Consider the following 58089-nt stretch of genomic DNA (forward strand, 5'->3'; position numbering starts at 1 on the left):
ACAGCCAGTGCTGCAACAGTTGCATCAGCATACCTACACTGGAAGTAAAGCCGGCAAAGGGAGGGAGACATTAGCAGAAGCCCTTGAACTAACATCTACTACATGACTTGGGTTTCCACTCACTCATAGTGGCTGTCTCTTGTGATGGCACCAAGGGGTCCCACTCCAACTTCATAGGAGGAGGACATTTTGTTCTCATAGACCACATAGCCACCCAGCTCCTGGAGAAAGAACAAACATAGCACACATTGAGAGCACCAATACAAAACAAGCCCCACCCACCTGAAAGCTGACACCTCAAACCAACCATTGCTCTTGTGCCACAAGCAGTTACAGGAAACTGGTAGATAGCAAAGTCAGCGTTGGAATCAACAGCACTGCAGGGGGCGTCACTTCCTCCCAGCAGGCTGATTGAATCCAGGCTCAGTCTGGGTAGCGTTGTATCCCTGGCCACCACCAACACAAACTGGCCATCTATCGTGCACTGGACAGTCACTAGAAACAAGAAGGGAAGAGGTTTTGTAGTTTTCATTTTAACCTTAGAAATGAAAGTTCATAAATCAACACCGAGACAAACTCTTACCAGTTCTCCCATAGTAGCACTGCTGCCCATCAAAACAGCAGTTTATAGCACCACACTGAGCAGCATCTATACCAGGTTCGCCACAAGGAACCCTGTCAACATCATCCACTCCACAGATATGAGGAGTGACCACTGGTTGTTGAGGATCAAGTAGCCCAGGAAAGTGAGGGAGAGGCTGCTTTGCTTCTTGTGGAGGATCACGTGGCCCAGGAAAGTGAGGGACAGGCCGCTTTGCTGCTTGTGGACTCCACGGAGATACTGCTGTAATGCCCAAACTGTTCAAGTGCACAAAAAGTGCTACACAAGCTATACTCACCCACATTTTTACCATAATCCTCAAACTGCTTTTGCTAACAAGTAGCTTGCCACCCCCACATTCACCTTTTTATTCTCTTTTCCCTCCTAATACTGAAAAGCCCCTCCTCCCACTCTATTAGCCATCAATTGTTTTCCAGCCCTGTGTAGTTATGACCTGCATAGGCGCTGTGAACACCTTCCGGAGGTAATTGGGATTAAGATCATCCTCTTCATTTTTAGGCATGGAAAGTCAAAGCCTCTGTCTGTGATGGTGTAAAAATTCTTTTCGTTTCTCTAAAACAACAGTGAGAGTCTACTCTTCTGTGTGTGGACCTGGCATCCTGCTTGTGATCAGGCTGTGTCTGTTGCCATTTTTAAAATGTGTGAAACATTTGATAAAGCTTTCCAGCAATGCAAGTGATCGAATACCACAAATGTTTATGTGTAGCAGATGATCTCTGGCTTTACATCTACAAGGTGTACTGACAAGGTAGGAGTCGTGCCTAATAGACAGGACACTGAGTAAAAACTTCAGCAGCACTGCTGTGTCTGATCCACTCAGACCAACACCACCTCAGTGAGCTGAGAATGATCCACCACACAAATAGTATCTGCTCTGTGAGGGTCCATGGGGGTCCTGACCACTGAAGAACAGGGTAAAACAAAGTATCAGAGACACAGATGGACTACAGTCTGTAACTGAAATAAGGGGTGGTCATACTGTAATATATATATACACCTATAATTGAAAGCCAAACAGGCAATATTTAATGAACTTTGATATATATAGAATGAACATTTTTATATATATATATATATATATATATATATATATATATATATATATATATATATATATATATATATATATATAATAATTAAAAAGGCCCGATATGGACAGTCGTAAAAAAATGTCCTTGTCAGACAAAGCATATAGGTATCAAAAAGTACAAATTTAACATAGCAAATATAATGATAGCCAATGGGAACCCTAGGATGATCAGAGAGGAGGACTGAAGAAATCACCCCAGGGAGGGGTAATGAGCATATTCGAAAAACATTATAAAACCTGATGTAATGTGTTGGATGTTTGCATTTTGGCTGTGGGAGCCATCTTGTCACCTGAAACTTAATAAAAAGCCTTGTCCTCTCCTTCCTCAAAAGAACCACTGGCTGAAGTTTGGCTTTTCATTTTTCCTTAATCTTCTGCAAGAATGCTTTTTAATCTTTTTGACTGTATTGCTGTTTTGTATTTTGCAAGAACGTTATTCAAATCTTTTGATTTTAAGTACCTTTTTTGCATTAGAGAACAGAATAATTTAGCACTAAAACTTAATTTCGAATTAACTGATAAGCAACATGCATGTTTTTTTCACACATCGTCTGGGACTCAGGGTAGGAAGGCTGGGCGCTCTGAGTCCCGACACGACTCTGATTGGTAAGAACTTACTGGAGGAGTGGCACAAGGTACATTACTGGGGTCTATTATTTTCCTAGCCCTGGATAATCTAGGCAACAGGGTCCATAGTAGTCAAATGATGTTGAAGCCAACCCAATGCAACATCATGACAGTGACTTTTAAGAAGAACCCAACTTCCCCTACACCCTTTTACCTGTCCAGACAACCGCTACCATCTTGCAAAGTTATCAAGGTACTTGGAGTTTTGATTCAGTCAGATTTACAATAGGACCATCCCACACAGGCTATTGTAAAGAAAGCAAATATCAGACTTCATTTCTTGAGAATACTAAGAAGACCTGGAATGGCAATCTCTGATCTAACTTTGACATACGCAGGTTCAATCATACCAGATTGAGACTTTCCAGAAACGCGCATGCCAAATCATCATCGGCAGGTCTTATTCTACCTTTCAAGAAGCCCTTCAAGCTCTCGCATGACCAACCCTTGAAGAGAATGAAAGTCACTGTTGAAGGGCAGAGGATGGCCAACAAAAACCGTGCGTCAATAAATGGGCATCAACAAACTCCAGGTGGAGCTTAAAGGAAGGGAATTCTGATAGAGTCACCAGTATGTATACACAGTGATCCCTTGGACAGAGTGGTCTGAGAGTGGCTGATAGAAATTGAAGCTCCACCCATCTGTAGCTTCAATAGATATATAATTTGACATGCTGCAGAAGAAGAGTCAGATGAGACCATAATTTCTGTTTGATAAAGACTCTTGAGAGCAAAGGAAAACCATGCCAAATGAAAACTGAGGTATGTCACTCCTTGCCCTACTCTTTATGATGACAAACACACTAACACTGAGCAGGACACAAAATAGTAAACGCACACTGTAACTGAGGAACAACGCTACAATACACACAACCCCAGTGTTATAATACTGCTGACAGTTGACTGTGGAATATTTAGTAGCAAGGAAAGATCACAACTGGACTTGTTGCACAGGTGGCATCCTGTCACAGTACTTCGCTGCAGCTCCTGAGTGACCCATTCTTTCACAAATGTTTGTAGAAGCAGTCTGCACACCTGTGGCCATGGAAGTGATTGGAACACCCAAATTCAATTCTTTGGAGGGGTGAGTGAATACTTTGGGCAATATAGTGTAATCTGTCTGCATAGATACTATATCAAGATCTCTTGCTAATGTCATGCAGTTAATTGTATTTCAACTATGTTCATTCCATCAACTGGGTGAGTTTTCGTTAAAGAAAAAAGGCTCTAAAGCCCCATCTATTCAGCAATAACTTGGTGGAAAACAGTATTTTGCTTTCAAATGCTAGTATAGGACTTGCCACCTCATAACTGAATTGCTAAAAAGGTAGGAGGGATAGTGGTATTTTGATCACATTTTCTTCTTTGGCCAATCATTTAACCTTACCCACCTTCTTTTGGTAAACAAACCCAACTGCTAGCCAATTACATTTCAGGTTTGTAATTACTCATGTTACAACAGCAAAGTTGTATTCCAATCCATAAGTTGGGATATAATAGATAAACACCATTACTGCCAAAGCCAGGTGCCCAAATCCCCTCAGCCATGTAAAAAGCAAATGAAGGTCAATAAAGAATGGCCTCAGGCAGCATTCCCAAGCAAATTTACTCCATCATCTATGAGATTGTTGGCTTGGAGACAGACTTGCTCTTTAGCTACTTTAACCTTCTACTATAGAAGGAAACCAAAGAAGCAAGGTGTCAGTACACTGGATGGGGTCAAGCCACAACTTGCAGCAATATCCTTTACTCCACATTCTTTTGAGACCCTAGGCTTTGCTCAAAGCTAAGGCAGCTTCTTTACCCATCTATTACAGGGTTACCTAGTCACCTTGAGAAGCATTTAAGAAACTTGCTGGACCCAAATCATACACCAGTGTCAGGGCAAAGACCCATTACACAGTATGTGAAGGCGATATTTTTATTCCACAAGATTTGGATTTCCCTGAAGCTCAGGTGGTACAGTTTCAGCCTTCTCTGTGAAGATGACTTCCCCACTAGACACTACCGTCAGTTGATGAGAAGACTTCCGTCCTGCTGCGACAACATCTCTTCCTGTGGGGCAGAAAAAAGTGAAATGAGTCCAAGCAGGGAGGGGGAGAACACCTTCCACCACACAGATTCTACTTACTTTGCCTGCTGCATCTTGGTTCACAGGAGTCAGCTGCAGTTAACTGACACACTGATGTACTACAGTGGATGAACACCTGGAAAAAGAACAAGAAACTGAGCAACAACCCCCTTGTCTTCATGAACAAGCTTATCAGAAGTGAAACATTACCTTCTCTTGCAAGGGAGCCATGGAGGCATGATCCACAAACGCGAACATCTTCAGGACAAAGCGCTTGTAATGGCTGGGGAACTGAAGTCCAGACGACCCATCAACTGGAATGGGAGTAGTCAGGTAGCTGTCATGCTGGTATGGGCACCTGTGGAGAACCCCAGGTCAACACTATGCCTGTATTAAAGCACTAGACCAGGGGTACCCAATCCTGGATTGAGCACCCTTGCACTGCATCCAACTCACCCATCCACCAGAAGCTCCCACTGAGGAATGCTGAAGGGGTCAGGGGAAGAGGTTGCCCAGCAACGTCCCAAGACCAGCGCAATATTGGGATCCGTCCTCCCCAATATACGCACTTCAACATACACAGGCTCCCTCAGAACCTTAGTCACAGGGTAGTCAGCATCACCGTAGTACGATGTATAGGCCGCTTGTGCTGTTGAGAACCACAATTCATTGTAGGTACCAGAGACAAGACAAACGCTCACAGCTGTCCAGACAGAAGTAGCTTACCTTGCATACAGCCCTTTGTCACACACTGACCACTGCCTAGTCTTAGTTCTACCATGAGGGGTCCAGAAGCAGCTACAGGCATAGGAGGATTATTTGAGGCAAGCTGAACAGCCAGTGCTGCAACAGTTGCATCAGCATACCTACACTGGAAGTAAAGCCTGGCAAAGGGAGGGAGACATTAGCAGAAGCCCTTGAACTAACATCTACTACATGACTTGGGTTTCCACTCACTCATAGTGGCTGTCTCTTGTGATGGCACCAAGGGGTCCCACTCCAACTTCATAGGAGGAGGACATTTTGTTCTCATAGACCACATAGCCACCCAGCTCCTGGAGAAAGAACAAACATAGCACACATTGAGAGCACCAATACAAAACAAGCCCCACCCACCTGAAAGCTGAACACCTCAAACCAACCATTGCTCTTGTGCCACAAGCAGTTACAGGAAACTGGTAGATAGCAAAGTCAGCGTTGGAATCAACAGCACTGCAGGGGGCGTCACTTCCTCCCAGCAGGCTGATTGAATCCAGGCTCAGTCTGGGTAGCGTTGTATCCCTGGCCACCACCAACACAAACTGGCCATCTATCGTGCACTGGACAGTCACTAGAAACAAGAAGGGAAGAGGTTTTGTAGTTTTCATTTTAACCATTAGAAATGAAAGTTCATAAAATCAACACCGAGACAAACTCTTACCAGTTCTCCCATAGTAGCACTGCTGCCCATCAAAACAGCAGTTTATAGCACCACACTGAGCAGCATCTATACCAGGTTCGCCACAAGGAACCCTGTCAACATCATCCACTCCACAGATATGAGGAGTGACCACTGGTTGTTGAGGATCAAGTAGCCCAGGAAAGTGAGGGAGAGGCTGCTTTGCTTCTTGTGGAGGATCACGTGGCCCAGGAAAGTGAGGGAGAGGCCACTTTGCTTCTTGTGGAGGATCACGTGGCCCAGGAAAGTGAGGGACAGGCCGCTTTGCTGCTTGTGGACTCCACGGAGATACTGCTGTAATGCCCAAACTGTTCAAGTGCACAAAAAGTGCTACACAAGCTATACTCACCCACATTTTTACCATAATCCTCAAACTGCTTTTGCTAACAAGTAGCTTGCCACCCCCACATTCACCTTTTTATTCTCTTTTCCCTCCTAATACTGAAAAGCCCCTCCTCCCACTCTATTAGCCATCAATTGTTTTCCAGCCCTGTGTAGTTATGACCTGCATAGGCGCTGTGAACACCTTCCGGAGGTAATTGGGATTAAGATCATCCTCTTCATTTTTAGGCATGGAAAGTCAAAGCCTCTGTCTGTGATGGTGTAAAAATTCTTTTCGTTTCTCTAAAACAACAGTGAGAGTCTACTCTTCTGTGTGTGGACCTGGCATCCTGCTTGTGATCAGGCTGTGTCTGTTGCCATTTTTAAAATGTGTGAAACATTTGATAAAAGCTTTCCAGCAATGCAAGTGATCGAATACCACAAATGTTTATGTGTAGCAGATGATCTCTGGCTTTACATCTACAAGGTGTACTGACAAGGTAGGAGTCGTGCCTAATAGACAGGACACTGAGTAAAAACTTCAGCAGCACTGCTGTGTCTGATCCACTCAGACCAACACCACCTCAGTGAGCTGAGAATGATCCACCACCCAAATAGTATCTGCTCTGTGAGGGTCCATGGGGGTCCTGACCACTGAAGAACAGGGTAAAACAAAGTATCAGAGACACAGATGGACTACAGTCTGTAACTGAAATAAGGGGTGGTCATACTGTAATATATATATACACCTATAATTGAAAGCCAAACAGGCAATATTTAATGAACTTTGATATATATAGAATGAACATTTATATATATATATATATATATATATATATATATAATATAATTAAAAAGGCCCGATATGGACAGTCGTAAAAAAATGTCCTTGTCAGACAAAGCATATAGGTATCAAAAAGTACAAATTTAACATAGCAAATATAATGATAGCCAATGGGATCCCTAGGATGGTCAGAGAGGAGGACTGAAGAAATCACCCCAGGGAGGGGTAATGAGCATATTCGAAATACATTATAAAACCTGATGTAATGTGTTGGATGTTTGCATTTTGGCTGTGGGAGCCATCTTGTCACCTGAAACTTAATAAAAAGCCTTGTCCTCTCCTTCCTCAAAAGAACCACTGGCTGAAGTTTGGTTTTTCATTTTTCTTTAAACTTCTGCAAGAATGCTTTTTAATCTTTTTGACTGTATTGCTGTTTTGTATTTTGCAAGAACGTTATTCAAATCTTTTGATTTTAAGTACCTTTTTTGCATTAGAGAACAGAATAATTTAGCACTAAAACTTAATTTCGAATTAACTGATAAGCAACATGCATGTTTTTTTCACACATCGTCTGGGACTCAGGGTAGGAAGGCTGGGCGCTCTGAGTCCCGACACGACTCTGATTGGTAAGAACTTACTGGAGGAGTGGCACAAGGTACATTACTGGGGTCTATTATTTTCCTAGCCCTGGATAATCTAGGCAACAGGGTCCATAGTAGTCAAATGATGTTGAAGCCAACCCAATGCAACATCATGACAGTGACTTTTAAGAAGAACCCAACTTCCCCTACACCCCTTTACCTGTCCAGACAACCGCTACCATCTTGCAAAGTTATCAAGGTACTTGGAGTTTTGATTCAGTCAGATTTACAATAGGACCATCCCACACAGGCTATTGTAAAGAAAGCAAATACCAGACTTCATTTCTTGAGAATACTAAGAAGACCTGGAATGGCAATCTCTGATCTAACTTTGACATACGCAGGTTCAATCATACCAGATTGAGACTTTCCAGAAACGCGCATGCCAAATCATCATCGGCAGGTCTTATTCTACCTTTCAAGAAGCCCTTCAAGCTCTCGCATGACCAACCCTTGAAGAGAATGAAAGTCACTGTTGAAGGGCAGAGGATGGCCAACAAAAACCGTGCGTCAATAAATGGGCATCAACAAACTCCAGGTGGAGCTTAAAGGAAGGGAATTCTGATAGAGTCACCAGTATGTATACACAGTGATCCCTTGGACAGAGTGGTCTGAGAGTGGCTGATAGAAATTGAAGCTCCACCCATCTGTAGCTTCAATAGATATATAATTTGACATGCTGCAGAAGAAGAGTCAGATGAGACCATAATTTCTGTTTGATAAAGACTCTTGAGAGCAAAGGAAAACCATGCCAAATGAAAACTGAGGTATGTCACTCCTTGCCCTACTCTTTATGATGACAAACACACTAACACTGAGCAGGACACAAAATAGTAAACGCACACTGTAACTGAGGAACAACGCTACAATACACACAACCCCAGTGTTATAATACTGCTGACAGTTGACTGTGGAATATTTAGTAGCAAGGAAAGATCACAACTGGACTTGTTGCACAGGTGGCATCCTGTCACAGTACTTCGCTGCAGCTCCTGAGTGACCCATTCTTTCACAAATGTTTGTAGAAGCAGTCTGCACACCTGTGGCCATGGAAGTGATTGGAACACCCAAATTCAATTCTTTGGAGGGGTGAGTGAATACTTTGGGCAATATAGTGTAATCTGTCTGCATAGATACTATATCAAGATCTCTTGCTAATGTCATGCAGTTAATTGTATTTCAACTATGTTCATTCCATCAACTGGGTGAGTTTTCGTTAAAGAAAAAAGGCTCTAAAGCCCCATCTATTCAGCAATAACTTGGTGGAAAACAGTATTTTGCTTTCAAATGCTAGTATAGGACTTGCCACCTCATAACTGAATTGCTAAAAAGGTAGGAGGGATAGTGGTATTTTGATCACATTTTCTTCTTTGGCCAATCATTTAACCTTACCCACCTTCTTTGGTAAACAAACCCAACTGCTAGCCAATTACATTTCAGGTTTGTAATTACTCATGTTACAACAGCAAAGTTGTATTCCAATCCATAAGTTGGGATATAATAGATAAACACCATTACTGCCAAAGCCAGGTGCCCAAATCCCCTCAGCCATGTAAAAAGCAAATGAAGGTCAATAAAGAATGGCCTCAGGCAGCATTCCCAAGCAAATTTACTCCATCATCTATGAGATTGTTGGCTTGGAGACAGACTTGCTCTTTAGCTACTTTAACCTTCTACTATAGAAGGAAACCAAAGAAGCAAGGTGTCAGTACACTGGATGGGGTCAAGCCACAACTTGCAGCAATATCCTTTACTCCACATTCTTTTGAGACCCTAGGCTTTGCTCAAAGCTAAGGCAGCTTCTTTACCCATCTATTACAGGGTTACCTAGTCACCTTGAGAAGCATTTAAGAAACTTGCTGGACCCAAATCATACACCAGTGTCAGGGCAAAGACCCATTACACAGTATGTGAAGGCGATATTTTTATTCCACAAGATTTGGATTTCCCTGAAGCTCAGGTGGTACAGTTTCAGCCTTCTCTGTGAAGATGACTTCCCCACTAGACACTACCGTCAGTTGATGAGAAGACTTCCGTCCTGCTGCGACAACATCTCTTCCTGTGGGGCAGAAAAAAGTGAAATGAGTCCAAGCAGGGAGGGGGAGAACACCTTCCACCACACAGATTCTACTTACTTTGCCTGCTGCATCTTGGTTCACAGGAGTCAGCTGCAGTTAACTGACACACTGATGTACTACAGTGGATGAACACCTGGAAAAAGAACAAGAAACTGAGCAACAACCCCCTTGTCTTCATGAACAAGCTTATCAGAAGTGAAACATTACCTTCTCTTGCAAGGGAGCCATGGAGGCATGATCCACAAACGCGAACATCTTCAGGACAAAGCGCTTGTAATGGCTGGGGAACTGAAGTCCAGACGACCCATCAACTGGAATGGGAGTAGTCAGGTAGCTGTCATGCTGGTATGGGCACCTGTGGAGAACCCCAGGTCAACACTATGCCTGTATTAAAGCACTAGACCAGGGGTACCCAATCCTGGATTGAGCACCCTTGCACTGCATCCAACTCACCCATCCACCAGAAGCTCCCACTGAGGAATGCTGAAGGGGTCAGGGGAAGAGGTTGCCCAGCAACGTCCCAAGACCAGCGCAATATTGGGATCCGTCCTCCCCAATATACGCACTTCAACATACACAGGCTCCCTCAGAACCTTAGTCACAGGGTAGTCAGCATCACCGTAGTACGATGTATAGGCCGCTTGTGCTGTTGAGAACCACAATTCATTGTAGGTACCAGAGACAAGACAAACGCTCACAGCTGTCCAGACAGAAGTAGCTTACCTTGCATACAGCCCTTTGTCACACACTGACCACTGCCTAGTCTTAGTTCTACCATGAGGGGTCCAGAAGCAGCTACAGGCATAGGAGGATTATTTGAGGCAAGCTGAACAGCCAGTGCTGCAACAGTTGCATCAGCATACCTACACTGGAAGTAAAGCCTGGCAAAGGGAGGGAGACATTAGCAGAAGCCCTTGAACTAACATCTACTACATGACTTGGGTTTCCACTCACTCATAGTGGCTGTCTCTTGTGATGGCACCAAGGGGTCCCACTCCAACTTCATAGGAGGAGGACATTTTGTTCTCATAGACCACATAGCCACCCAGCTCCTGGAGAAAGAACAAACATAGCACACATTGAGAGCACCAATACAAAACAAGCCCCACCCACCTGAAAGCTGAACACCTCAAACCAACCATTGCTCTTGTGCCACAAGCAGTTACAGGAAACTGGTAGATAGCAAAGTCAGCGTTGGAATCAACAGCACTGCAGGGGGCGTCACTTCCTCCCAGCAGGCTGATTGAATCCAGGCTCAGTCTGGGTAGCGTTGTATCCCTGGCCACCACCAACACAAACTGGCCATCTATCGTGCACTGGACAGTCACTAGAAACAAGAAGGGAAGAGGTTTTGTAGTTTTCATTTTAACCATTAGAAATGAAAGTTCATAAAATCAACACCGAGACAAACTCTTACCAGTTCTCCCATAGTAGCACTGCTGCCCATCAAAACAGCAGTTTATAGCACCACACTGAGCAGCATCTATACCAGGTTCGCCACAAGGAACCCTGTCAACATCATCCACTCCACAGATATGAGGAGTGACCACTGGTTGTTGAGGATCAAGTAGCCCAGGAAAGTGAGGGAGAGGCTGCTTTGCTTCTTGTGGAGGATCACGTGGCCCAGGAAAGTGAGGGAGAGGCCACTTTGCTTCTTGTGGAGGATCACGTGGCCCAGGAAAGTGAGGGACAGGCCGCTTTGCTGCTTGTGGACTCCACGGAGATACTGCTGTAATGCCCAAACTGTTCAAGTGCACAAAAAGTGCTACACAAGCTATACTCACCCACATTTTTACCATAATCCTCAAACTGCTTTTGCTAACAAGTAGCTTGCCACCCCCACATTCACCTTTTTATTCTCTTTTCCCTCCTAATACTGAAAAGCCCCTCCTCCCACTCTATTAGCCATCAATTGTTTTCCAGCCCTGTGTAGTTATGACCTGCATAGGCGCTGTGAACACCTTCCGGAGGTAATTGGGATTAAGATCATCCTCTTCATTTTTAGGCATGGAAAGTCAAAGCCTCTGTCTGTGATGGTGTAAAAATTCTTTTCGTTTCTCTAAAACAACAGTGAGAGTCTACTCTTCTGTGTGTGGACCTGGCATCCTGCTTGTGATCAGGCTGTGTCTGTTGCCATTTTTAAAATGTGTGAAACATTTGATAAAAGCTTTCCAGCAATGCAAGTGATCGAATACCACAAATGTTTATGTGTAGCAGATGATCTCTGGCTTTACATCTACAAGGTGTACTGACAAGGTAGGAGTCGTGCCTAATAGACAGGACACTGAGTAAAAACTTCAGCAGCACTGCTGTGTCTGATCCACTCAGACCAACACCACCTCAGTGAGCTGAGAATGATCCACCACCCAAATAGTATCTGCTCTGTGAGGGTCCATGGGGGTCCTGACCACTGAAGAACAGGGTAAAACAAAGTATCAGAGACACAGATGGACTACAGTCTGTAACTGAAATAAGGGGTGGTCATACTGTAATATATATATACACCTATAATTGAAAGCCAAACAGGCAATATTTAATGAACTTTGATATATATAGAATGAACATTTATATATATATATATATATATATATATATATATATATAAATAATAATTAAAAAGGCCCGATATGGACAGTCGTAAAAAATGTCCTTGTCAGACAAAGCATATAGGTATCAAAAAGTACAAATTTAACATAGCAAATATAATGATAGCCAATGGGATCCCTAGGATGGTCAGAGAGGAGGACTGAAGAAATCACCCCAGGGAGGGGTAATGAGCATATTCGAAATACATTATAAAACCTGATGTAATGTGTTGGATGTTTGCATTTTGGCTGTGGGAGCCATCTTGTCACCTGAAACTTAATAAAAAGCCTTGTCCTCTCCTTCCTCAAAAGAACCACTGGCTGAAGTTTGGTTTTTCATTTTTCTTTAAACTTCTGCAAGAATGCTTTTTAATCTTTTTGACTGTATTGCTGTTTTGTATTTTGCAAGAACGTTATTCAAATCTTTTGATTTTAAGTACCTTTTTTGCATTAGAGAACAGAATAATTTAGCACTAAAACTTAATTTCGAATTAACTGATAAGCAACATGCATGTTTTTTTCACACATCGTCTGGGACTCAGGGTAGGAAGGCTGGGCGCTCTGAGTCCCGACACGACTCTGATTGGTAAGAACTTACTGGAGGAGTGGCACAAGGTACATTACTGGGGTCTATTATTTTCCTAGCCCTGGATAATCTAGGCAACAGGGTCCATAGTAGTCAAATGATGTTGAAGCCAACCCAATGCAACATCATGACAGTGACTTTTAAGAAGAACCCAACTTCCCCTACACCCCTTTACCTGTCCAGACAACCGCTACCATCTTGCAAAGTTATCAAGGTACTTGGAGTTTTGATTCAGTCAGATTTACAATAGGACCATCCCACACAGGCTATTGTAAAGAAAGCAAATACCAGACTTCATTTCTTGAGAATACTAAGAAGACCTGGAATGGCAATCTCTGATCTAACTTTGACATACGCAGGTTCAATCATACCAGATTGAGACTTTCCAGAAACGCGCATGCCAAATCATCATCGGCAGGTCTTATTCTACCTTTCAAGAAGCCCTTCAAGCTCTCGCATGACCAACCCTTGAAGAGAATGAAAGTCACTGTTGAAGGGCAGAGGATGGCCAACAAAAACCGTGCGTCAATAAATGGGCATCAACAAACTCCAGGTGGAGCTTAAAGGAAGGGAATTCTGATAGAGTCACCAGTATGTATACACAGTGATCCCTTGGACAGAGTGGTCTGAGAGTGGCTGATAGAAATTGAAGCTCCACCCATCTGTAGCTTCAATAGATATATAATTTGACATGCTGCAGAAGAAGAGTCAGATGAGACCATAATTTCTGTTTGATAAAGACTCTTGAGAGCAAAGGAAAACCATGCCAAATGAAAACTGAGGTATGTCACTCCTTGCCCTACTCTTTATGATGACAAACACACTAACACTGAGCAGGACACAAAATAGTAAACGCACACTGTAACTGAGGAACAACGCTACAATACACACAACCCCAGTGTTATAATACTGCTGACAGTTGACTGTGGAATATTTAGTAGCAAGGAAAGATCACAACTGGACTTGTTGCACAGGTGGCATCCTGTCACAGTACTTCGCTGCAGCTCCTGAGTGACCCATTCTTTCACAAATGTTTGTAGAAGCAGTCTGCACACCTGTGGCCATGGAAGTGATTGGAACACCCAAATTCAATTCTTTGGAGGGGTGAGTGAATACTTTGGGCAATATAGTGTAATCTGTCTGCATAGATACTATATCAAGATCTCTTGCTAATGTCATGCAGTTAATTGTATTTCAACTATGTTCATTCCATCAACTGGGTGAGTTTTCGTTAAAGAAAAAAGGCTCTAAAGCCCCATCTATTCAGCAATAACTTGGTGGAAAACAGTATTTTGCTTTCAAATGCTAGTATAGGACTTGCCACCTCATAACTGAATTGCTAAAAAGGTAGGAGGGATAGTGGTATTTTGATCACATTTTCTTCTTTGGCCAATCATTTAACCTTACCCACCTTCTTTTGGTAAACAAACCCAACTGCTAGCCAATTACATTTCAGGTTTGTAATTACTCATGTTACAACAGCAAAGTTGTATTCCAATCCATAAGTTGGGATATAATAGATAAACACCATTACTGCCAAAGCCAGGTGCCCAAATCCCCTCAGCCATGTAAAAAGCAAATGAAGGTCAATAAAGAATGGCCTCAGGCAGCATTCCCAAGCAAATTTACTCCATCATCTATGAGATTGTTGGCTTGGAGACAGACTTGCTCTTTAGCTACTTTAACCTTCTACTATAGAAGGAAACCAAAGAAGCAAGGTGTCAGTACACTGGATGGGGTCAAGCCACAACTTGCAGCAATATCCTTTACTCCACATTCTTTTGAGACCCTAGGCTTTGCTCAAAGCTAAGGCAGCTTCTTTACCCATCTATTACAGGGTTACCTAGTCACCTTGAGAAGCATTTAAGAAACTTGCTGGACCCAAATCATACACCAGTGTCAGGGCAAAGACCCATTACACAGTATGTGAAGGCGATATTTTTATTCCACAAGATTTGGATTTCCCTGAAGCTCAGGTGGTACAGTTTCAGCCTTCTCTGTGAAGATGACTTCCCCACTAGACACTACCGTCAGTTGATGAGAAGACTTCCGTCCTGCTGCGACAACATCTCTTCCTGTGGGGCAGAAAAAAGTGAAATGAGTCCAAGCAGGGAGGGGGAGAACACCTTCCACCACACAGATTCTACTTACTTTGCCTGCTGCATCTTGGTTCACAGGAGTCAGCTGCAGTTAACTGACACACTGATGTACTACAGTGGATGAACACCTGGAAAAAGAACAAGAAACTGAGCAACAACCCCCTTGTCTTCATGAACAAGCTTATCAGAAGTGAAACATTACCTTCTCTTGCAAGGGAGCCATGGAGGCATGATCCACAAACGCGAACATCTTCAGGACAAAGCGCTTGTAATGGCTGGGGAACTGAAGTCCAGACGACCCATCAACTGGAATGGGAGTAGTCAGGTAGCTGTCATGCTGGTATGGGCACCTGTGGAGAACCCCAGGTCAACACTATGCCTGTATTAAAGCACTAGACCAGGGGTACCCAATCCTGGATTGAGCACCCTTGCACTGCATCCAACTCACCCATCCACCAGAAGCTCCCACTGAGGAATGCTGAAGGGGTCAGGGGAAGAGGTTGCCCAGCAACGTCCCAAGACCAGCGCAATATTGGGATCCGTCCTCCCCAATATACGCACTTCAACATACACAGGCTCCCTCAGAACCTTAGTCACAGGGTAGTCAGCATCACCGTAGTACGATGTATAGGCCGCTTGTGCTGTTGAGAACCACAATTCATTGTAGGTACCAGAGACAAGACAAACGCTCACAGCTGTCCAGACAGAAGTAGCTTACCTTGCATACAGCCCTTTGTCACACACTGACCACTGCCTAGTCTTAGTTCTACCATGAGGGGTCCAGAAGCAGCTACAGGCATAGGAGGATTATTTGAGGCAAGCTGAACAGCCAGTGCTGCAACAGTTGCATCAGCATACCTACACTGGAAGTAAAGCCTGGCAAAGGGAGGGAGACATTAGCAGAAGCCCTTGAACTAACATCTACTACATGACTTGGGTTTCCACTCACTCATAGTGGCTGTCTCTTGTGATGGCACCAAGGGGTCCCACTCCAACTTCATAGGAGGAGGACATTTTGTTCTCATAGACCACATAGCCACCCAGCTCCTGGAGAAAGAACAAACATAGCACACATTGAGAGCACCAATACAAAACAAGCCCCACCCACCTGAAAGCTGAACACCTCAAACCAACCATTGCTCTTGTGCCACAAGCAGTTACAGGAAACTGGTAGATAGCAAAGTCAGCGTTGGAATCAACAGCACTGCAGGGGGCGTCACTTCCTCCCAGCAGGCTGATTGAATCCAGGCTCAGTCTGGGTAGCGTTGTATCCCTGGCCACCACCAACACAAACTGGCCATCTATCGTGCACTGGACAGTCACTAGAAACAAGAAGGGAAGAGGTTTTGTAGTTTTCATTTTAACCATTAGAAATGAAAGTTCATAAAATCAACACCGAGACAAACTCTTACCAGTTCTCCCATAGTAGCACTGCTGCCCATCAAAACAGCAGTTTATAGCACCACACTGAGCAGCATCTATACCAGGTTCGCCACAAGGAACCCTGTCAACATCATCCACTCCACAGATATGAGGAGTGACCACTGGTTGTTGAGGATCAAGTAGCCCAGGAAAGTGAGGGAGAGGCTGCTTTGCTTCTTGTGGAGGATCACGTGGCCCAGGAAAGTGAGGGAGAGGCCACTTTGCTTCTTGTGGAGGATCACGTGGCCCAGGAAAGTGAGGGACAGGCCGCTTTGCTGCTTGTGGACTCCACGGAGATACTGCTGTAATGCCCAAACTGTTCAAGTGCACAAAAAGTGCTACACAAGCTATACTCACCCACATTTTTACCATAATCCTCAAACTGCTTTTGCTAACAAGTAGCTTGCCACCCCCACATTCACCTTTTTATTCTCTTTTCCCTCCTAATACTGAAAAGCCCCTCCTCCCACTCTATTAGCCATCAATTGTTTTCCAGCCCTGTGTAGTTATGACCTGCATAGGCGCTGTGAACACCTTCCGGAGGTAATTGGGATTAAGATCATCCTCTTCATTTTTAGGCATGGAAAGTCAAAGCCTCTGTCTGTGATGGTGTAAAAATTCTTTTCGTTTCTCTAAAACAACAGTGAGAGTCTACTCTTCTGTGTGTGGACCTGGCATCCTGCTTGTGATCAGGCTGTGTCTGTTGCCATTTTTAAAATGTGTGAAACATTTGATAAAAGCTTTCCAGCAATGCAAGTGATCGAATACCACAAATGTTTATGTGTAGCAGATGATCTCTGGCTTTACATCTACAAGGTGTACTGACAAGGTAGGAGTCGTGCCTAATAGACAGGACACTGAGTAAAAACTTCAGCAGCACTGCTGTGTCTGATCCACTCAGACCAACACCACCTCAGTGAGCTGAGAATGATCCACCACCCAAATAGTATCTGCTCTGTGAGGGTCCATGGGGGTCCTGACCACTGAAGAACAGGGTAAAACAAAGTATCAGAGACACAGATGGACTACAGTCAGTAACTGAAATAAGGGGTGGTCATACTGTAATATATATATACACCTATAATTGAAAGCCAAACAGGCAATATTTAATGAACTTTGATATATATAGAATGAACATTTATATATATATATATATATATATATATATATATATATATATATATATATATATAATAATAATTAAAAAGGCCCGATATGGACAGTCGTAAAAAAATGTCCTTGTCAGACAAAGCATATAGGTATCAAAAAGTACAAATTTAACATAGCAAATATAATGATAGCCAATGGGATCCCTAGGATGGTCAGAGAGGAGGACTGAAGAAATCACCCCAGGGAGGGGTAATGAGCATATTCGAAATACATTATAAAACCTGATGTAATGTGTTGGATGTTTGCATTTTGGCTGTGGGAGCCATCTTGTCACCTGAAACTTAATAAAAAGCCTTGTCCTCTCCTTCCTCAAAAGAACCACTGGCTGAAGTTTGGTTTTTCATTTTTCTTTAAACTTCTGCAAGAATGCTTTTTAATCTTTTTGACTGTATTGCTGTTTTGTATTTTGCAAGAACGTTATTCAAATCTTTTGATTTTAAGTACCTTTTTTGCATTAGAGAACAGAATAATTTAGCACTAAAACTTAATTTCGAATTAACTGATAAGCAACATGCATGTTTTTTTCACACATCGTCTGGGACTCAGGGTAGGAAGGCTGGGCGCTCTGAGTCCCGACACGACTCTGATTGGTAAGAACTTACTGGAGGAGTGGCACAAGGTACATTACTGGGGTCTATTATTTTCCTAGCCCTGGATAATCTAGGCAACAGGGTCCATAGTAGTCAAATGATGTTGAAGCCAACCCAATGCAACATCATGACAGTGACTTTTAAGAAGAACCCAACTTCCCCTACACCCCTTTACCTGTCCAGACAACCGCTACCATCTTGCAAAGTTATCAAGGTAATTGGAGTTTTGATTCAGTCAGATTTACAATAGGACCATCCCACACAGGCTATTGTAAAGAAAGCAAATACCAGACTTCATTTCTTGAGAATACTAAGAAGACCTGGAATGGCAATCTCTGATCTAACTTTGACATACGCAGGTTCAATCATACCAGATTGAGACTTTCCAGAAACGCGCATGCCAAATCATCATCGGCAGGTCTTATTCTACCTTTCAAGAAGCCCTTCAAGCTCTCGCATGACCAACCCTTGAAGAGAATGAAAGTCACTGTTGAAGGGCAGAGGATGGCCAACAAAAACCGTGCGTCAATAAATGGGCATCAACAAACTCCAGGTGGAGCTTAAAGGAAGGGAATTCTGATAGAGTCACCAGTACGTATACACAGTGATCCCTTGGACAGAGTGGTCTGAGAGTGGCTGATAGAAATTGAAGCTCCACCCATCTGTAGCTTCAATAGATATATAATTTGACATGCTGCAGAAGAAGAGTCAGATGAGACCATAATTTCTGTTTGATAAAGACTCTTGAGAGCAAAGGAAAACCATGCCAAATGAAAACTGAGGTATGTCACTCCTTGCCCTACTCTTTATGATGACAAACACACTAACACTGAGCAGGACACAAAATAGTAAACGCACACTGTAACTGAGGAACAACGCTACAATACACACAACCCCAGTGTTATAATACTGCTGACAGTTGACTGTGGAATATTTAGTAGCAAGGAAAGATCACAACTGGACTTGTTGCACAGGTGGCATCCTGTCACAGTACTTCGCTGCAGCTCCTGAGTGACCCATTCTTTCACAAATGTTTGTAGAAGCAGTCTGCACACCTGTGGCCATGGAAGTGATTGGAACACCCAAATTCAATTCTTTGGAGGGGTGAGTGAATACTTTGGGCAATATAGTGTAATCTGTCTGCATAGATACTATATCAAGATCTCTTGCTAATGTCATGCAGTTAATTGTATTTCAACTATGTTCATTCCATCAACTGGGTGAGTTTTCGTTAAAGAAAAAAGGCTCTAAAGCCCCATCTATTCAGCAATAACTTGGTGGAAAACAGTATTTTGCTTTCAAATGCTAGTATAGGACTTGCCACCTCATAACTGAATTGCTAAAAAGGTAGGAGGGATAGTGGTATTTTGATCACATTTTCTTCTTTGGCCAATCATTTAACCTTACCCACCTTCTTTTGGTAAACAAACCCAACTGCTAGCCAATTACATTTCAGGTTTGTAATTACTCATGTTACAACAGCAAAGTTGTATTCCAATCCATAAGTTGGGATATAATAGATAAACACCATTACTGCCAAAGCCAGGTGCCCAAATCCCCTCAGCCATGTAAAAAGCAAATGAAGGTCAATAAAGAATGGCCTCAGGCAGCATTCCCAAGCAAATTTACTCCATCATCTATGAGATTGTTGGCTTGGAGACAGACTTGCTCTTTAGCTACTTTAACCTTCTACTATAGAAGGAAACCAAAGAAGCAAGGTGTCAGTACACTGGATGGGGTCAAGCCACAACTTGCAGCAATATCCTTTACTCCACATTCTTTTGAGACCCTAGGCTTTGCTCAAAGCTAAGGCAGCTTCTTTACCCATCTATTACAGGGTTACCTAGTCACCTTGAGAAGCATTTAAGAAACTTGCTGGACCCAAATCATACACCAGTGTCAGGGCAAAGACCCATTACACAGTATGTGAAGGCGATATTTTTATTCCACAAGATTTGGATTTCCCTGAAGCTCAGGTGGTACAGTTTCAGCCTTCTCTGTGAAGATGACTTCCCCACTAGACACTACCGTCAGTTGATGAGAAGACTTCCGTCCTGCTGCGACAACATCTCTTCCTGTGGGGCAGAAAAAAGTGAAATGAGTCCAAGCAGGGAGGGGGAGAACACCTTCCACCACACAGATTCTACTTACTTTGCCTGCTGCATCTTGGTTCACAGGAGTCAGCTGCAGTTAACTGACACACTGATGTACTACAGTGGATGAACACCTGGAAAAAGAACAAGAAACTGAGCAACAACCCCCTTGTCTTCATGAACAAGCTTACCTTCTCTTGCAAGGGAGCCATGGAGGCATGATCCACAAACGCGAACATCTTCAGGACAAAGCGCTTGTAATGGCTGGGGAACTGAAGTCCAGACGACCCATCAACTGGAATGGGAGTAGTCAGGTAGCTGTCATGCTGGTATGGGCACCTGTGGAGAACCCCAGGTCAACACTATGCCTGTATTAAAGCACTAGACCAGGGGTACCCAATCCTGGATTGAGCACCCTTGCACTGCATCCAACTCACCCATCCACCAGAAGCTCCCACTGAGGAATGCTGAAGGGGTCAGGGGAAGAGGTTGCCCAGCAACGTCCCAAGACCAGCGCAATATTGGGATCCGTCCTCCCCAATATACGCACTTCAACATACACAGGCTCCCTCAGAACCTTAGTCACAGGGTAGTCAGCATCACCGTAGTACGATGTATAGGCCGCTTGTGCTGTTGAGAACCACAATTCATTGTAGGTACCAGAGACAAGACAAACGCTCACAGCTGTCCAGACAGAAGTAGCTTACCTTGCATACAGCCCTTTGTCACACACTGACCACTGCCTAGTCTTAGTTCTACCATGAGGGGTCCAGAAGCAGCTACAGGCATAGGAGGATTATTTGAGGCAAGCTGAACAGCCAGTGCTGCAACAGTTGCATCAGCATACCTACACTGGAAGTAAAGCCTGGCAAAGGGAGGGAGACATTAGCAGAAGCCCTTGAACTAACATCTACTACATGACTTGGGTTTCCACTCACTCATAGTGGCTGTCTCTTGTGATGGCACCAAGGGGTCCCACTCCAACTTCATAGGAGGAGGACATTTTGTTCTCATAGACCACATAGCCACCCAGCTCCTGGAGAAAGAACAAACATAGCACACATTGAGAGCACCAATACAAAACAAGCCCCACCCACCTGAAAGCTGAACACCTCAAACCAACCATTGCTCTTGTGCCACAAGCAGTTACAGGAAACTGGTAGATAGCAAAGTCAGCGTTGGAATCAACAGCACTGCAGGGGGCGTCACTTCCTCCCAGCAGGCTGATTGAATCCAGGCTCAGTCTGGGTAGCGTTGTATCCCTGGCCACCACCAACACAAACTGGCCATCTATCGTGCACTGGACAGTCACTAGAAACAAGAAGGGAAGAGGTTTTGTAGTTTTCATTTTAACCATTAGAAATGAAAGTTCATAAAATCAACACCGAGACAAACTCTTACCAGTTCTCCCATAGTAGCACTGCTGCCCATCAAAACAGCAGTTTATAGCACCACACTGAGCAGCATCTATACCAGGTTCGCCACAAGGAACCCTGTCAACATCATCCACTCCACAGATATGAGGAGTGACCACTGGTTGTTGAGGATCAAGTAGCCCAGGAAAGTGAGGGAGAGGCTGCTTTGCTTCTTGTGGAGGATCACGTGGCCCAGGAAAGTGAGGGAGAGGCCACTTTGCTTCTTGTGGAGGATCACGTGGCCCAGGAAAGTGAGGGACAGGCCGCTTTGCTGCTTGTGGACTCCACGGCGATACTGCTGTAATGCCCATACTGTTCAAGTGCACAAAAAGTGCTACACAAGCTATACTCACCCACATTTTTACCATAATCCTCAAACTGCTTTTGCTAACAAGTAGCTTGCCACCCCCACATTCACCTTTTTATTCTCTTTTCCCTCCTAATACTGAAAAGCCCCTCCTCCCACTCTATTAGCCATCAATTGTTTTCCAGCCCTGTGTAGTTATGACCTGCATAGGCGCTGTGAACACCTTCCGGAGGTAATTGGGATTAAGATCATCCTCTTCATTTTTAGGCATGGAAAGTCAAAGCCTCTGTCTGTGATGGTGTAAAAATTCTTTTCGTTTCTCTAAAACAACAGTGAGAGTCTACTCTTCTGTGTGTGGACCTGGCATCCTGCTTGTGATCAGGCTGTGTCTGTTGCCATTTTTAAAATGTGTGAAACATTTGATAAAAGCTTTCCAGCAATGCAAGTGATCGAATACCACAAATGTTTATGTGTAGCAGATGATCTCTGGCTTTACATCTACAAGGTGTACTGACAAGGTAGGAGTCGTGCCTAATAGACAGGACACTGAGTAAAAACTTCAGCAGCACTGCTGTGTCTGATCCACTCAGACCAACACCACCTCAGTGAGCTGAGAATGATCCACCACCCAAATAGTATCTGCTCTGTGAGGGTCCATGGGGGTCCTGACCACTGAAGAACAGGGTAAAACAAAGTATCAGAGACACAGATGGACTACAGTCTGTAACTGAAATAAGGGGTGGTCATACTGTAATATATATATACACCTATAATTGAAAGCCAAACAGGCAATATTTAATGAACTTTGATATATATAGAATGAACATTTATATATATATATATATATATATATATAATTAAAAAGGCCCGATATGGACAGTCGTAAAAAAATGTCCTTGTCAGACAAAGCATATAGGTATCAAAAAGTACAAATTTAACATAGCAATATAATGATAGCCAATGGGATCCCTAGGATGGTCAGAGAGGAGGACTGAAGAAATCACCCCAGGGAGGGGTAATGAGCATATTCGAAATACATTATAAAACCTGATGTAATGTGTTGGATGTTTGCATTTTGGCTGTGGGAGCCATCTTGTCACCTGAAACTTAATAAAAAGCCTTGTCCTCTCCTTCCTCAAAAGAACCACTGGCTGAAGTTTGGTTTTTCATTTTTCTTTAAACTTCTGCAAGAATGCTTTTTAATCTTTTTGACTGTATTGCTGTTTTGTATTTTGCAAGAACGTTATTCAAATCTTTTGATTTTAAGTACCTTTTTTGCATTAGAGAACAGAATAATTTAGCACTAAAACTTAATTTCGAATTAACTGATAAGCAACATGCATGTTTTTTTCACACATCGTCTGGGACTCAGGGTAGGAAGGCTGGGCGCTCTGAGTCCCGACACGACTCTGATTGGTAAGAACTTACTGGAGGAGTGGCACAAGGTACATTACTGGGGTCTATTATTTTCCTAGCCCTGGATAATCTAGGCAACAGGGTCCATAGTAGTCAAATGATGTTGAAGCCAACCCAATGCAACATCATGACAGTGACTTTTAAGAAGAACCCAACTTCCCCTACACCCCTTTACCTGTCCAGACAACCGCTACCATCTTGCAAAGTTATCAAGGTAATTGGAGTTTTGATTCAGTCAGATTTACAATAGGACCATCCCACACAGGCTATTGTAAAGAAAGCAAATACCAGACTTCATTTCTTGAGAATACTAAGAAGACCTGGAATGGCAATCTCTGATCTAACTTTGACATACGCAGGTTCAATCATACCAGATTGAGACTTTCCAGAAACGCGCATGCCAAATCATCATCGGCAGGTCTTATTCTACCTTTCAAGAAGCCCTTCAAGCTCTCGCATGACCAACCCTTGAAGAGAATGAAAGTCACTGTTGAAGGGCAGAGGATGGCCAACAAAAACCGTGCGTCAATAAATGGGCATCAACAAACTCCAGGTGGAGCTTAAAGGAAGGGAATTCTGATAGAGTCACCAGTACGTATACACAGTGATCCCTTGGACAGAGTGGTCTGAGAGTGGCTGATAGAAATTGAAGCTCCACCCATCTGTAGCTTCAATAGATATATAATTTGACATGCTGCAGAAGAAGAGTCAGATGAGACCATAATTTCTGTTTGATAAAGACTCTTGAGAGCAAAGGAAAACCATGCCAAATGAAAACTGAGGTATGTCACTCCTTGCCCTACTCTTTATGATGACAAACACACTAACACTGAGCAGGACACAAAATAGTAAACGCACACTGTAACTGAGGAACAACGCTACAATACACACAACCCCAGTGTTATAATACTGCTGACAGTTGACTGTGGAATATTTAGTAGCAAGGAAAGATCACAACTGGACTTGTTGCACAGGTGGCATCCTGTCACAGTACTTCGCTGCAGCTCCTGAGTGACCCATTCTTTCACAAATGTTTGTAGAAGCAGTCTGCACACCTGTGGCCATGGAAGTGATTGGAACACCCAAATTCAATTCTTTGGAGGGGTGAGTGAATACTTTGGGCAATATAGTGTAATCTGTCTGCATAGATACTATATCAAGATCTCTTGCTAATGTCATGCAGTTAATTGTATTTCAACTATGTTCATTCCATCAACTGGGTGAGTTTTCGTTAAAGAAAAAAGGCTCTAAAGCCCCATCTATTCAGCAATAACTTGGTGGAAAACAGTATTTTGCTTTCAAATGCTAGTATAGGACTTGCCACCTCATAACTGAATTGCTAAAAAGGTAGGAGGGATAGTGGTATTTTGATCACATTTTCTTCTTTGGCCAATCATTTAACCTTACCCACCTTCTTTTGGTAAACAAACCCAACTGCTAGCCAATTACATTTCAGGTTTGTAATTACTCATGTTACAACAGCAAAGTTGTATTCCAATCCATAAGTTGGGATATAATAGATAAACACCATTACTGCCAAAGCCAGGTGCCCAAATCCCCTCAGCCATGTAAAAAGCAAATGAAGGTCAATAAAGAATGGCCTCAGGCAGCATTCCCAAGCAAATTTACTCCATCATCTATGAGATTGTTGGCTTGGAGACAGACTTGCTCTTTAGCTACTTTAACCTTCTACTATAGAAGGAAACCAAAGAAGCAAGGTGTCAGTACACTGGATGGGGTCAAGCCACAACTTGCAGCAATATCCTTTACTCCACATTCTTTTGAGACCCTAGGCTTTGCTCAAAGCTAAGGCAGCTTCTTTACCCATCTATTACAGGGTTACCTAGTCACCTTGAGAAGCATTTAAGAAACTTGCTGGACCCAAATCATACACCAGTGTCAGGGCAAAGACCCATTACACAGTATGTGAAGGCGATATTTTTATTCCACAAGATTTGGATTTCCCTGAAGCTCAGGTGGTACAGTTTCAGCCTTCTCTGTGAAGATGACTTCCCCACTAGACACTACCGTCAGTTGATGAGAAGACTTCCGTCCTGCTGCGACAACATCTCTTCCTGTGGGGCAGAAAAAAGTGAAATGAGTCCAAGCAGGGAGGGGGAGAACACCTTCCACCACACAGATTCTACTTACTTTGCCTGCTGCATCTTGGTTCACAGGAGTCAGCTGCAGTTAACTGACACACTGATGTACTACAGTGGATGAACACCTGGAAAAAGAACAAGAAACTGAGCAACAACCCCCTTGTCTTCATGAACAAGCTTATCAGAAGTGAAACATTACCTTCTCTTGCAAGGGAGCCATGGAGGCATGATCCACAAACGCGAACATCTTCAGGACAAAGCGCTTGTAATGGCTGGGGAACTGAAGTCCAGACGACCCATCAACTGGAATGGGAGTAGTCAGGTAGCTGTCATGCTGGTATGGGCACCTGTGGAGAACCCCAGGTCAACACTATGCCTGTATTAAAGCACTAGACCAGGGGTACCCAATCCTGGATTGAGCACCCTTGCACTGCATCCAACTCACCCATCCACCAGAAGCTCCCACTGAGGAATGCTGAAGGGGTCAGGGGAAGAGGTTGCCCAGCAACGTCCCAAGACCAGCGCAATATTGGGATCCGTCCTCCCCAATATACGCACTTCAACATACACAGGCTCCCTCAGAACCTTAGTCACAGGGTAGTCAGCATCACCGTAGTACGATGTATAGGCCGCTTGTGCTGTTGAGAACCACAATTCATTGTAGGTACCAGAGACAAGACAAACGCTCACAGCTGTCCAGACAGAAGTAGCTTACCTTGCATACAGCCCTTTGTCACACACTGACCACTGCCTAGTCTTAGTTCTACCATGAGGGGTCCAGAAGCAGCTACAGGCATAGGAGGATTATTTGAGGCAAGCTGAACAGCCAGTGCTGCAACAGTTGCATCAGCATACCTACACTGGAAGTAAAGCCTGGCAAAGGGAGGGAGACATTAGCAGAAGCCCTTGAACTAACATCTACTACATGACTTGGGTTTCCACTCACTCATAGTGGCTGTCTCTTGTGATGGCACCAAGGGGTCCCACTCCAACTTCATAGGAGGAGGACATTTTGTTCTCATAGACCACATAGCCACCCAGCTCCTGGAGAAAGAACAAACATAGCACACATTGAGAGCACCAATACAAAACAAGCCCCACCCACCTGAAAGCTGAACACCTCAAACCAACCATTGCTCTTGTGCCACAAGCAGTTACAGGAAACTGGTAGATAGCAAAGTCAGCGTTGGAATCAACAGCACTGCAGGGGGCGTCACTTCCTCCCAGCAGGCTGATTGAATCCAGGCTCAGTCTGGGTAGCGTTGTATCCCTGGCCACCACCAACACAAACTGGCCATCTATCGTGCACTGGACAGTCACTAGAAACAAGAAGGGAAGAGGTTTTGTAGTTTTCATTTTGACCATTAGAAATGAAAGTTCATAAAATCAACACCGAGACAAACTCTTACCAGTTCTCCCATAGTAGCACTGCTGCCCATCAAAACAGCAGTTTATAGCACCACACTGAGCAGCATCTATACCAGGTTCACCACAAGGAACCCTGTCAACATCATCCACTCCACAGATATGAGGAGTGACCACTGGTTGTTGAGGATCAAGTAGCCCAGGAAAGTGAGGGAGAGGCTGCTTTGCTTCTTGTGGAGGATCACGTGGCCCAGGAAAGTGAGGGAGAGGCCACTTTGCTTCTTGTGGAGGATCACGTGGCCCAGGAAAGTGAGGGACAGGCCGCTTTGCTGCTTGTGGACTCCACGGAGATACTGCTGTAATGCCCAAACTGTTCAAGTGCACAAAAAGTGCTACACAAGCTATACTCACCCACATTTTTACCATAATCCTCAAACTGCTTTTGCTAACAAGTAGCTTGCCACCCCCACATTCACCTTTTTATTCTCTTTTCCCTCCTAATACTGAAAAGCCCCTCCTCCCACTCTATTAGCCATCAATTGTTTTCCAGCCCTGTGTAGTTATGACCTGCATAGGCGCTGTGAACACCTTCCGGAGGTAATTGGGATTAAGATCATCCTCTTCATTTTTAGGCATGGAAAGTCAAAGCCTCTGTCTGTGATGGTGTAAAAATTCTTTTCGTTTCTCTAAAACAACAGTGAGAGTCTACTCTTCTGTGTGTGGACCTGGCATCCTGCTTGTGATCAGGCTGTGTCTGTTGCCATTTTTAAAATGTGTGAAACATTTGATAAAAGCTTTCCAGCAATGCAAGTGATCGAATACCACAAATGTTTATGTGTAGCAGATGATCTCTGGCTTTACATCTACAAGGTGTACTGACAAGGTAGGAGTCGTGCCTAATAGACAGGACACTGAGTAAAAACTTCAGCAGCACTGCTGTGTCTGATCCACTCAGACCAACACCACCTCAGTGAGCTGAGAATGATCCACCACCCAAATAGTATCTGCTCTGTGAGGGTCCATGGGGGTCCTGACCACTGAAGAACAGGGTAAAACAAAGTATCAGAGACACAGATGGACTACAGTCAGTAACTGAAATAAGGGGTGGTCATACTGTAATATATATATACACCTATAATTGAAAGCCAAACAGGCAATATTTAATGAACTTTGATATATATAGAATGAACATTTATATATATATATATATATAAATATATATATATATATATATATATATATATATATATATATATATATATATATAATAATTAAAAAGGCCCGATATGGACAGTCGTAAAAAAATGTCCTTGTCAGACAAAGCATATAGGTATCAAAAAGTACAAATTTAACATAGCAAATATAATGATAGCCAATGGGATCCCTAGGATGGTCAGAGAGGAGGACTGAAGAAATCACCCCAGGGAGGGGTAATGAGCATATTCGAAATACATTATAAAACCTGATGTAATGTGTTGGATGTTTGCATTTTGGCTGTGGGAGCCATCTTGTCACCTGAAACTTAATAAAAAGCCTTGTGCTCTCCTTCCTCAAAAGAACCACTGGCTGAAGTTTGGTTTTTCATTTTTCTTTAAACTTCTGCAAGAATGCTTTTTAATCTTTTTGACTGTATTGCTGTTTTGTATTTTGCAAGAACGTTATTCAAATCTTTTGATTTTAAGTACCTTTTTTGCATTAGAGAACAGAATAATTTAGCACTAAAACTTAATTTCGAATTAACTGATAAGCAACATGCATGTTTTTTTCACACATCGTCTGGGACTCAGGGTAGGAAGGCTGGGCGCTCTGAGTCCCGACACGACTCTGATTGGTAAGAACTTACTGGAGGAGTGGCACAAGGTACATTACTGGGGTCTATTATTTTCCTAGCCCTGGATAATCTAGGCAACAGGGTCCATAGTAGTCAAATGATGTTGAAGCCAACCCAATGCAACATCATGACAGTGACTTTTAAGAAGAACCCAACTTCCCCTACACCCCTTTACCTGTCCAGACAACCGCTACCATCTTGCAAAGTTATCAAGGTAATTGGAGTTTTGATTCAGTCAGATTTACAATAGGACCATCCCACACAGGCTATTGTAAAGAAAGCAAATACCAGACTTCATTTCTTGAGAATACTAAGAAGACCTGGAATGGCAATCTCTGATCTAACTTTGACATACGCAGGTTCAATCATACCAGATTGAGACTTTCCAGAAACGCGCATGCCAAATCATCATCGGCAGGTCTTATTCTACCTTTCAAGAAGCCCTTCAAGCTCTCGCATGACCAACCCTTGAAGAGAATGAAAGTCACTGTTGAAGGGCAGAGGATGGCCAACAAAAACCGTGCGTCAATAAATGGGCATCAACAAACTCCAGGTGGAGCTTAAAGGAAGGGAATTCTGATAGAGTCACCAGTATGTATACACAGTGATCCCTTGGACAGAGTGGTCTGAGAGTGGCTGATAGAAATTGAAGCTCCACCCATCTGTAGCTTCAATAGATATATAATTTGACATGCTGCAGAAGAAGAGTCAGATGAGACCATAATTTCTGTTTGATAAAGACTCTTGAGAGCAAAGGAAAACCATGCCAAATGAAAACTGAGGTATGTCACTCCTTGCCCTACTCTTTATGATGACAAACACACTAACACTGAGCAGGACACAAAATAGTAAACGCACACTGTAACTGAGGAACAACGCTACAATACACACAACCCCAGTGTTATAATACTGCTGACAGTTGACTGTGGAATATTTAGTAGCAAGGAAAGATCACAACTGGACTTGTTGCACAGGTGGCATCCTGTCACAGTACTTCGCTGCAGCTCCTGAGTGACCCATTCTTTCACAAATGTTTGTAGAAGCAGTCTGCACACCTGTGGCCATGGAAGTGATTGGAACACCCAAATTCAATTCTTTGGAGGGGTGAGTGAATACTTTGGGCAATATAGTGTAATCTGTCTGCATAGATACTATATCAAGATCTCTTGCTAATGTCATGCAGTTAATTGTATTTCAACTATGTTCATTCCATCAACTGGGTGAGTTTTCGTTAAAGAAAAAAGGCTCTAAAGCCCCATCTATTCAGCAATAACTTGGTGGAAAACAGTATTTTGCTTTCAAATGCTAGTATAGGACTTGCCACCTCATAACTGAATTGCTAAAAAGGTAGGAGGGATAGTGGTATTTTGAGCACATTTTCTTCTTTGGCCAATCATTTAACCTTACCCACCTTCTTTTGGTAAACAAACCCAACTGCTAGCCAATTACATTTCAGGTTTGTAATTACTCATGTTACAACAGCAAAGTTGTATTCCAATCCATAAGTTGGGATATAATAGATAAACACCATTACTGCCAAAGCCAGGTGCCCAAATCCCCTCAGCCATGTAAAAAGCAAATGAAGGTCAATAAAGAATGGCCTCAGGCAGCATTCCCAAGCAAATTTACTCCATCATCTATGAGATTGTTGGCTTGGAGACAGACTTGCTCTTTAGCTACTTTAACCTTCTACTATAGAAGGAAACCAAAGAAGCAAGGTGTCAGTACACTGGATGGGGTCAAGCCACAACTTGCAGCAATATCCTTTACTCCACATTCTTTTGAGACCCTAGGCTTTGCTCAAAGCTAAGGCAGCTTCTTTACCCATCTATTACAGGGTTACCTAGTCACCTTGAGAAGCATTTAAGAAACTTGCTGGACCCAAATCATACACCAGTGTCAGGGCAAAGACCCATTACACAGTATGTGAAGGCGATATTTTTATTCCACAAGATTTGGATTTCCCTGAAGCTCAGGTGGTACAGTTTCAGCCTTCTCTGTGAAGATGACTTCCCCACTAGACACTACCGTCAGTTGATGAGAAGACTTCCGTCCTGCTGCGACAACATCTCTTCCTGTGGGGCAGAAAAAAGTGAAATGAGTCCAAGCAGGGAGGGGGAGAACACCTTCCACCACACAGATTCTACTTACTTTGCCTGCTGCATCTTGGTTCACAGGAGTCAGCTGCAGTTAACTGACACACTGATGTACTACAGTGGATGAACACCTGGAAAAAGAACAAGAAACTGAGCAACAACCCCCTTGTCTTCATGAACAAGCTTATCAGAAGTGAAACATTACCTTCTCTTGCAAGGGAGCCATGGAGGCATGATCCACAAACGCGAACATCTTCAGGACAAAGCGCTTGTAATGGCTGGGGAACTGAAGTCCAGACGACCCATCAACTGGAATGGGAGTAGTCAGGTAGCTGTCATGCTGGTATGGGCACCTGTGGAGAACCCCAGGTCAACACTATGCCTGTATTAAAGCACTAGACCAGGGGTACCCAATCCTGGATTGAGCACCCTTGCACTGCATCCAACTCACCCATCCACCAGAAGCTCCCACTGAGGAATGCTGAAGGGGTCAGGGGAAGAGGTTGCCCAGCAACGTCCCAAGACCAGCGCAATATTGGGATCCGTCCTCCCCAATATACGCACTTCAACATACACAGGCTCCCTCAGAACCTTAGTCACAGGGTAGTCAGCATCACCGTAGTACGATGTATAGGCCGCTTGTGCTGTTGAGAACCACAATTCATTGTAGGTACCAGAGACAAGACAAACGCTCACAGCTGTCCAGACAGAAGTAGCTTACCTTGCATACAGCCCTTTGTCACACACTGACCACTGCCTAGTCTTAGTTCTACCATGAGGGGTCCAGAAGCAGCTACAGGCATAGGAGGATTATTTGAGGCAAGCTGAACAGCCAGTGCTGCAACAGTTGCATCAGCATACCTACACTGGAAGTAAAGCCTGGCAAAGGGAGGGAGACATTAGCAGAAGCCCTTGAACTAACATCTACTACATGACTTGGGTTTCCACTCACTCATAGTGGCTGTCTCTTGTGATGGCACCAAGGGGTCCCACTCCAACTTCATAGGAGGAGGACATTTTGTTCTCATAGACCACATAGCCACCCAGCTCCTGGAGAAAGAACAAACATAGCACACATTGAGAGCACCAATACAAAACAAGCCCCACCCACCTGAAAGCTGAACACCTCAAACCAACCATTGCTCTTGTGCCACAAGCAGTTACAGGAAACTGGTAGATAGCAAAGTCAGCGTTGGAATCAACAGCACTGCAGGGGGCGTCACTTCCTCCCAGCAGGCTGATTGAATCCAGGCTCAGTCTGGGTAGCGTTGTATCCCTGGCCACCACCAACACAAACTGGCCATCTATCGTGCACTGGACAGTCACTAGAAACAAGAAGGGAAGAGGTTTTGTAGTTTTCATTTTAACCATTAGAAATGAAAGTTCATAAAATCAACACCGAGACAAACTCTTACCAGTTCTCCCATAGTAGCACTGCTGCCCATCAAAACAGCAGTTTATAGCACCACACTGAGCAGCATCTATACCAGGTTCGCCACAAGGAACCCTGTCAACATCATCCACTCCACAGATATGAGGAGTGACCACTGGTTGTTGAGGATCAAGTAGCCCAGGAAAGTGAGGGAGAGGCTGCTTTGCTTCTTGTGGAGGATCACGTGGCCCAGGAAAGTGAGGGAGAGGCCACTTTGCTTCTTGTGGAGGATCACGTGGCCCAGGAAAGTGAGGGACAGGCCGCTTTGCTGCTTGTGGACTCCACGGAGATACTGCTGTAATGCCCAAACTGTTCAAGTGCACAAAAAGTGCTACACAAGCTATACTCACCCACATTTTTACCATAATCCTCAAACTGCTTTTGCTAACAAGTAGCTTGCCACCCCCACATTCACCTTTTTATTCTCTTTTCCCTCCTAATACTGAAAAGCCCCTCCTCCCACTCTATTAGCCATCAATTGTTTTCCAGCCCTGTGTAGTTATGACCTGCATAGGCGCTGTGAACACCTTCCGGAGGTAATTGGGATTAAGATCATCCTCTTCATTTTTAGGCATGGAAAGTCAAAGCCTCTGTCTGTGATGGTGTAAAAATTCTTTTCGTTTCTCTAAAACAACAGTGAGAGTCTACTCTTCTGTGTGTGGACCTGGCATCCTGCTTGTGATCAGGCTGTGTCTGTTGCCATTTTTAAAATGTGTGAAACATTTGATAAAAGCTTTCCAGCAATGCAAGTGATCGAATACCACAAATGTTTATGTGTAGCAGATGATCTCTGGCTTTACATCTACAAGGTGTACTGACAAGGTAGGAGTCGTGCCTAATAGAGAGGACACTGAGTAAAAACTTCTGTGTCTGATCCACTCAGACCAACACCACCTCAGTGAGCTGAGAATGATCCACCACCCAAATAGTATCTGCTCTGTGAGGGTCCATGGGGGTCCTGACCACTGAAGAACAGGGTAAAACAAAGTATCAGAGACACAGATGGACTACAGTCTGTAACTGAAATAAGGGGTGGTCATACTGTAATATATATATACACCTATAATTGAAAGCCAAACAGGGAATATTTAATGAACTTTGATATATATAGAATGAACATTGATATATACATATATATATATATATATATATATATATATGAATGAATATTACATTTGAACTTCACAAGACATTTAATCGAATGCCACAAATATTTGTCTAGATAATTTCTTGACACCTTTTACAGAAATTTTCTGAGAATAGTCCACCTACTGAGAATAGACATCCTACATAGCCTGTAGGTGGCACTTGTAAAGGCAGCCGCACGAAACCTTGTCTTCCACTTTAATTTTAGTTTTTAGCTATATTTTGGTGTTTTTAACAATATGTTTTGAGAAATTATTATATGTTTTGGACCATTTTTCTAATCTTAAACACTTGTTTTTTTTAATGGAAGTTTTTTTTTCCTCAAAAAGTTTTTCTGGGTTGCATGAGGAAGATGGTGGCACAATGCACAGTGCCAGTATTAGATACAATACCTGGTGAGATGGACGAGTCAGGCCCGTACAGACCCCACGGTGCCCAGAACCTCCTAGCACTACTAGCTACACCCCAAAGCAGACCGTCATGACATCGTCGGATTTTGTGGCTCGCTGCCAGAAAAAAAGTCAGTGTGGGTGGCGCCATTTTGACGTAGATGTTGATACAACCCTTGAAGTAACAGCCAAGGGAGACGTGGACCAGAGGCTTTGAACAATGAGCATACCAGCATAACAGCAAGGGACTTGCAACTATTGGTTGACCTTGGGAGACAGTTGAGAATCCTGGATAATGTTGCAGCAACAACACTCTGGTCAGACATGGTCTTGATGTCTGGGGCTACCAAGCAGGTAGTGTTACTTGAGCTAACTGTCCCCTGGGAAGAATGGATGGAGGAAGCTCAAGTACAGAAGAAGGCCAAGTATGTTGACCTGCTGGCTGAGTCTTGGAGGAAAGGGTGGAAGGCCCGTTGCGAGCCTATTGAAGTGGGCTGTAGGGGCTTTGCAGGCCAATCTTTACATCGGGCCCTGGGATTCCTAGGGATCTGCGGACTGCAAGAGCAGTGAAGAACATCATGGAAGCTGCTTATAAGGCTTCACATTGGCTCTGGTTCAGGAGGGGGGATGCATGGCATAGTGCGCTACCTGGACAGTGCCTGATCACCCCCGGCTGGGTCACCTGGATGAAGGTGTCTGATGTAAGACCCAGAAAACCCCGTTACCCCAGTCACATCACTGAAGATGTGTCCAGGTCACACCACAAGGTGTAATTCAGTACTTCTGGATAGTTTAGAAGTCAGCCTGTGTTTGTATGGTGTAATGAACATGGCCTTGTTCATAAGAAGTTGGATTTAAGCCAGAGGCTTCTACAACCTGCATTTTTCCCAACATTTAGCATGGAAAATGTTTGCAGATATTCAGTGGATTTCCTGCAGAGTTCGCAGACAAGTGGAGTTTGCTTAAACCCAGAACAAAAACAATTTTTCTGGACTGTCGGACTCTTACGATATCGGACTGGGGCCAAGAGGAAAATAAGGTGGTGCCAATATATAAATGAAAATACAAACAATCTGCTGTTACAGAGCAAGCTACATTAAACTATAACCACGTTTTTTAAGAGTGGTGAATAAATCTTTGGTGACTGTTCCATGCTCTGATATCCTTTTGGAAACAAAATCTCTCTGAACAATGCCAACTTTTTTTATTACAAATCCCAGATCCCAGATCTAAATAAACTGGGTGGACTACAAATAATATTACAAATAAACAATGTGGATATTGCTGCAGATTCAGAAACCCAGTTTAATAAAGACCGTCCACAATGCCTTCACCCAATTGGTGGATATATGCAATGCTCAAGAGCCCGCACTGATAGACGGGGCGGGGGAGTCTCTGTTTATATTAAGGAGAGCATACCTTCTTGCCAGTTTTCCAACATAAAAGTTCCAGAGGACCTGGAGTGTGTGTGGTTAAGAGTATGACCCCAGTTTTTAACGTGTTCTTGGTCATCGTTGCCTGTGTGTGCTATATATCTGCCACCCCAATCATCAATCCAAGCCTCTCTGATTTAGTAGATCTTGGCAACAACTGATCTCATTGGGTCTGAGGTTCCAAATATTGGCATTGTTGTCCTAGGGGACTTCATCAGACTTGATATCAATTCACTGTGTAAAGGAAATGACTTAACCCAAGTGGTCAAGGACAGCATAAGGGGAGATGCCATAAATGTATCAAGAACAAAAAATGACAGATGAGAACTGGAAACATGGCTCTATTTGGAAGGTGGATATGTGAGCACACATGGAAAGGGGTTTATGAGGCCCACGGCACAGTGTCTAAAACTAATGCCTTCTACCAGACACTTAACACTGCCTGTGACAGATTCCTTCTTTTGGTAACTAAAACAAAAACACCCAACTGATAAACCTTGGATGAATCACACTATTAAGCACTTGATACATCAGCATCAGAATGCTTTTGAACACAACAGGAATAGTCCCCTGGCTAAGTTCTTTCGAAATAAAAAGAAGAGAGCCATCAGTAATGCATAAACGTGGTTTAAGAATGAAAATCCAAGACATTGGTATAATGAGATTTGGTCTATGGCAGGGATGAGGAGAACAACCTTAAAAATGAACATCCCAGCATGTAAATCAGACAATAATAAAGCCTTTGCTGACTTTATGAATCAATCCTTCTCTCATATCAGTCAGTCACATCAACTCCTAGAACTTTTATCACTACTGACTTTTCAAAAGCTTCTGATAATCTGGATTTGACTGTTGCTATGAAACAACTGATAAAGTTAGGTGTCAGGCCTGCATTAATGCCTTGGCTCTGTAGCTATGTGTCTGGCCATCGGCAAAGAGTTCGGTATCAGACTTCCGACCGAGGGACTTTATTGATAAACTATATCCTTGAGTCATCATTAATAAAAGGTTTGCAGCAATCATTAATTTAGAAATGATTCAAATAGAGTATAGAGTCATTGCAACTAAGGCCCAGGCAGCCTTAGGTAGAAAAGGTAGGCCTAATGCTTTCAGGCGAGGGGTGTTCATGCCAGGCACTGCTTAGAAAGCCATGAGAAATAAGTGGACAGCTGCACGTAAGAAATATTGGATGTTCGGTAAGAGAGAGCTAGCTTTTAGTGAGGAAATAGATAAGCGGCGAGTAAGGACAGGTCGTAACTCTTAAATAATTAAAAAGGCCCGATATGGACAGTCCTAAAAAAATGTCCTTGTCAGACAAAGCATATAGGTATCAAAAAGTACAAATTTAACATAGCAAATATAATGATAGCCAATGGGAACCCTAGGATGATCAGAGAGGAGGACTGAAGAAATCACCCCAGGGAGGGGTAATGAGCATATTCGAAAAACATTATAAAACCTGATGTAATGTGTTGGATGTTTGCATTTTGGCTGTGGGAGCCATCTTGTCACCTGAAACTTAATAAAAAGCCTTGTCCTCTCCTTCCTCAAAAGAACCACTGGCTGAAGTTTGGCTTTTCATTTTTCCTTAATCTTCTGCAAGAATGCTTTTTAATCTTTTTGACTGTATTGCTGTTTTGTATTTTGCAAGAACGTTATTCAAATCTTTTGATTTTAAGTACCTTTTTTGCATTAGAGAACAGAATAATTTAGCACTAAAACTTAATTTCGAATTAACTGATAAGCAACATGCATGTTTTTTTTACACATCGTCTGGGACTCAGGGTAGGAAGGCTGGGCGCTCTGAGTCCCGACACGACTCTGATTGGTAAGAACTTACTGGAGGAGTGGCACAAGGTACATTACTGGGGTCTATTATTTTCCTAGCCCTGGATAATCTAGGCAACAGGGTCCATAGTAGTCAAATGATGTTGAAGCCAACCCAATGCAACATCATGACAGTGACTTTTAAGAAGAACCCAACTTCCCCTACACCCCTTTACCTGTCCAGACAACCGCTACCATCTTGCAAAGTTATCAAGGTACTTGGAGTTTTGATTCAGTCAGATTTACAATAGGACCATCCCACACAGGCTATTGTAAAGAAAGCAAATACCAGACTTCATTTCTTGAGAATACTAAGAAGACCTGGAATGGCAATCTCTGATCTAACTTTGACATACGCAGGTTCAATCATACCAGATTGAGACTTTCCAGAAACGCGCATGCCAAATCATCATCGGCAGGTCTTATTCTACCTTTCAAGAAGCCCTTCAAGCTCTCGCATGACCAACCCTTGAAGAGAATGAAAGTCACTGTTGAAGGGCAGAGGATGGCCAACAAAAACCGTGCGTCAATAAATGGGCATCAACAAACTCCAGGTGGAGCTTAAAGGAAGGGAATTCTGATAGAGTCACCAGTATGTATACACAGTGATCCCTTGGACAGAGTGGTCTGAGAGTGGCTGATAGAAATTGAAGCTCCACCCATCTGTAGCTTCAATAGAAATATAATTTGACATGCTGCAGAAGAAGAGTCAGATGAGACCATAATTTCTGTTTGATAAAGACTCTTGAGAGCAAAGGAAAACCATGCCAAATGAAAACTGAGGTATGTCACTCCTTGCCCTACTCTTTATGATGACAAACACACTAACACTGAGCAGGACACAAAATAGTAAACGCACACTGTAACTGAGGAACAACGCTACAATACACACAACCCCAGTGTTATAATACTGCTGACAGTTGACTGTGGAATATTTAGTAGCAAGGAAAGATCACAACTGGACTTGTTGCACAGGTGGCATCCTGTCACAGTACTTCGCTGCAGCTCCTGAGTGACCCATTCTTTCACAAATGTTTGTAGAAGCAGTCTGCACACCTGTGGCCATGGAAGTGATTGGAACACCCAAATTCAATTCTTTGGAGGGGTGAGTGAATACTTTGGGCAATATAGTGTAATCTGTCTGCATAGATACTATATCAAGATCTCTTGCTAATGTCATGCAGTTAATTGTATTTCAACTATGTTCATTCCATCAACTGGGTGAGTTTTTGTTAAAGAAAAAAGGCTCTAAAGCCCCATCTATTCAGCAATAACTTGGTGGAAAAGAGTATTTTGTTTTCAAATGCTAGTATAGGACTTGCCACCTCATAACTGAATTGCTAAAAAGGTAGGAGGGATAGTGGTATTTTGATCACATTTTCTTCTTTGGCCAATCATTTAACCTTACCCACCTTCTTTTGGTAAACAAACCCAACTGCTAGCCAATTACATTTCAGGTTTGTAATTACTCATGTTACAACAGCAAAGTTGTATTCCAATCCATAAGTTGGGATATAATAGATAAACACCATTACTGCCAAAGCCAGGTGCCCAAATCCCCTCAGCCATGTAAAAAGCAAATGAAGGTCAATAAAGAATGGCCTCAGGCAGCATTCCCAAGCAAATTTACTCCATCATCTATGAGATTGTTGGCTTGGAGACAGACTTGCTCTTTAGCTACTTTAACCTTCTACTATAGAAGGAAACCAAAGAAGCAAGGTGTCAGTACACTGGATGGGGTCAAGCCACAACTTGCAGCAATATCCTTTACTCCACATTCTTTTGAGACCCTAGGCTTTGCTCAAAGCTAAGGCAGCTTCTTTACCCATCTATTACAGGGTTACCTAGTCACCTTGAGAAGCATTTAAGAAACTTGCTGGACCCAAATCATACACCAGTGTCAGGGCAAAGACCCATTACACAGTATGTGAAGGCGATATTTTTATTCCACAAGATTTGGATTTCCCTGAAGCTCAGGTGGTACAGTTTCAGCCTTCTCTGTGAAGATGACTTCCCCACTAGACACTACCGTCAGTTGATGAGAAGACTTCCGTCCTGCTGCGACAACATCTCTTCCTGTGGGGCAGAAAAAAGTGAAATGAGTCCAAGCAGGGAGGGGGAGAACACCTTCCACCACACAGATTCTACTTACTTTGCCTGCTGCATCTTGGTTCACAGGAGTCAGCTGCAGTTAACTGACACACTGATGTACTACAGTGGATGAACACCTGGAAAAAGAACAAGAAACTGAGCAACAACCCCCTTGTCTTCATGAACAAGCTTATCAGAAGTGAAACATTACCTTCTCTTGCAAGGGAGCCATGGAGGCATGATCCACAAACGCGAACATCTTCAGGACAAAGCGCTTGTAATGGCTGGGGAACTGAAGTCCAGACGACCCATCAACTGGAATGGGAGTAGTCAGGTAGCTGTCATGCTGGTATGGGCACCTGTGGAGAACCCCAGGTCAACACTATGCCTGTATTAAAGCACTAGACCAGGGGTACCCAATCCTGGATTGAGCACCCTTGCACTGCATCCAACTCACCCATCCACCAGAAGCTCCCACTGAGGAATGCTGAAGGGGTCAGGGGAAGAGGTTGCCCAGCAACGTCCCAAGACCAGCGCAATATTGGGATCCGTCCTCCCCAATATACGCACTTCAACATACACAGGCTCCCTCAGAACCTTAGTCACAGGGTAGTCAGCATCACCGTAGTACGATGTATAGGCCGCTTGTGCTGTTGAGAACCACAATTCATTGTAGGTACCAGAGACAAGACAAACGCTCACAGCTGTCCAGACAGAAGTAGCTTACCTTGCATACAGCCCTTTGTCACACACTGACCACTGCCTAGTCTTAGTTCTACCATGAGGGGTCCAGAAGCAGCTACAGGCATAGGAGGATTATTTGAGGCAAGCTGAACAGCCAGTGCTGCAACAGTTGCATCAACATACCTACACTGGAAGTAAAGCCTGGCAAAGGGAGGGAGACATTAGCAGAAGCCCTTGAACTAACATCTACTACATGACTTGGGTTTCCACTCACTCATAGTGGCTGTCTCTTGTGATGGCACCAAGGGGTCCCACTCCAACTTCATAGGAGGAGGACATTTTGTTCTCATAGACCACATAGCCACCCAGCTCCTGGAGAAAGAACAAACATAGCACACATTGAGAGCACCAATACAAAACAAGCCCCACCCACCTGAAAGCTGAACACCTCAAACCAACCATTGCTCTTGTGCCACAAGCAGTTACAGGAAACTGGTAGATAGCAAAGTCAGCGTTGGAATCAACAGCACTGCAGGGGGCGTCACTTCCTCCCAGCAGGCTGATTGAATCCAGGCTCAGTCTGGGTAGCGTTGTATCCCTGGCCACCACCAACACAAACTGGCCATCTATCGTGCACTGGACAGTCACTAGAAACAAGAAGGGAAGAGGTTTTGTAGTTTTCATTTTAACCATTAGAAATGAAAGTTCATAAAATCAACACCGAGACAAACTCTTACCAGTTCTCCCATAGTAGCACTGCTGCCCATCAAAACAGCAGTTTATAGCACCACACTGAGCAGCATCTATACCAGGTTCGCCACAAGGAACCCTGTCAACATCATCCACTCCACAGATATGAGGAGTGACCACTGGTTGTTGAGGATCAAGTAGCCCAGGAAAGTGAGGGAGAGGCTGCTTTGCTTCTTGTGGAGGATCACGTGGCCCAGGAAAGTGAGGGAGAGGCCACTTTGCTGCTTGTGGACTCCACAGAGGTGCTTCTGTAATGCAGAAACAGTTCAAGGGCACAAACAGAGCTGCAAAAGCTATACTAACCCACATTTTTAGCATTGTCTCCAAACCACTTATGCCAACAAGTAGCTTTCTACTACTACATTCACCTTTTTATTCTCTTTTCCCTCCTAATACTGAAAAGCCCCTCCTCCCACTCTATTAGCCATCAATTGTTTTCCAGCCCTGTGTAGTTATAACCTGTGAACGCTATGCGCTGTGAACACCTTCCGGAGATAATTGGGATGAAGATCAATCTCTTCATTTTTAGGCATGGAATGTGAAAGCCTCTGTCTGTACTGGTGTAAAAATTCCAACCATTTTTTCATTTATCTAAAACAACAGTGAGAGTCTACTGTTGTATGTGTGGCTCTTGTATCCTGCTTGTGACAAGGCTATTTTTAAAATGTGTGAAACATTTGATAAAAACTTTCCAGCAATGCATTTGATCGAATACTTCAAATGTTTATGTATATCACTTGTTGACACATTTTTTATTCATTTACTGAAAATAGTCCACCAACCAAAAGTATCTAGTCAACAGCATTTTATGACCACTGATGAAGGACTAGAGGATGACTAACACAAACTGTGCAGCAGCAGATGAGCAATCATCTCTGATTTTACATCTACTGATTTTACATCTACTGACCTTGGTGGTCTTGACCACTGAAGGACAGCATAAAATAGGGCTAACAAAGTATGCAGAGAAACAGATGGACTATATTCTGTAACTTTAGAACTACAAAGTGCACCTATAGAGTAAGCGGAGCTGATAAAATGGACAATGATTGTAAAAACAAGGAGGTGGTCATAATGTTATGCGTGATTGCTGTTTATATAATGAAAATTGATTATATACAACCCCAATTCCAATGAAGTTGGGATGTTATGTGAAACCTAAATAAAAACAGAATATGATGATTTGCAAATCCTTTTCAACCTATATTCAATTGAATACACTACAAAGATAAGATATTTAATGTTCAAACGGCTAAACTTTATTGTTGTTTGCAAATATTCACTCATTTTGAATCTGATGCCTGCAACACAGTCCAAAGAATTTGGGACAGGGGCATGTTTACCACTGTGTTACATCACCTTTCCTTTTAACAACACTCAATAAGCATTTGGGAACTGAGGACATTAATTGTTGAAGCTTTGTAGGTGGAATAATTTCCCATTTTTGCTTGATGTACAACTTCAGTTGTTCAACAGTCCGGGGTCTCCGTTGTTGTATTTTGTGCTTCATAATGCGCCACACATTTTTAATGGGAGACAGGTCTGGACTGTAGGCAGGCCAGTCTAGTACTGGCACTCTTTTACTACGAAGCCACGCTGTTGTAACATGTGCAGAATGTGGCTTGGCATTGTCTTGCTGAAATAAGCAGGTACGTCCCTGAAAAAGACGCTGCTTGGATGGCAGCATATGTTGCTCCAAAACCTGTATGTACCTTTCAGCATTAATGGTGCCTTCACAGAAGTGCAAGTTACCCATGCCATGGGTGTTATGTATGAACCTGAGAGATGTCCTACCAATACTTACCACCGGGGGGGCGGACCGCCACTAGGGTATAGGGATTCTAAATGTAACCATAGCCACCATATAGTCGAATAAACCAGTGAGTGATCCAACAAGAAGTTGTCCTTCGTGCTCTGTGTGTCGAGTAATAATGTTTACTTAGTTACACTATAAGGGAGCAACATAACATAAATTGGCGACAAGTTGTGTATTTCGGAATAGTTCTCATCGACTGGCAGTGAACGTTTAGTCAGCTTTGAGTGAGTTTTAGACCGGAATGAACACCCGCGTTCTTGAATAGCTAATGTGCTAATCAACTATGAGCCAACCATTATCGGATGCCTCGAGAACAGCTAGTGCTACGTCAACGGATTCAACGACATCAAGGGCTTCAAGTTCATCTACAGTACAAGTAATCACAGAAAGACGCATGATGGCTGGAATATATGGACATATGGATGTTTTTGATGAGTCTGGTGAGCAATGGGCAACGTATATTGAACGTTTTGAGCATTATGTGGAGGCTAATGACATTCCTGAGGCTAAGAAGGTTTCAATACTCTTTAGTGTTATGGGACCTAAAACGTATGGACTGCTTCGTAGTTTAGTAGCTCCCGTGGCACCTGGCACTAAGACTTACGAACAGGTTGTGACTGTGCTTAGAGATCACTTCACGCCGAAACCGCTTGTTATAGCCGAAAGGTTCAGGTTCCACAAGCGTAACCAGGGGGAAGGAGAAACGGTAGCGCAGTATGTAGCAGTGCTCAAAAAGCTATCAGAACACTGCGAGTTCGGAGGTTACCTAGAGGACACTCTGAGAGACAGATTTGATTGCGGATTAAAGTGCGAAGCTGTGCAGAAACGCCTTCTGACTGAGGACAAGCTCACGTTCAAGAAAGCAGTGGAACATGCAGTGTCAGCAGAAACAGCAGCACGCGACGTACAGCAGTTAAGTCATTCCCTGAAAGTGAACGCTGTGTTTTCGCAAGGTGAAACATGCCGCCGCTGTGGGAAGGGAAATCATAGTGATGATGACTGCTGGTACAAAGATCGCGAATGTCACCAGTGCAGGAGGAAGGGCCACACGAAACGAATGTGCAGGAGTAAATCAAAATGCAGTCACGAAAGAGAACGTAAACACAAAGAGGGAAAGCCTGAACAGAAAAGCCATACACACAAACGCAGCGTGAAAGATAGGAAGAAAAATATTCATCACGTCGACGCGAATGAAAGTGAAAGTGAAGGGACGAAATCGGATAGTGACAGTGACTTGGGACTGTATGCAGTGTCTCAGAAAGGGAAATATTCACGCATATCAGTAGTGCCAAAAGTCGATGGAAAGAAAATGGAGATGGAATTGGATACAGGGGCAGCAGTGTCATTGATTCCTTTTGAACTGTACAAGCGAAAGCTGCACAAACTTCCTCTGCAACCTACTGATATCATGCTAAAGACATACACAGGAGAGGCTTTGGCACCAGAAGGAGTCATTAAGGTGCAAGTGGCATTGGACAAGCAACAGGCTGTCTTGCCACTGTATGTGGTGAAGGTGGATGCTCCACCATTGTTTGGCAGGGAGTGGCTGAGAGCCATTCAACTGAATTGGAGAGACGTAAAGACTGTACATGTAATTGAGCACACACAGACAAACAGCTTAGAGACCGTGTTAAAGAGACACTCTGCTGTTTTCTCCGATCAGTTAGGCACCATGAAGGGAGTGAAAGCCCGGCTCACTCTCAGACCAAACAGTGTCCCCAAATTCTGCCCACCACACAACGTGCCATATGCTCTCCGACCGCGAGTGGAAGCAGAGCTGAAACACCTCACAGAGCTTGGTGTCATCTCACCTGTGGCGCATAGTGACTGGGCGACACCAGTGGTGCCTGTGAACAAGAAGGACGGCACCGTGAGACTCTGCGGGGACTTCAAAGTCACCCTCAACCCAGCTCTCTGCATCGACAAGTACCCAATTCCACGTATTGAGGACTTGTTTGCTTCCCTCGCTGGAGGTCAACACTTCAGCAAGCTGGATCTTTCCAATGCATATCTGCAGATGGAAGTAGAAGAGAGTTCCAAGAAGTTGCTGACCATCTCAACACAAAAAGGACTCTTCTGTTTCAGTCGTTTGCCGTTTGGGGTAGCGTCATCGCCCGCCTTGTTCCAGAAGGCCATGGACCAGGTACTCCTCGGGCTGCCACACACTCACTGCTACCTGGATGACATACTTGTCAGTGGTCCTGACAAGCAGACACACCTGAAAACCCTGGATGCAGTACTCAGCAGGCTAGAGGAATATGGCTTGCACCTCAAGCAAGAGAAATGTCTCTTCTTCCAGGAGTCCGTGGAATACCTGGGCCACATCATCGACGCTGCTGGGCTCCACAAGTCACCGGAGAAGGTACGCGCCATCATAGACGCACCGGCACCAGGCGATGTGAGTCAACTGCGATCTTTCCTAGGAATGCTTAACTACTATGGACGGTTCATCCCTGACCTGGCCACTGTGCTTAAGCCGTTGAACCAACTGCTGAACAAAGAGAGAAAATGGCAGTGGACGTCAGCATGTGCATCAGCATTCCAGAAAGCCAAAGCACTCCTGGTGGCACAAGAGGTGCTCACACACTTCAACCCTGAGCTGCCTCTCCGCCTTGCTTGCGACGCTTCACCCTCTGGGGTCGGAGCTGTTCTCTCTCATGTCATGCCAGATGGTGAAGAAAAACCCATCGCCTATGCATCCAGAACGCTCAGCAAAGCAGAACAAAACTACGCTCAGATCGAGAGGGAGGCATTAGCAATAGTCTTTGGAGTACGATAGTTCCACCAGTATCTTTACGGCAATACATTCACTCTGCTCACTGACCATCGCCCGCTCACAACCATCCTCAGTCCAGTGAAAAGCACACCATCCATGGCTGCAGCTCGCATGCAACGCTGGGCGCTCCTGCTCTCCGCTCACAATTACACCATCGAGTACAGGAAAGGGGCCCTACATGCCAACACTGATGGACTGTCGAGGTTACCGCTCCCTCATGCCCCCAGTGAGAAACAAGGTGCAGTGGAGGTGTTCTACACGTCACAGTTGGACACTTTACCAGTCAGCAACGCTGAGATCAAGCGACATACCATGTCTGACTCCACCCTGTCCCGTGTCATGGAAATGGTCACCACTGGACGTTTTCCCACTTCAAAGGACGCAGGAGACGAGCTGTCACACTACCTCCAGCGCCGCCATGAGCTCACTGTGCAGCACGGATGCCTCATGTGGGGTTTGAGAGTGATTGTGCCACCCAAACTGCGCCCCGGGTGCTGACAGAGCTACACTCAGCACACCCAGGTGTAGTGAGGATGAAGAGCTTAGCTCGTAGCTACGTTTGGTGGCCCGGCATCGACTCCCAGATCGAACACCAAGCAAAGTCATGCCACTCATGTCAACGAGTACAGAAAGACCCTGGCCTAGTATCCTTACACCCTTGGATGTGGCCATCCAGTCCCTGGGAACGGATACATGTGGACTTTGCCGGTCCATTTGAAGGGCACATGTACCTGGTCGTAGTGGATGCCCACTCCAAATGGCCCGAGATACACATCATGGATAGCACCACATCCAGCAAAACCATTCAAGTGCTTAGGGGACTTTTTAGTCGCTATGGCATTCCACACAGCCTTGTAAGCGACAACGGCCCTCAGTTCTGCTCTGAAGAATTCAGCACGTTTCTGAAAGCCAATGGAGTCAAACACATTCGCTCAGCACCGTACCATCCTGCCTCCAATGGCTTGGCAGAGCGCTTTGTGCAAACCTTCAAGCACGCTCTGAAATCTTCCAGAGGAACTACACCACTGCAACAGCGTCTAGATACGTTCCTCCTGTCCTACCACAACACTCCTCATGCAACAACCAGAGAAAGCCCTGCAATGCTATTCATTGGACGCAAGCTGCGTTCTCGACTGGATTTCCTGAAACCCAGTGTGGCTAGAGCAGTGCACCAGTCGCAGGAGGATCAACAGCAGCGACGCTGGCTGCACTCCAAACAGAGACAGTTTGCAGTTGGTGAGCCAGTGCTCGTGCGTGATTATAGGAAGGGGGAGGATAAGTGGATGCCAGCTGTGGTGATCGAGAAGACCGGACCAGTGTCCTACAAGGTAAATGTGGGAACACAAGGGGTGTGGAAGCGTCATGTGGACCAGTTGCTGACTCGGCCCGAGTCAGACCCACCAGAGACTGTGAGTTGTCCACTGTCACTACCACAGACAACCACACCTGGTACCACACTTGACCCAAGTACACCTCAACAGAAGGAGGATATTGATACAATTCCACACACAACACATACACCACCCAAGACACCACAGTCCACAGAAATGACACACACAGGTCGTTCTGAGACAACAGGGACTGTACGGCGATATCCTGTGAGGATCACACGTCCGCCAGTACGTTACGGAGATCAGTGAACTTAAAAAAAAAAAAAAAAAGGGAATGTTGAAGAATGTTCAAGAATGTTGCCTTTGCAGAATGTTGTTTAATGGTTGAGTTTGGAACTCTGTAGTGATTATAAGCCATAATATACTCACCTATTTCTTGTTAATGTTATTGAGAAGTAAAGAAAGAAATAATCTCAGGTAGTTTATATATATATTTTAATGTATTTTATATAAACTTATGTCATTTAAAGGAAATATACTGTAAGTTTCAGAAGAATGTTTTTGTTATGGACAACGAATCTTAGTGGGGAGGAGATATGTTATGTATGAACCTGAGAGATGTCCTACCAATACTTACCACCAGGGGGGGGCGGACCACCACTAGGGTATAGGGATTCTAAATGTAACCATAGCCACCATATAGTCGAATAAACTAGTGAGTGATCCAACAAGAAGTTATCCTTCGTGCTCTGTGTGTCGAGTAATAATGTTTACTTTGTTACACTATAAGGGAGCAACATAACAATGGGCACCAACACACCCCCATAGCATAAGAGATGCTGGCTTTTGACCTTTGAACTGATAACAATCCAGACAGTCCTTTTCCTCTTTGGCCTGGAGGAGACGACGTCCATGATTTCCAAAAACAATTTGAAATGTGGACTCATCAGACCACAGGACACTTTTCCACTTTGCATCAGCCCATCTCAGATGAGCTTGGGCCCAGAGAAGCCAGCGACGTTTCTGGGTGTTGTTGATATGTTGCTTTCGCTTTGCATGGCAGACTCAGTGTTCCTGAGCCCATGTGGTAATATCCATTACAGAATGATGTTGGTTTTTAATGCAGTGCCGCCTGAGGGATCGAAGGTCACGGGCATTCATTGTTGGCTTTCTGCCTTGCCGCTTACTTGCAGAGATTTCTCCAGATTCTCTGAATCTTTTGATGATATTATGGACTGTAGATGATGAAATCCCTAAATTCCTTGCAATTGCACGTTGAGAAACGTTGTTCTTAAACTGTTGGACTATTTGCTCATGCAGTTGTTCACAAAGTGGTGAACCTTGCCCCATGCTTGCTTGTGAATGACAGCCTTTCAGGGATGCTCCCTTTATACCCAATCATGACACTCATCTGTTTCCAATTAAGTTTTTTGAGCATTTCTCACCTTTCCCAGTCTTTTGTTGCCCCTGTCCCAACTTCTTTGGAACATGTTGCAGGCATCAAATTCAAAATGAGTGAATAGTTGCAAATAACAATAAGGTTTATCTGTTTGAACATTAAGTATCTTGTCTTTGTAGTGTATTTAATTGAATATAGGTTGAAAATGATTTGCAAATCATCATATTCTGTTTTTATTTATGTTTTACACAATGTCCCAACTTCATTGGAATTGGTGTTGTATGTATATACACTGCTCAAAAAAATAAAGGGAACACTCAAATAACACATCCTAGATCTGAATGAATGAAATATTCTCATTGAATACTTTGTTCTGTACAAAGTTGAATGTGCTGACAACAGAATCACACAAAAAACAATGGAAATCAAATTTATTAACGAATGGAGGCCTGGATTTGGAGTCACACACACAAAATTAAAGTGGAAAAACACACTACAGGCTGATCCAACTTTGATGGAATGTCCTTAAAACAAGTCAAAATGAGGCTCAGTATTGTGTGTGGCCTCCACGTGCCTGTATGACCTCCCTACAACACCTGGGCATGTTCCTGATGAGGTGGCCAACTCCTGGACAGTCTGTGGTGCAACGTGGCGTTGGTGGATGGAGCGAGACATGATGTCCCAGATGTGCTCAATCAGATTCAGGTCTGGGGAACGGGCGGGCCGGTCCATAGCTTCAATGCCTTCATCTTGCAGGAACTGCTGACACACTCCAGCCACATGAGGTCTAGCATTGTCCTGCATTAGGAGGAACCCAGGGCCAACTGCACCAGCATATGGTCTCACAAGGGGTCTGAGGATTTCATCTTGGTACCTAATGGCAGTCAGGCTACCTCTGGTGAGCACATGGAGGGCTGTGCGGCCCTCCAAAGTAATGCCACCCCACACCATTACTGACCCCCTGCGAAACCGGTCATGCTGAAGAATGTTGCAGGGAGCAGATTGTTCTCCATGGCATCTTCAGACTCTGTCACATGTGCTCAGTGTGAACCTGCTTTCATTTGTGGAGAGCACAGGGTGCCAGTGGCGAATTTGCCAATCCTGGTGTTCTCTGGCAAATGCCAAGCATCCTGCATGGTGTTGGGTTGCAAGCACAACCCCATCTGTGGACGTAGGGCCCTCATACCATCCTCATGGACAGACACATGCACATTTGTGGCCTTCTGGAGGTTATTTTGCAGGGCTCTGGCAGTGCTCCTCCTGTTCCTCCTTGCACAAAGGCACAGGTAGCAGTCCTGCTGCTGGGTCGTTGCCCTCCTACGGCCTCCTCCATGTCTCCTGGTGAACTGGCCTGTCTCCTGGTAGCGCCTCCAGCCTCTGGACACTACACTGACAGACAGAGCAAACCTTCTTGCCACAGCTCGCATTGATGTGCCATCCTGGATGAGCTGCACTACCTGAGCCACTTGTGTGGGTTGTAGAGTCCATCTCATTCTACCATGAGTGTGAAAGCACCACCAACATTCAAAAGTGACCAAAACATCAGCCAGAAAGCATAGGTACTGAGAAGTTGTGTGTGGTCCCCACCTGCAGGACCACTCCTTTATTGAGTGTGTCTTGCTAATTGCCAATAATTTCCACCTGTTGTCTGTTCCATTTGCACAACAGCTGTGAAATTGATTGTCAATCAGTGTTGCTTCCTAAGTGAACAGTTTGACTTCACAGAAGTTTGATTTACTTGGAGTTATATTGTGTTGTCCCCGCGACCCTGACGGAGAAGCGGCTTGGAAAATGGATGGATGGATGGATGGATATTGTGTTGTTTAAGTGTTCCCTTTAGTTTTTGAGCAGTATATATATATATATATATATATATATATATATATATACAGGGTGAGTCAAATTTGATTTTTTATTTGATTTTTTATGCTATCACAAACCTCCACGATGCCGTCCTGTTGGTGGTGTTTGTTGTGGATTTTCTCAGTATACACATTTGCTTATAGATAAAAGATGCAGAATAGAATAAAAAATAAAATAAAATAAAACGGTGTTCTGTGACTTTTGACTAACCCTGTACAATGAACTTTGATATATATATATATATGGAATGAACTTTGATACATATGGATTGAACATTGACATCCTCTCCATGGATCACCACTGTATCATGGTGGAGGGGTTTGCGTGCTTGAATGATCCTAGGAGCTATTTTGTCTGGAGCAAAAGCTCCTGGTAGGGTCTCCCAGGGCAGACTGGTCCTAGGTGACAGGTCAGACAAAATGTAATCCATAATTACCCTTATGAAAATAAAAATAAAACAGGACTTGTGTACCCTGCCCAGATCAGGGTTACCGGGACCCCACCCTGGAGCCAGGCCTGGGGGAGGGGCTCGCCAGTGAGCATCTGGTGGCTGGGCATTTACTTATGGTGCTCGGCCAGGCCCAGCCTGAAGGAGTCACATGATTCCCCCTATCGACCCATCACAGATGGGAGGGGCAGAAGTAGGGGTTCGGTGCTTTGTGGATTGGGCAGTGTCCAAAGGCATGGGCCTTGGCGTTCTGATCCTCGGTTGCTGAAACTGGCTTTTGGAACTTGGAATGTTACCTCCTGGTGGGGAAGGAGCCTGAATTGGTCCACGAGGTTGAGAGATACCGGCTAGATATAGTCGGGGTCACCTCAACACACAGCTTTGGCTCTGGGTCCAATCTCCTTGAGAGGGGCTGCTTTATTCTTTTCTGGAGTTGCCCATGGTGAGAGGCAGTGGGCAGGTGTGGACATTGACTCAGAATGGGCCATGTTCCGCTCCTCCATTGTTGAAGTGGCTGACTGTAGCTGTGGCCGCAAGGTAGTTGGTGTCTGTTGGGGTGGTAATCCTTGAACCTGGTGGTGGACACCACAGGTGAGAGACGCCGTCAAGAGTCCTACCGGGCATGGTTGGCCTGTGGGACACCAGAGGCAGCTGGCAGGTATCGACAGGCCAAGCAATCTGCAGCTTCAGTCGTCGCCAAGGCAAAAACCCGGGTGTGGGAGGACTTTGGTGAGGCCTTGGAAAGTGACTTTAAGTCGGCTCCGAAAAGATTCTGGCAAACCGTCAGGCGACTCAGAAGGGGAAAGCAGTGTGCCACTAGCACTGTATATAGTGGAGATGGTGTGCTGTTGACATCGACTGAAGACATCACTGGGCGGTGGAAGGAATACTTTGAGGACCTTCTCAATCCCACTGACGTTCTCCAGTGAGGAGGCAGAGTCTGGGGACATTGGAATAGGCTTGTCCATTACTGAGGCCAAAGTCACTAAGGTAGTTAAAAAGCTCATTGGTGGCAAGGCTCCAGGGGTGGATGAGATCCGTACGGAGTTCCTCAAAGCTCTGGAATGTTGTGGGGCTGTCTTGGCTGACATTCCTTTTCAACATTGCATGGACATCGGGGGTGGTGCCACTGGATTGGCAGACTGGGGTGGTGGTGCCTCTTTTTAAAAAGGAGACCAGAGGGTGTGTTTCAACTACAGGGGAATCACACTCCTCAAGGTCTATGCAGGGGAACACTGGACCAACTCTTCACCCTCTCCAGGATTCTGGAGGGTTCATGGGAGTTTGCCAAACCAGTCCACATGTGCTTTGTGGATCTGTAGAAGGCATTCGACTGTGTTCCCCGGGGTATTCTGTGGGAGGTACTTCGGGAGTACAGGGTACATGGCTCCTTGCTACAAGCCATTCAGGCCCTGTACAAACAAAGCAGGAGTTTGGTTTGCATGGTTGGCAGTAAGTCAGATTCATTCCCAGTGAGAGTTGGACTCTGTCAGGGCTGCTCTTTGTCACAGATTCTATTCATATTCTATTCTATTCTATTCATAATTTTCATGGATAGAATTTCTAGGCGCAGTCAGGGGATGGAGGGTGTCCGGTTTGGTGACCTCAATGTCACATCGCTGCTGTTTGCAGATGATGTGGCACTATTGGGGACATCAGGCTGTGAACTTCAGCTTTCACTGGATCGGTTTGCAGCCGAGTGTGAAGCGGCCGGGATGAGAATCAATACCTCCAAATTCGAGGCCATGGTTCTCAGGCAGAAAAGGGTGGAGAGCCCTCTCTGAGTCGGGGATAAGCTCTTGCCTCAAGTGGAGGAGTTTAAGTATCTCGGGATCTTGTTCACGAGTGATGGTAAAAGGGAGCGGGAGGTTGACAGGCAGATTGGTGCTGGGTCAGCAGTGATGCGGGCTCTTTACCGGTGTGTTGTGGTAAAGAAAGAACTGAGCCATAAGGCAAGGCTCTCGATTTACCGGTCGATCTATGTTCCCACCCTCACCTATGGTCATGAGCTTTGGGTAATGACCGAAAGAATGAGATCGCGAATACAAGCGGCCGAAATGAGTTTCCTCCGCAGGGTGTCTGGACTCTCCCTTGGAGATAGGGTGAGAAGTTTGGTCATCCGGGAGGGACTCGGAGTAGAGCCGCTGCTTCTCCACGTCGAGAGGATCCAGCTGAGGTGGTTCGGGCATCTGGTTAGGATGCCTCCTGGACGTCTCCCTCAGGAGGTGTCACAGGCAAGTCCACCCAGGAGGAGACCCCGGGGAAGACCCAGGACAGGCTGCCGTGACTATATTGCCCAGCTGGGCTGGGACCACCTCGGAATCCCCCCAGGGAGCTAATGGAAGTGGCTGGGGAAAGGGAGGTCTGGACCTCATTGCTTAGGATGCTGCCCCGCGACCCGAACCCCGGAGAAGCGGAAGATAGTGGATGGATGGATGGATTGATGGACATTGACACATGGAATGAACATTGATATATATGCAATGAACATATCAAAATTCATTGTATATATATATATATCCATCCATCCATCCATTATCTTCCGCTTCTCCGGGGTTCGGGTCACGGGGGCAGCATTTGAATGTATGTAATGAAAATTGATATATATGGAATGAACTTTGATATATATCGCTGCTGTCAGAGGAAAACCTCGTATCTCCAAAATGGTAACAGGAGAAGGAAAAAACACACATTACTTTCAATGTAAGTCAAGGGACTTTTTATTGAGTAATTTTTGGCCATTTATTTTGGTTCATCCATCATGAAATTTACACATAATATAAAGGTCAACACGAATTTTCAAATTATGTCAAAAACTGAAAATCGACAAAAATGGAGATATGTGGTTTTGTTGCAACAGCAGCAATATACAGTGAACTTTGATATATGCTGAATGAACATTGAAATATGTGTCACAACTCCCTTTGGCTCTGAACTCTCTTTGGACTCCCCTGGGAGATCAAGTGACTCCAGACTCACTCTCACACTCCATTCAGTGCTCCAGTTCCCCAGAGTACTGATCAGTAACACCTGGTCTTCTTTGATTAGTTTAGCTTAAAGCCCAGGCTCGTTACTGAGTGTTATTTCTGACTGTTAATTTCTGTTTTGTCTCGTTTTTAACCTGCCTTTTGGTTGATCTCTTTTGGACTTTTTGCCTAGTATTGTATGTGTTTTTGTTTATGTTGTTTTTTTTTTCTGGATTTGACCATTACCTGTGACCTGACTATGATTGTAGATTCTGTTTGTATTAGTAAAGCCTCTCATTCACTTTTTATCTGTGAGCGTCTGTGTCAGTCTGTTGTATTGCAAAATACCTCTTCAGCCATGCAGAAAGCTCTGAATGAGCAAGGACATCTACTCGGGTGACATCAACACGTGTTAGCAGGGCTAACTCATTCCCTCACCAAAAGTCAGAACAACAAACCTAGATTGCGCTTCTGGTTAACAGCATGAAGGATCTCACCACCCAACTTCAGAGCCTCAACCCAGCAGAACTGGTTGTGAGTCCCTTTAGTCCAAGTTCAACTGTGAACTCAAGCGCTATTTTTCCAGTCAGTAAACCAGATAAATTTGATGGCAACCCTGATAAGTGCTGTTTTTTTCGCTTGAGTGTTCCATCTTTAACAATTCACTTGTTAGCGCTTGCCAAGCCAAAATCTCCTTTTTGATATCTTGTGTGTGAGATAAGGCTTTAGAATGGGCCACCGCAAGTTGGTTACATACTCACAACCTGTCTTTTAGCCAATTTCTAATAGAATTTAAAATTTTGTTCACCCCTATGAAGGACAAGTCAGTGGTGAAATGTTTACCAAGCTTTGCCAAGCTTTGCTCAGTAGTAGAATATGCTTTGTTCTGCATGCTAGCTTCTAGTAGTGGATGGGACAAAGCAGCACTACTGGTTATGTTCTGCCAGGGACTTAATGTAGACATTCTAACAGAACTGTCATGCAGAGATGAGGACCTTTCCTTAGACCAGTTAATAACCCTCTCCATTTGCCTCGATAAGCTGCTGAATAATTGTGGCAGGAAACAAACTGACAATCCTGGAAACAACATTTGTGAAAATCCGAATTACCCCTACACACCTGACTCATGAAGAAAGAGAAGAACCCATGCAATGTGACTCCTCCTGTCTATCTAAGGAGGAGAGGCGGCCTCTGTTTGTCCTGTGGTTGTGCTGGTCATTTTATACAGGACTGCAGGACCAGGCTGCCCAAAAACTCTGCACTGACCCCTGGAAAGCACATGGAGAATACTAATGTGTGTTCCCACAAAGGGATTGTTTTCCATGTTTTCATTGCCTGTCATTGTCTACTGCCAAGTGTCTGTTGTTTTAGCCCTTGTTTCCTTCCAGAGCTGAAGGAAACTTAATCCATTCCTGCCTCGTTAAATGACACATTCCTACAGAAAACCTGCCAATGACACTGTGAGCAGCTGCACTGGACGGAGCCCATGTAGGAGCCATTGCATTTAAGACCCAGCCTCTACTCATCTAAATTAGTGCTCTTCATTCAGAAAATCTTGCCCTTTTAGTCATAGAACAGAGTTTAAACTTATTCTAGGTCTACCCTGGTTAGAAAAACATAATCCCCTTATTTTCAGTCAGAACGAGAAATGGTCTCAATTCAGCTACCTGAACTGTCTCTTCTCCCAGCTTGTCTGTCAGTTCCGCATCCATTAAAAGCCCCCAGAATGACAATGTAACCAATTCCACCTGAATACATGGACCTCAAGGAGGTGTTTAGCAAAGACAATGCCGCAAAACTACCCCCATGCATACTATATGACTGTGCCATTGACCTTATAGAGAACGCTGTAGTCCCCAAGTCACACGTCTATCCCCTTACCCAGAGGAAGAACTAGCCATGGATATTTATGTCCAAGAAGCTCTTGATCAGGGTTTTATCTGACCCTCTACATCCCCAGTAGCATCAGGCTTCTTTGTTAAAAAATAAGGATGGTCTCTGCCCATGCCCTGATCACAGAGCTGTGAACCAAATCACAAAATCATATCCACACCCAATATTTCACTAAACTTGAATTACATTTACGGCATTTTGCTGACGCTCTTATCCAGAGCGACTTACAATTTGATCATTTTACACAGGTAGGCGTTAGGAGTCTTGCCCAAGGACCCTTATTGGTATAGTGTAGGGTGCTTGCCCTGGTGGGGGATTGAACCCCAGTCTACAGCGTAGAAGGCAAAGGTGTTAACCACTACACTAACCAACCACAAATTGAGGAATGCTTACAACCTCATGCGTGTCAAAGGAGGAGATGAATGGAATACAGGCTTTGTGACCACCAGGGGGCACTATGAGTATCTTGTAATAACTTTTGGGCACTCTCTTGCCCCCTGTCTTACAAGCATTTATCGATAATGTCCTCAGAGATGTTGGGAAAATTTGCCATAGCCTATATTGATGACATTCTTGTGTACTCCCCAGATCTCAAGTCACACATTAGTCACATTCAGGCAGTCCAACAGAAACTCTTAGACAGCTTGTACATAAAAGGAGAAAAGTGTGAAATCCACTTACAATCAGTTTCATTCCTGGGTTATATCATCATTTCCAATATGGTCATTATGGATGATAAAAAGGTAGATGCAATGCTGAATTGGCCCACATCATCATCAGTTAGAGCTCCAGCAATTCTTGGGTTTTTCTCATTTCTTTTGCCATTTCATTCGAGGCTTACGTTTCAGTAACCCTTTAAAACTCCACCTGATAGCTTTCTACTCACACAACACAAGTTAACACCCATTGAAACAAACTATAGTATTAATGACCGCAAACTTTTAGCAGTTAAACTTGCGTTGGAGGAATGGCGTCATTGGTCAGAGGGAGCTAAGCAGACGTTTCTCAATCTCACTGATCACAAAAATCTAGAACATCTATGTGACATTAAATGACTGCATGCCCATCAAGCTGTTTGGTCCCTATTCTTTGCTAGGTTCATCTTCAACATTACATACCGTCCTGGCTCAAAGAAAACCAAAACAGATGCTTTGTCCCATATGCACCAATCAGATTCTTCAATTTCTGCACCTTCTGACCCTGAACCTATCTTGCCACCCAGAGTGTCTGTATCTGCCATTCAAAGGGACACAGATGAAGAAATTGAAAAGGCCTTAGTAAATAGTCTGCATTTTTTGAGCATCAAAGTTTTTTGAGTTTCAATCAGTCTGACATCTGGGTATCATCCACAATCTAATGGACAATGTGAGCGAAGTTCCTTCCTTTTATTTTAACAACTCCCCAGACTGGTCTAAGTTTCTTTTATGGGAAGAAATGGTGTAAAACTCTTTTATTAGTTCTGCTACAGGCATTTCTCCTTTTGAGTGTGTGCTGGGTTACCAGCCTTTGCTGGTGCCACGGACAGGCACCATCACTAATGCCCCCACTGTTGATGCCTGGATGCAGAGAAGTGAGAGCATTTGGGAGGAAACCGATCAGCGAATAAAGAAAGTGCTACAAAGGAATAAGGAAAAAGCCAAGCACCACAGATGCAAAACCCCCATCTATCAGCCTGGTGATAGTGTGGCCCTCTACCAGGGATTTCAGAGCTTCTGAGGGAAGTAGGAAGTTACTCCCTAAATACAAGTACTTAAACTTAATGTTTTGACTTATGAATTGGATTTGCCCCCCCAGGTTCAGAGTCTCACGTTCTTTCTTCCTGGATGAGGCTATGCTGGACGTCACACCGCCCCCTCAGGAGGAGATTGACGGATTGCCTGTGTTTGTCGTCTGTAGACTGCCGGACTCCCGGAGAGGTGGAGCTATACTCCAATACCTTGTGGACTGGGTGGGATACGGCCCTGAGGAGCAGTGTTGGGTTCCTCCCTGGGATGTATTGGACCCTGGTTTGATGGCAGACTTTCACAGTCATCACCTGGAAAAATCTGCTCCTTGACCTAGGGGTTCCAAAACTATGGGGTTTATCTTAAAGTTAAGACAGAATTTAGGAAATTTCATTATCTTTCATTATACATGGTGTGTATTTGTAGCAGGAGGTGGTTAAATTGTTACACCTCCTGTTTAACAAACACCCACTTTAAATTGTTGGGCGGGTCCTTGGCACACTATATCTGGGCAGGAGAACGCTGCCTGTAGGTGCGCTACCTGTTGTTCCCCCCCCTCTCCCTTTCGGGGCATTTTACTTCCGGGTCTACGGCATCCAGCGTGGCGGTGTTTGGCGTGGACGCATTTGATTCTCCTTTCTGGCTCACTCTTCAACGAGTATAAGGTACCCGTATTTTTGGGTTTTTGTATGGAAGGCTTCCAATGCGGGTTTTAATCATTAATCCGCTTCCGCGGTTTGTTATAGTGCCGTTGGCTTGCGGTGTTCTTGCCGGTGTTGGTGCTCTGCGGCTTTGCCGGCACAGTTTCACTTGCAGTTAAGTAAGAATAAGGGCTGTGCTGCGCCGCTGTGGCTACTACTTGCTGTGGCTGGGGGGCCTGTGTTCCTATCCTTCCTGCGGGGGAGACTGTTGTGCTGTATGCTGGTAGGTATACGCCCTGTTAATTTGTAAGCTGGACAGTATTTTGCGTTGACCATTTTAGCTGCTGTTGTGTGTTTTGCAGGTCTTCTGGCCAGAACTGTTTGCTGGTGTCTCCAGCTCTCTGGTGCTGCTGTTTTGTCTGGAGTTTACGTTTGGGATTCAGATTCCTGCTGTATTGCCATGGGTTGGCTTAGGACTGTTTTTGTTTCTTTAATTTTGGTTTATTTTATGTTTGCTTAGTAATATTGTCCTTTTCTAATTTGTTTCTCTGTCTGTTTATTTGTTTTTTTGTGATTTTTACTTTGTTCTAATTTGGCTCTTGGGCTGTAGTGTTGACTTGTTATAATTGCTTTTGTGTGTGTGTGTGTGTGTGTGTGTGTGTGTGTGTGTGTGTGTGTGTGTTTTATGAGGGTTATTGGACAGTGTTGTATGAGGGGGTAAGGACAGTGGCA

General features: G+C 44.2%; 7 protein-coding genes and 2 pseudogenes across 7 annotated transcripts; 1 reads left to right on the forward strand and 8 right to left on the reverse strand.

Annotated features, from left to right (window-relative positions):
* The window catches only part of LOC119263166, a 4493-nt pseudogene extending 3536 nt beyond the window's left edge, over window positions 1-957 (reverse strand).
* Window positions 958-4241: 3284 nt separating this feature from the next.
* LOC119263190 (zona pellucida sperm-binding protein 4-like) lies at window positions 4242-6254 on the reverse strand. Its single transcript, XM_037537544.1, has 8 exons — window positions 5830-6254; window positions 5552-5739; window positions 5367-5464; window positions 5136-5293; window positions 4866-5058; window positions 4620-4767; window positions 4470-4545; window positions 4242-4393 (listed from the first exon to the last, which is right to left on the reverse strand). Exons 1-8 carry the CDS (start codon window positions 6209-6211, stop codon window positions 4260-4262), a joined length of 1377 nt encoding a protein of 458 aa, XP_037393441.1. The 5' UTR covers window positions 6212-6254; the 3' UTR covers window positions 4242-4259.
* Window positions 6255-9500: 3246 nt separating this feature from the next.
* On the reverse strand, window positions 9501-11513 carry LOC119263191 (zona pellucida sperm-binding protein 4-like). The gene is made up of 8 exons (XM_037537545.1): window positions 11089-11513; window positions 10811-10998; window positions 10626-10723; window positions 10395-10552; window positions 10125-10317; window positions 9879-10026; window positions 9729-9804; window positions 9501-9652 (listed from the first exon to the last, which is right to left on the reverse strand). The coding sequence occupies exons 1-8, from the start codon at window positions 11468-11470 to the stop codon at window positions 9519-9521; spliced, it is 1377 nt and encodes a 458-aa protein (XP_037393442.1). The 5' UTR covers window positions 11471-11513; the 3' UTR covers window positions 9501-9518.
* A 3252-nt stretch (window positions 11514-14765) lies between these two features.
* Window positions 14766-16778, reverse strand: LOC119263189 (zona pellucida sperm-binding protein 4-like). The gene is made up of 8 exons (XM_037537543.1): window positions 16354-16778; window positions 16076-16263; window positions 15891-15988; window positions 15660-15817; window positions 15390-15582; window positions 15144-15291; window positions 14994-15069; window positions 14766-14917 (listed from the first exon to the last, which is right to left on the reverse strand). Exons 1-8 carry the CDS (start codon window positions 16733-16735, stop codon window positions 14784-14786), a joined length of 1377 nt encoding a protein of 458 aa, XP_037393440.1. The 5' UTR covers window positions 16736-16778; the 3' UTR covers window positions 14766-14783.
* Window positions 16779-20046: 3268 nt separating this feature from the next.
* On the reverse strand, window positions 20047-21957 carry LOC119263195 (zona pellucida sperm-binding protein 4-like). The gene is made up of 8 exons (XM_037537554.1): window positions 21618-21957; window positions 21340-21527; window positions 21155-21252; window positions 20924-21081; window positions 20654-20846; window positions 20408-20555; window positions 20275-20350; window positions 20047-20198 (listed from the first exon to the last, which is right to left on the reverse strand). Exons 1-8 carry the CDS (start codon window positions 21940-21942, stop codon window positions 20065-20067), a joined length of 1320 nt encoding a protein of 439 aa, XP_037393451.1. The 5' UTR covers window positions 21943-21957; the 3' UTR covers window positions 20047-20064.
* Window positions 21958-25277: 3320 nt separating this feature from the next.
* On the reverse strand, window positions 25278-27289 carry LOC119263193 (zona pellucida sperm-binding protein 4-like). The gene is made up of 8 exons (XM_037537548.1): window positions 26866-27289; window positions 26588-26775; window positions 26403-26500; window positions 26172-26329; window positions 25902-26094; window positions 25656-25803; window positions 25506-25581; window positions 25278-25429 (listed from the first exon to the last, which is right to left on the reverse strand). Exons 1-8 carry the CDS (start codon window positions 27245-27247, stop codon window positions 25296-25298), a joined length of 1377 nt encoding a protein of 458 aa, XP_037393445.1. The 5' UTR covers window positions 27248-27289; the 3' UTR covers window positions 25278-25295.
* A 3286-nt stretch (window positions 27290-30575) lies between these two features.
* On the reverse strand, window positions 30576-32588 carry LOC119263294 (zona pellucida sperm-binding protein 4-like). Its single transcript, XM_037538185.1, has 8 exons — window positions 32164-32588; window positions 31886-32073; window positions 31701-31798; window positions 31470-31627; window positions 31200-31392; window positions 30954-31101; window positions 30804-30879; window positions 30576-30727 (listed from the first exon to the last, which is right to left on the reverse strand). Exons 1-8 carry the CDS (start codon window positions 32543-32545, stop codon window positions 30594-30596), a joined length of 1377 nt encoding a protein of 458 aa, XP_037394082.1. The 5' UTR covers window positions 32546-32588; the 3' UTR covers window positions 30576-30593.
* Window positions 32589-38899: 6311 nt separating this feature from the next.
* Window positions 38900-40840, reverse strand: LOC108429314 (zona pellucida sperm-binding protein 4-like). Its single transcript, XM_037538186.1, has 8 exons — window positions 40488-40840; window positions 40210-40397; window positions 40025-40122; window positions 39794-39951; window positions 39524-39716; window positions 39278-39425; window positions 39128-39203; window positions 38900-39051 (listed from the first exon to the last, which is right to left on the reverse strand). The coding sequence occupies exons 1-8, from the start codon at window positions 40816-40818 to the stop codon at window positions 38918-38920; spliced, it is 1326 nt and encodes a 441-aa protein (XP_037394083.1). The 5' UTR covers window positions 40819-40840; the 3' UTR covers window positions 38900-38917.
* A 1873-nt stretch (window positions 40841-42713) lies between these two features.
* Window positions 42714-46732, forward strand: LOC108429316 (annotated as a pseudogene).
* Window positions 46733-58089: the final 11357 nt, after the last annotated feature.

Source organism: Pygocentrus nattereri, chromosome 4 (assembly GCF_015220715.1).
Source record: "Pygocentrus nattereri isolate fPygNat1 chromosome 4, fPygNat1.pri, whole genome shotgun sequence".
Taxonomy (NCBI): domain Eukaryota; kingdom Metazoa; phylum Chordata; class Actinopteri; order Characiformes; family Serrasalmidae; genus Pygocentrus; species Pygocentrus nattereri.

Coding starts and splice junctions, on each gene's coding strand:
- LOC108429314 (XM_037538186.1), bottom strand. CDS start 40,818: ATGCTAAAAATGTGGGTTAGTATAGCTTTTGCAGCTCTGTTTGTGCCC. Junction 40,398..40,487: donor GTGCTACTATGGGAGAACTG/GTAAGAGTTTGT, acceptor TCTTGTTTCTAG/TGACTGTCCAGTGCACGATA. Junction 39,952..40,024: donor ACAAGAGACAGCCACTATGA/GTGAGTGGAAAC, acceptor TCCCTTTGCCAG/GCTTTACTTCCAGTGTAGGT.
- LOC119263195 (XM_037537554.1), bottom strand. CDS start 21,942: ATGGGCATTACAGCAGTATCGCCGTGGAGTCCACAAGCAGCAAAGCGG. Junction 21,082..21,154: donor ACAAGAGACAGCCACTATGA/GTGAGTGGAAAC, acceptor TCCCTTTGCCAG/GCTTTACTTCCAGTGTAGGT. Junction 20,847..20,923: donor GACAAAGGGCTGTATGCAAG/GTAAGCTACTTC, acceptor GGTTCTCAACAG/CACAAGCGGCCTATACATCG.
- LOC119263294 (XM_037538185.1), bottom strand. CDS start 32,545: ATGGTAAAAATGTGGGTGAGTATAGCTTGTGTAGCACTTTTTGTGCAC. Junction 31,102..31,199: donor TGGGAGCTTCTGGTGGATGG/GTGAGTTGGATG, acceptor GGTTCTCCACAG/GTGCCCATACCAGCATGACA. Junction 30,728..30,803: donor ACCAAGATGCAGCAGGCAAA/GTAAGTAGAATC, acceptor TCTGCCCCACAG/GAAGAGATGTTGTCGCAGCA.
- LOC119263191 (XM_037537545.1), bottom strand. CDS start 11,470: ATGGTAAAAATGTGGGTGAGTATAGCTTGTGTAGCACTTTTTGTGCAC. Junction 10,553..10,625: donor ACAAGAGACAGCCACTATGA/GTGAGTGGAAAC, acceptor TCCCTTTGCCAG/GCTTTACTTCCAGTGTAGGT. Junction 9,653..9,728: donor ACCAAGATGCAGCAGGCAAA/GTAAGTAGAATC, acceptor TCTGCCCCACAG/GAAGAGATGTTGTCGCAGCA.
- LOC119263190 (XM_037537544.1), bottom strand. CDS start 6,211: ATGGTAAAAATGTGGGTGAGTATAGCTTGTGTAGCACTTTTTGTGCAC. Junction 4,768..4,865: donor TGGGAGCTTCTGGTGGATGG/GTGAGTTGGATG, acceptor GGTTCTCCACAG/GTGCCCATACCAGCATGACA. Junction 4,394..4,469: donor ACCAAGATGCAGCAGGCAAA/GTAAGTAGAATC, acceptor TCTGCCCCACAG/GAAGAGATGTTGTCGCAGCA.
- LOC119263189 (XM_037537543.1), bottom strand. CDS start 16,735: ATGGTAAAAATGTGGGTGAGTATAGCTTGTGTAGCACTTTTTGTGCAC. Junction 15,989..16,075: donor CTTGTGGCACAAGAGCAATG/GTTGGTTTGAGG, acceptor TTCTTTCTCCAG/GAGCTGGGTGGCTATGTGGT. Junction 15,070..15,143: donor TGGCTCCCTTGCAAGAGAAG/GTAATGTTTCAC, acceptor TTCTTTTTCCAG/GTGTTCATCCACTGTAGTAC.
- LOC119263193 (XM_037537548.1), bottom strand. CDS start 27,247: ATGGTAAAAATGTGGGTGAGTATAGCTTGTGTAGCACTTTTTGTGCAC. Junction 26,501..26,587: donor CTTGTGGCACAAGAGCAATG/GTTGGTTTGAGG, acceptor TTCTTTCTCCAG/GAGCTGGGTGGCTATGTGGT. Junction 25,430..25,505: donor ACCAAGATGCAGCAGGCAAA/GTAAGTAGAATC, acceptor TCTGCCCCACAG/GAAGAGATGTTGTCGCAGCA.